The sequence below is a fragment of the Sphaeramia orbicularis genome, chromosome 13, assembly GCF_902148855.1.
Source record: "Sphaeramia orbicularis chromosome 13, fSphaOr1.1, whole genome shotgun sequence".
NCBI classification, from domain to species: domain Eukaryota; kingdom Metazoa; phylum Chordata; class Actinopteri; order Kurtiformes; family Apogonidae; genus Sphaeramia; species Sphaeramia orbicularis.
The window spans coordinates 36,791,727-36,861,148 of NC_043969.1; the positions used below are offsets into that span (position 1 = coordinate 36,791,727).

Sequence of the window (69,422 nt, forward strand, 5' to 3'; positions counted from 1 at the left end):
CTGAATGAGGTATGCATGGATCAGGTCACCAGAGCCGGGGCTGGAGCCGGCGAATTGTTGCTGTGCAGTGCTTGTGAACCCTCGAGAACAAGCATTGTGCGTGCCAGTACTCTGGAGGCGTGGCTTCAGGGGGATGTGTGAAGAAAGGAGTTTGGACTTTTCAAATCAATCAATCAAATTTTCTTTATACAGTGCCGAATCATAACAAAAGTTATCTCATGATGCTTTACATATCGGGTTGGTCGGAACCAGACCCTAAGCCAATTTACAGAAACCCAACAGATAGGGATGGGAATCATTCAGAATTTAACGATTCCAATTCCATTATCGATATTGCTTATCGATCCGATTCCTTATCAATTTTCTCATTGATTCTCATTGGGTGAGGGAATAAAAGAGTAGAAACGGGTGTGTTTGCATTAACTGTCTTATATTTCCATCTGCACAGAAAATGTAACATATACAGTATGTACAAATAATAATAACAGATGACACCGGGCCCGGTTCGGTGGTGGTGGGGGGGGCGTACAGTGAAAGTGAAACTAAAGACTCTTTACTAATTCCTCTATTGCCGCATTTCTACTACATGGAACTGGTTCGACTCGGCTCAGGTTGTCTCCTGTTGTTGTGCACCTCATTTCCTTTCCCTTCTTACCTTCGGAAACTTGTATTTGAGGAGTTATGACATTTGTTGCCCACACCGGAACCGGCCCGGCGTTCACTCTGCCGCTACATTCACAAGCGTCGCTAAGTAGCGAATCAAATACGTGACATTCCTGTAAATGATTCACATGCTGTGGACAAATGTTTGAGGATATTGGAGGGATTCCACCCTTTTGAAGACATGGAAGCTTTGACAGTGTTCCAAGTAAGTGGACCTGGTGTCGTCTTTTTAGACTGTTTCTGCCTCAACGCCATGTTGGCTACGTTCTGACCAAAACAATGCAGGGTACATGTGACGTCATCGTGCTTGCACAAAGAAGGCGGAATCGATAAGCAGAATCGTTAAGCAGGCAGGCAAACGATTCCGAGGAATCAAGCTACTGGGAACCAGTTCTCAAAAAAGAACCGGTTCTCGATTCCCATCCCGACCAACAGAATCCTCCAGGAGCAAACACTTGTGACTGGTGACAGTGGCGAGGAAAAACTTCCTTTTAACAGAAATAAACCTGGAGCAGACCCAAACTTCTGGAGGATGGACGTCTGCCTTGACCAGTTGGGGTGAAAGAGAGAGAGTAAAGGTGGAGAAAAAGAGAGAGCAATAGAGATAGAGAGAGACTGGGGGAGAGGGGGAGAAGGGGAGGAAGTAGGGGGAGACACATGGATGCAGATGATGCACAGATAACTGAACTAGAATTGTCAAAAGTAGATCAGCTGGTGTTAGTATAAATACTAGATACTGTTAATACTAGTGCTGCAAATACAAGTACTAACAGTGGATGTACTACTATTACAACAGTTAGTACAAATAATAGAAACCTCTACCATGTATGGAACTATAAACACTATCATAACTATATGGATAAATGAGTGATGACAATGAAGGCAGGAGAGAGGCAGGACCACAGAAGCAGGTCCAGAGATGATCCAGGGAAAACTGTGAGACAATATTAGACGATTTTGAATTGAGTATTTTCAAAACGTAGCTTACTCGAAGATCTCATAAACCACCTTTAAGGTAAAAATCTTGCATAGTTCCTCTTTAATACAGACAGCACATGTTGACGAACTCAAGCATAAAAAACATGTCAGATTTCAACAAAATTGCTCATTTACATCTGTAGCCCCTAAAGGCAGGTAGTAATTACAATATATAGATACAGATAGACAATACATAAACAAAACAAATGAGAAAATACATCATGTAACATGACAAGTTAAAAAGGAATCACACATCTGGCTTGCCTTAAGCCACTGTTTTGAGTTTTAAAAGTGGAATATGGAGCGAATATTACTTTACAACTAAGCCAGACACACACACACTTGAGGACAGTCGCTGTGATCATGAAATTATTTGGACATCATGACCGACAGAGCCCAGTTGGCCCGAGTCAGGCTCAGTTTATGTTCCAAGTCGGCAAATAAAGTTGTGTAGTCTGCGGCACAATGATTCAAGTCTTAAGAAAAAGATGCTCTCTTAAAGATGCTTTAAAACATGTTTGATATTTTACGACAGACACCAGCAGCGGAAAACACCAGTCAGATCACACATTGAAAACATAACCCATTAACCCAGTGGTTCTCAACCTCTTTTGGTTCATGACCCCATTTTAACATCACAAATTTCTGATGACCCCAGACATTCAAAACTGAGACTTTTTTCTTTTTTTTTTTTTGCTAAATTTAATTTGTTTTTGATCATGTAATAGTTTGCTATACTATGATGCAAATAAACTTTGATTTTAGGTGTTTTATCTGATCAAATCCACCTGTTAATATCAATACTATACCATCAATACTATACCAAAATCCATTTCTTCTTCTCTGTCAGCCATTGTGTGTTGGGAAAACAGCTATTAGATCTAAACCAATATATTATGATAATATAGATTATATAATAATATAATTAATAATACAGCTTATGCAGCTCTCTACAAATGTAGTTTATTAGCTGAGCTCTTTGACCGTCCAATCAAATGACATAAAAATGCCTATTTTATTTTACACCGGCTTGATTGCCCCCATGTGGCCAACATGAAATCTGACTGGTTAAAGCAATTATTCTCAACCTTTTTTGAACAAACACCCCCTTACGTCATTACATCATCATGAGCCCGCCCCCCCGGAAATATTTTTTTTACAACGGAGGGTGGACGTTATATTATCGCTTCATAAGTAACACCCCACCACCACCACCACCTCATCATTATGTTGTGGGTCTGCTGGACACCTATCACCCGTTTCGAAACAAATTGTCGAGGGGAGGGAGGAGCATAAGCGGTGGTGCAGTAAGTAACGCTACAGTTCCCAATGCGGAAGATGGGGGGAGTGGGGAGGGGAGTGTGGCAGACATAGATTCCCCATTGAGATAGCATGCTGGTTTTAGGAAAGTGGCATTGTGAGGCATAACACTGACTAATGCCCCCCCCCCCATATGTGCCTCACCACTCCCCTCTCACCTTTCTCCTTCCAAACACCCTCCAACGGTGTCCCAACGCTCCCTGGGGGGCTATACCCCCCCCGCTGAGAAACACTGGGCTAGAGCAACAGGTTCATTCCATTTATTTGAAGCTCCAGAGACTGAACTGTTGATTCTGAACACCTTAAGGCAGGATTATTTTAGCCGATAACACATGATGGCTGCAATATGATTCGACATAGATAGATAGATAGATAGATAGATAGATAGATAGATAGATAGATAGATAGATAGATAGATAGATAGATAGATAGATAGATAGATAGATAGATAGATAGATAGATAGATAGATAGATAAGCTTTATTACAGACTCATGGTCCACATTGAAAAATAACACTACTACTACTTTATAGACTACTGAAAGCAGTGAAAAGCCATGAGATAAAAAGGATAAACTATTGGGAATAATTTAATGCATCTTCATGAAACAAATGTACAAATGTAGGGTGTAAATGTCGATTCTTTAGGCCTTGCTGGATCTGACGGCCCACCGCTGGGTGAGAGTAATCCTAGTATCTGCAAACAACACACAGTCTAGCAGCTGACAAACCTGTAGAGTGTTATGGCTGCCCGAGGCTGCATTAAAGCATCATGTGGCCATTAATGACCTGTCAAGTTCAGATGGTAACATTTCCAAAATGTAATAGATGTTGACAGGGAACGAAAGTGGCCTCATTGATCCATTACCACTTGACTTATGTACATATATATCACAGCTAAATGCAAGGGATGATCTTAATGAACAGTCCCAATTTCAGTCATATAAATAAGGGTATTTTCTATTTCCTGAGAGTGTTTTGTAAGCAGTGATTCTATTTGTGTGGACCTTTCTGACTGTCTAAGACTAAAATCAACTCTAGTCAGTATTTACTTTTCTATTGACCCTCAAATTGCGTAAATATATCTTGCGCATAAAAATTTGCCTTACGGTAAAACGACAATTTCACCAAAACTCAAATTTTTTGATGGAAAGTTTTTGCGCTGGCAAGAGGTGGTTTTTCGGGGATAGAAAAATTGATATATCACCCAAAACGGCAATGGAAAGACCTTTTTCTCAAACTACAGGGTGTCCCATAAGTCTCCATACATAGGAGACATAATACATTCCATGGTTCTAACATGTATTTCTTTATATTTCTTCTTTATAGTTCTTCAGCAGTGGAGGACACGCATTGAAATGTGTTCCCGACAAAATGGCAGTCATATAGAGCATATTATATAAATACAAATGGTTTATGTCAAGAAATGTTTATTTTTCCTATGTATGGAGACTTATGGGACACCCTGTAGAATCACATGAATTAAAAAAACGGATATTGACGGGCATTACAACAAGTGAAGAAGAAGAGTTTTAAAAGAAACATGGTGCGGTATGTGTGGACACACCAGGAAACTAAATCAATTTTTAATTTAGTACGGGATAGAGGGGTAATATATAAAAATAATAATGAACATATCTGTAAATCAACACCATATTTACGGTCGTCACCATGTTTATGGAATGACTTCTCGTGTCATCTCGTGATAATAAATAAACAAATCATCGCATTTGCGATTTAAGGGAAAATCGACATTACACACTTCTGTTTTTTTGACATTTAGTAAATATCGGTAAAATTTTGCACAGATGTCCGATGGAAAAGCCACTAGTGGCAACAGTTCAGTATGTTGTGGTCCATTTCCACATTCTTCACCTACTCAGCAACTGTGAATCCAGTTTATACTGGAGACAGTTCCAATATTTACCTCCTTTTACTGGCAGAGCAGTTTGTCCAAATGTAGTTTGTTGCTGTGGCCCTTCACTGTCCTCTGTGGTTGTAGACCTGGCGCTAATGCCCTTTAGTAAGACCAAGCAATACCTAATACATCAAACAAATATAACAACACTTCTAAAAGGCGCCATAATTTCTTTTACTCTTAAAGGGGTCATATTTTGCTAAACCCACTTTTATTAGTCTTTGGTTCATTTATTTGTGTATTTGGACGCTAACAGTTCCAAAAGTTTGAATTTGAACCCTCCATGTGCTGCAAAGATATTTTTATATTAATTTTGGCAAAAATCGAGTGGATTTCTGCAATCTGTTTTAATTCCTGCTTAATTTGTTACGTCTATAACTATTTACGTCATGACATTTGCACATATAAGGTTAAGACTTCCAATGAACATTTCTCTGAGTACGACATAATTGTTTGTCAGCAGCAGCGATTGTAGTAAAAACTGAAAATATGGCCAAACTTCGAGTTGATTTCCTAAAATGTTCAGTTGTTGGATGAACAGGACAGAGCAGCACAGCCAACAACCTGGAGGGGATGGGGCCTGAAGTAGCTCATGTGCATTTAAAGGGCCAGCACTCAAAATGACCTTTCTGGTGTCATTGCTCAGAAATAGAGTTGAAGATGGACCTGTGGAGTTGAATTAATGAAGAATTCAGACCCAAGTATAGCATTTACAGTTTATGCAGACCTCAGGGAAATGTGTTAAAATGCATAATTCCATTAAAAAAAAAAAAAGAAGCTAAATATCACTCCTTTAAATATTACAATGATAAGAGTGTGTTCATAATCAAAAACTTTAAAAGTTTTCTTGAAATGTGATTCTGTTGTTCCACATGTTAATGATCAGCAACTGCCAGTAAAGGAATCGTCAATATGTCAGAGAACTTTCTGGTAACATTAACTGTCCAAAACTTCCTAATTTAGTTGTAGTTTTCTAAATTAAATGCTCCAGTGTTTGACACCTTTATGGCATTTAAAGGTTAATGTAGAGTCCAATGTGACCCCAAGACATTTGAGTTCATTTATAATCAAGTCAAGGAATATATTAAAGTGTTTTATCTCTTCAGGTTCCTTTGTAAATATCATATACACCCTACTTCGTTATTCAGTAAGACACTAAAACAATCTTGAACATTAATCATCTTAAATGAAAGAATTAAGGATGCTTATTCGGTGTCTAAAAATTACTGCATAATCTGCATACATTTTGTCAGGCATTGGGGAGGTCATTAGTACAGTGTGAAAACAAGTGGTCCAAGAATAGAGCCCTGTAGGACCCCCAGAGGACAGTCAAGGAAAGATGATTTGGTCACAGCACATACTGTTTTCTACTGCATAGATACAATTTCATCTGAACTGATGCTTGTTTTTTATAGTGTAAAATAATGAACCACATTCTCCTGTTATCCTGTGTATATTCAGTCAGAATTAAACAACTCCAATGAAAACTATCGTCATGGGAACTCCTGAACACTAGAAAGCACGGTCATACAAATGGCAAGAGCTGCTTTACCACTGAATCCCTTCCTCTGGTGGTTCTCATTTTTGGAGGTCTTGGATCAATCTTGTACAATGAGCCTTTTAAATGTTAGAATTCAGGATGTTTCTATTTTTGGTATCTAAAATTACAGCATCATTTGCATACATTTAAATATTCACATTTTGTCAGGCATTAGGAAGGTCATTAATACAGTGTGAAAGCAAGTGGTCCAAGAATAGAGCCCTGGAGAACCCCTAGAGGACAGTCAAGGAAAGGTGATTTAGTCACGGCACATATTGTGTTCTATACAGGTAGAATTTCATCTGAACTGATGCTTGTTTTCTATTGTGTAAAATAATGAACCACATTCTCCTGGTATCCTGTGTATATTCAGTCAGAATTAAACAACTCCAATGAAAACTATCATCATCCAAACTCCTGAAGACAATGAGGCACTGTCATACATATAGTAAGAGATGCATTAACCATGAATTCACCCCTCTGGTGATTCTCATTTTTGGAGGTCTTGGTTCAGTCTTCTACATTGATCCTTTTTAATGTTAGAATTCAGGATGTTTCTTTTTGCTATCTAAAATTACAGCGTCATTTGCATACATTCAAATATTCACATATTGCCAGGCATTAGGAAGGTCATTAATACAGTGTGAAAACAAGTGGTCCAAGAATAGAGCCCTGGAGGACCCCTAGAGGACAGCCAAAGAAAGGTGATTTAGTCAAAGCACATATTATGTTCTATTGAGGTATAATTTGATCTGAACTGATGCTTGTTTTCTATTGTGCAAAATAATGAACCACATTCTCCTGGTATCCTGTGTATATTCAGTCACAATTAAACAACTCCAATGAAAACTATCATCATCGAAACTCCTGAAGACTATGAAGTACTGTCATATATATATATATATATATATATATATATATATATATATATATATATATAGTAGAAGATGCATTAACCATGAATCCACTCCACTGGTGGTTCTCATTTTTGGAGGTCTTGGTTCAATCTTGTACAATGATCCTTTTAAATGTTAGAATTCAGTATGTTTCTTTTTGCTATCTAAAATTACAGCGTCATTTGCATACATTTAAATATTCACATATTGCCAGGCATTAGGAAGGTCATTAATACAGTGTGAAAACAAGTGGTCCAAAAATAGAGCCCTGGAGGACCCCTAGAGGACAGTCAAGGAAAGGTGATTTAGTCAAGGTCCATGTTGTTTTCTATACAGATATAATTTGATCTGAACTGATGCTCGTTTTCTATAGTGCAGTGTTTCTCTACGGGGGCGGTACCGACTCCCAGGGGTCATTGGGGCATCTTCAGGGGGTGTTTGGAATGAGAAAGCTGAGAGGGGGGCGCTCAGGCACAAATGGGGGCCTTAGTCACTGTTGTACATTACACCACTGTACATCACCCCAGTGTAAGGAGCTCGTGTCCGACATATAACAGAGGCACATACTCACATACTCCCACGTGGTCTTACCCCCACCCCCACCCCCACCCGCCCCCTCGCAAGGTGGCTAATGATGAGGTGAGGGCGGCTTTATCTACTGAGCTATATAACCTAGCACATCTTCCACAAACAGGTCCGTCACATTACTTATAGAATAATATAACACCCCCCATAGCAATTTTTTTTTTCCGGGGATAGGGGGAGGTGTTAGTGGGCGTTTGTTGTTCAAGAAAGGTTGCAAAATGCTGCTAGAGTGCAAGGAGATGAACCACATTCTCCTGGTATCCTGTGTATATTCAGTCAGAATTAAACAACTCCAATGAAAACTATCATCGTGAAGACTATGAAGTACCGTCATACATATACACTGAACCCACTCCACTGGTGGTCCTCATTTATAGGGGTCTTGGTTTGCAGATGAATAATTATCCACTAAAAAATGCAACAGATTTGGTCTGCACAAAGGTGTAAAATGCAGACATATGTGGTGAGGGGAGTGTGGAAGTATTTCTTGTGAGGTACTAGAGACCCACAGGAAGTGCATTATTTCAAAATCACCTTTAGAACCCTGATTCCCATTTATCAAAGCACTCTACAATTGGCCCTGAGGGGTGAGCAGCAGTCAACCATAAATCTAGAAATGTCAGATAAGGCAGCATATAGCCCTCTTACCAATTACGCCTTGGTAAGCTTTGATACATGTAGTCGTAATGGCCAAAGCGAAGGAATACACAACTACTACATAAAACAACCTGAGGGACTTCTGCTCTAAAATTGAAAACTATATCATATCTAAAAGAAATGAAAATATAGCTATAACATCCCAAAATGTACTTAGATATTTTGAACATGGCATTTGTAATTTAGAATTTATTGTTAATCTGATTATTTTATTTGAAAAATTTCATACACATGAAAATAAATATGCCGAAACATGCCCAAATTTTAAAGTCTTTCTAACTGAATTTGAAAAATATATTAAATCAATGGAATTTGTCTTTAATAATAAAAAAAAAAAAAAAAAAGCGCTAATACTCTGGCAGTTTATAAGGAATTCTTTAAAATGGACTGAACTTACTCCCTACTCCAGTCGCTCTTCCATTGATCCTCAAATTGCGCAAATATAACTTGCGCATAAAAATTTACCAAATGGAAAAACGACAATTTTGCCAAAAGTCTCATTTTTCGATGAAAAGCTTTTGCGCTGGCAAGAGGCGTTTTTTCTTGTGTAGCGCAAATGGTATAGCACGCAAAACTGCAATGGAAAGACCTTTTTTCACAACTAGAGTCAGGTGAATTGAAAAAGCGGATGTTGATGGACGTTACAACAAGAAACATGTTGCGGTATGTGTGGACACACCAGTAAACCCAATCATTTTTAAATTTAGTATGAGATAGAAGAGAAATATATAATAATAATGAATATATCTGTAAATCAACACCATATTTACGTTCGTCACCATGTTTATGGAATGACTTCTCGTGTCATCTCGCGATAATAAATGAATAAATCATCACATTTATGATTTAATGGAAAAAACGACATTACGCACTTCTGTTTTTTCGACATTTAGTAAATATTGGTAAAGTTTTGCACAGATGTCCAATGGAAAAGCAACTTCTGATGTATTTATTTATTTATTTTCTTAGATCTGTAGATTTTAAGTTTTTATTATTACTATTATTTGTCTATTCTTCTTTGTGTTTCTAAGTCCCTGGGCCGCATGTTTGACACCTGTGGTTTAGATGCTCTTTCCCTTTGACATCTTGATGTTTGTTCAAAATTTCTGTTCTGAATACCAATATACAGGGTGGGGAAGCAAAATGTACAATGAACATTTAGTTGTTTTTTCTCAGCAGGCACTACGTCAATTGTTTTGAAACCAAACATATATTGATGTCATAATCATACCTAACACTATTATCCATACCTTTTCAGAAACTTTTGCCCATATGAGTAATCAGGAAAGCAAACGTCAGAGAGTGTGTGATTTGCTGAATGTACTCGTCACACCAAAGGAGATTTCAAAAATAGTTGGAGTGTCCATACAGACTGTTTATAATGGAAAGAAGAGAATGACTATGAGCAAAACTATTACGAGAAAGTCTGGAAGATACTATTAACCCTTTCATGCATGAATTATGAGAACCTTAGTCAAGTTTTTTTCCTGAGTGTTTTTATTCCTATTTAGGCACGAAAAAAACAGTGGGATTGACTTTTTTTTTTAAATGAACCTATTTTTCACATAGTTACAAAATGTCCACTCATCTGGACACCATGTGTTTAATTTCTGAAGCAAAGAAACATGAATTTAAAACGCAATATCACAAAGTGATATACTGTGTAAAAACTATGAAATAAAAACATTTTTGATGCAGCTAATCTGTTTTCTCACATTATATCATACTCTAATACTAGTTATTATTCACTTCATGGAGATATTGTACAAAAAAACCTTTTTGCTTGAGAAAACTGTTAATTACAGTCTAATAAGAATTAGCAATTTATTTACACTCAAACATGTTAGTGCAGATCAGGTTTATCGAGAACAGCCAAGTTACAGTAATGGTCTGAATGTCAGTGTATGGGATGATGCATAAGCGTCCACTGTGTTGGGTAATATGCAAGTAAAACAACAAAACTCATGAATATACAACAGAACAGCTGTAGAATTACTGTCCACTGTAGTGACCAGTATGCATGAAAGGGTTAAAGAAGAATGGGAGAAGTTGTCACCCGAATATTTGAGGAACACTTGCGCAAGTTTCAGGAAGCGTGTGAAGGCAGTTATTGAGAAAGAAGGAGGACACATAGAATAAAAACATTTTCTATTATGTCAATTTTCTTGTGGCAAATAAATTCTCATGACTTTTAATAAACTAATTGGTCATACACTGTCTTTCAATCCCTGCCTCAAAATATTGTAAATTTTGCTTCCCCACCCTGTATTTTCAATAACGTTGGAAAAAAAAAAAGTTACACTACCAGTCAAAAGTTTTGGACTCACCCTCTTATTTAAATGGCATGAGATGGACCACTGATGGTCAACAAGTGCTCAGCATCACTGGGAACTCCTTTAACCCATAAAGACCCAAATATACACCAGTGACCAAATGCACCTACTGATCTAAAATATTTAATAACTTTAGAGCCACTAATCCTATCAATACATGTCAATAATTGGTGTAAAATGCAGTTTGTCATCTTTTCATGGTCATCAGATATGACCCATTTGGATGTTCAGAGGCTCCGTAGTGAACATGGAAACACCGTCATCTTCTACAACATTGATTTACCAGTAAAACCCATAGAGTTGAATCAATGACAGTGGATGGAGACACTGGGTTTATGTTCAGTTAATGAAATATTTTACAGAAAAAGTCACTTTTTCTTCAGTTTTTATTGGTTTTTGATATTATAACGCTCAACTATAATCTGGGCTTTTATGAAAATCTACATGATCAGTGAATTAAATATAAGAAAATACATGATTTACACAGAAAAAATACAAAATAAAGATGCTAATTTTACAATAAATGGTGATACATCACTTTAAAAAGGTTGAATAGAGAGAAAAATTCATTTGGCAACTGACAGAAAAGTAGCACTGGGCCTTTATGGGTTAAGACTTTTGGAAAACATTTCAGGCGACTACCTTATGAAGCTCATCGAGAGAAAGCCAAAGAATGTGTAAAGCAGTAATAAAAGCAAAATGTGTCTATTTTGAAGAATCTAAAATGTAAAACACGCTTTGAGTTATGTCACACTTTTTTTTAACTAGATAATTCCATGTGTTCATTCATAGTTTTGATGCCTTCAGTGAGAATCTACAATGTAAATAGTCATGAAAATAAAGAAAAACCAGGTGACTCCAAACTTTTGACTGGTAGTGTATATGTTCAGTTTAAAAAAAAAAAAAAAACAACCTGAGGGGCAAGTTTGAGTAGCCCCCCCCCCCCCCCCCCCCCCCCCCCCCCCTTCTAGACTTTAGTTCTTCGACTGCTGTGCCTTTGACCCGTTTATGTACGCCGAGCAGTTTGTACAGTCTTTTCAGATCCCCTTAACATCGAAAATCCCAAATCCCGGTGTCGAATTTTGGGCCTATAGATGAGGAATCAGGCAGAAATAAGAGGATCACGGCACACAGCAGGAAAGCCCGAGAACGGAACATAACAGCTTTGTCTCCCCCTGAGATGTTGTAACAGTCGTAAATAAGCAATCTCTAATCATCTGTATTAAAGGTGCAACAATGAAAGGAAGGTGGAACAGCAGGAGAGAAATGTCAACATATGCATACTGGCATAAAGCACTGGGTAAACACTGCTGTTTTTGATCAGTTTCCAAGATGCTTCAGAGATAATTTCACAGTGAGGAGTCTACATGGGTATTTGCTTGTGAACATTACCCCCTAGTGGTTGAAATTTGTCTCTGCAGGTTTAAAAAAAAAAAAAAAAAAAAAAAGCATCAATAATCGGGCGGAGCTTTTGGACAGCTGAGGGAACTTCCTCTTGTCCGTGTGTGTTAGTGGTGTGGGCTGTGCTTTTTTACGCGTGTATGTCCTTCTCAACAAACCATCTGTCAGAAGTCAAGCTGATGAAAGCGTCTTCTACTTTGCTGTTATTGTTGTATTAGTGCTTTAATTGAAGAAGGCGCTTTTTCGTGACCGCGCGTAAAAGAAGGTAAGCTTTAAGTATCCACATCAATGGTTACAGTCCGTGCGTAAAAGGCGCTCCATAGAAACGTGGTGGTTTTTTATAGATTTTTCCGACATGTTAAACAGCAAATAAATAAATAAATAAAAGAAGTACAGTGTTGATGCTTTCCAACCATGTGTGCGCTCCAGCCTTAAAGCAGTAGTGCACATGGTCTGAAATGAGCTGGGAAGGCACCATCTGGCTGATGCAATAAACCTGAGAGTATCTGAGAACAGCAACTGACTTTTCCTGCCATACAAGGACACTGAAAAGCAGAGGCGTCTTTTAAGGATCCTCACTTTAAAATAAATTTGATGAAACAAATAACTCTAATAGTGAACTTAACGAGGGGTTTTTTTTTTTTTTGGTTTCTTATGTTGTTGTGTTTTTTTGCAAGTTGAGTCGTGCGCCAAAGAGGAAAAAGTGTCCATTTCCTTTTATAGCGCGAAGTAAGTTTAGGGCAGGGATGTCAAAGTCATTTTCTATCAGGGGTTACATTCAGATTAACCCTTTCATGCATAGTGGTCACTACAGTGGACAGTTGTCCCTTATGAAACAAAAATATATGGCAATATACTGAAAAATATAATGCATTATATTAAAAAATACATTTCCATATATGGGAAAGTAGTGCATATATTTTCCAATATACTGCAATATATGCTTTAATCATATATTGATACATATAAAACATATATTACAATGAAGACAAAAACTGCCCTGTATTTTTATATATAGTTTTATTGAAACTCAAATTCTTTCCATTGACACAATTTTACATAAAGCAGATATTTATCAACACTTACATTACTTGGTATGCATAATAACATATTTCATGAAAATATGCATCGTGATATACATGAAAAAAGTGTTAACTGATAAAAGATGCCTTCTCCGTCATTTTGGCAACATAGGATGAAAAAGATGTACATATATACATGCATATATTTTGAAGTGTATTACTAAATATATAATTACAAATATTTAGTAATACACTAGACAATATATGTATGTATATATGCATACATACATTATGAAGTGTATTACTAAATATATAATGACATATATTTCCATATATAAGTAAATATATTGTCATGTATGTTTCAACATATGGAAAGCGGCAATTCCTTATGTATTTTTCAATATATTGTAATATAATACAAAATATATTGACACAATATATTATTCTGTATATTTTAAATATAAATATATATTATACAGTAATGTATTTTTCAGTCAGTAATATACTGACTGTCAATATATAGAGAAATATATTTTCTTTGCATAAGGGGTTCTCTTTTATATTCATGGATTTTGTTGTTTTAGTTCCATATCAGCCAACACAGTGGACACTTATGCATATGTAACTTTGCTGTTCTTGATAAATCTGATCTGCAGTAGCATGTTTGAGTGTAAATCAATTGTTATTAGACTGTAATTATCATTTTTTCTTTAACAAAATGGGTTTTTATATATTATCTCCATGAAGTGAGTAAGAACTAGTATTAGAGTATGTTTAAATATGAGAAAACATCAGATTTGCAGCATTAAAAGTGTTTATATTTCATAGTTTTCACTGTATATCAGTAAATACATGTTTCTTTGCTTCAAAAATTAAATGCATCGTATCCATTTGAGTGGACATTTTTGCAGCTCCATGAAAAATAGGTTCATAAAAAGCTGTCAATTGCATTTTTTTTTTCATGCCTAAAGAGGAATAAAAACAGGGGAGAAAAATCATGATTAAGGTTCTCATAATTCATGCATGAAAGGGTTAAAACCAGACAGAATCACCTAAAGAGGAACTTTTCAGTGAGAAATAATAACTGATTTATAGACAATAGATCTGTAAATTCTTATTTTAAAACAATCTTACCAAGATAATTTTCATTTGTTCCATTGGTAGATTTTTTTTTTTGCTTGAATTAAGCAAAAAAAAAAAAAAAAAAAAAAGTTACTCTATAGGTGATTCTGTCTTATTTTAAGTGTGATGAGATATTTTGTCTAGAAATGAGAAAAATACACTTGGTCAGATTTAGATTTTTGCAGTGCATGCACCATCCCATACACTGCAGTTCATACTGTTACTGTAACTTTACTGTTCTTGGTAAACCTGATCTGCACTAACATGTTTGAGAGTAAATCAATTGCTGTAATTAACAGGTTTTTGTGGGGGGTTTTGCATATTACCTCAATGAAGTGAGTAATGACTAGTATTAGTGTATGTTAAAATTTGAGAAAACATCAGATTAGCCGCATTAAAAATGTTTTCATTTCATAGTTTTCACACAGTTTATCAGTAAATACGTTTCTTTGCTTCAAAAATTTAATGCATGGTGTCCAGCTGAGTGGATATTTTTGCAACTCCATGAAAAATGGGTTCATAAAAACTATTTCAATTACATTGTTTGTTTTTATTTAATGCCTCGAGGAATAAAAACACTCACGAATAAAAATCTTGATTAATGATGCATGAAAGGGTTAATGTGATCTCAAGTGGACCGGACCAGTCAAATAATAACATAAGAACCTATAAATAATTGTTTTAGTGCAATAAAAAGATAAAATGATGGGAATATTTACATTTACAAATTATTCTTTCTCAAAATACATGTGAAAAAACTGACATTTTGTAAGAGAAATTTATGCAATTTTAACAATATTATGCCTCAACTTATTATTTGTGCATGTGCATTACAAACATTTGGCAACAGGTGTTATATTGTTAAAAAATTTGGAAGTTGGAACTAAAATAAGAACAATTTCTCTTACAAGTTCTCATTTGCCCATGTCATTATTCTTCAAGGTTCAACTGGACTAGTTTAGCCTAACTAGTAAAACTAGTCCAGTTGAACCTCAAAGAATTACCAAGAAAAAAAGATGACTTTTTTTTTTAACGTTATTATTTATTGGTTATTATGTAATTATTTAACTTTAAATTATATTGGTCTGAATGTGGAATCTGAACTAAAATGACAGCTTTGATTGTTAATATCTTTAGTGTAATTTTTCTATTTTGCAAATTCTAAAGCTGGACATGATTGTAAATTCTCCTGCATTTTATGCTCTGGTGAATGACGGCTGTTTGTTGTGTTTTTATACAGCCACGTCAGACTTGTGGTTCACTACACATATTATACAGGGTTCTTTTGCCCACGTCATTATTCTTCTTGGTAGGTCTTGTAGGTTTAACTGGGCTAGTTTGGCTCTTTTGAAGCTAAACTAGTCCAGTTGAACCTCAAAGAACTACAAGTATAAATTTAGGATTTTTTTTTTTCATTATTTATAGGTTATTATGCTATTATTTTACTTTAGAACATACTGGTCTGAATATAGAACCAGAACTAAAATGAGTGCAACAGCCTTAATTGTTAATATCTTCAGTGTAATTTTTGTATTTTGCAAATTCATCCTAGTTTTGCTCTTCTGAAGCTAAACTAATCCGGTTGAATTTGGGTCAAAACACAGTAATGTTCCATCAGAGAGCGAACTTTAATTGACTGCCATTCCAACATTTATTTCAGTATAAAGTAGCTCCTTGTTTTAGATAATCCCTTATGGTCCAACTAAAGCAAAAATGAATTTAAAAGTAAAAATGTGGGTCTTTAAGCAACACTAATCTGTCAAATTGTCTCTAAAATGTCCCGTTAGAGAGATTTCTAAGACAGTGTTTTGACCCATCTCGAAGAACTTACCAAAACAAATTGAGTTTTTTTCATTATTTATAGGTTTTTATGCTATTATTTTACTTTAGAACATATTGGTCTGAATATAGAACCAGAACTAAAATGAGTGCGACAGCCTTGATTGTTAATATATTCAGTGTAATTTTTGTATTTTGCAAATTCATCCTAGTTTTGCTCTTTTGAAGCTAAACTATCCCGGTTGAATCTGGGTCAAAACACAGAAACGTCCCGTCACGGAGCGAACTTTAATTGATTACCACTCCAACATTTATTTCAATATGAAGTAGCTCCTTGTTTTGAATAATCCCTTATGGTCCAATTGAAGCAAAAATGAATTAAAATGTAAAAATGTGGGTCATTTAGCAACACTAATCTATCAAATTCTCTCTAAAATGTCCCGTTAGAGAGATTTCTAAGACAGTGTTTTGACCCATCTTGAAGAACTTACCAAAACAAATTGAGTTTTTTTCATTATTTATAGGTTATTATGCTCTTGTTTTACTTTAGAACGTATTGGTCTGAATATAGAACCAGAACTAAAATGAGTGCGACAGCCTTGATTGTTAATATATTCAGTGTAATTTTTGTATTTTGCAAATTCATCCTAGTTTTGCTCTTTTGAAGCTAAACTATCCCGGTTGAATCTGGGTCAAAACACAGAAACGTCCCGTCACGGAGCGAACTTTAATTGATTACCACTCCAACATTTATTTCAATATGAAGTAGCTCCTTGTTTTGAATAATCCCTTATGGTCCAATTGAAGCAAAAATGAATTAAAATGTAAAAATGTGGGTCATTTAGCAACACTAATCTGTCAAATTGTCTCTAAAATGTCCCGTTAGAGCAGGGGTGTCAAACTCATTTTAGTGCAGAGGCCAGATTCAGCTAAATTTGATCTGAAGTGGGCCGGACCAGTAATATAATAATTTAATAATATATAAATAATGTCAACTCCAAACTTTCCTCTATGTTTTACAGCAAATAAAGTTAATTTACATCATGAAAAGGTTTACGTCTACAAACTATCCTTTCAAAAGATGTGAATAACATGAACAAACTGAAAAAAATAAGTGTAATTTTAACAATATTATGCCTCAGTTTATCATTTACACAAACACACAAAACACTGAGTAACAGGCAGAATATTGTTAAAATTGTACTTACTTCTCTTAAGACATTTCAGGTTATTTGCATTTTTTGCAAAATTATACTTTGTTGTAGTGTAAATACATGAGAATATTTACATTTACAAAGAGAAACATTTGGAGTTGTCATTATTTTTATGTTATTATGATAGTATTTTACTGGTCTGACCCACTTGAGATTGAATTAGTCTGAATGTGGAACGTGAATTAAAAGGACTGTTAATATCTTAGTGTAATTTTTGCATTTTACAAATTCATCCAAAGGGCCGGACTGGACCCTTTGGTGGGCCAGATTTGGCCCCCGGGCCGCATGTTTGACACCTGTGCGTTAGAGGGATTTTGAATACCGTGTTTTGACCCGTCTTGAAGAACTACCAAAACAAATTGAGTTTTTTTCATTATTTATAGGTTATTATGCTATTATTTTACTTTAGAACATATTGGTCTGAATGTGGAACCGGAACTAAAATGAGTGCAACAGCCTTAATTGTTAATGTCTTCAGTGTAATTTTTGCATTTTGTTAATTTATCCCTATGGTGGGCCGGTTTTGGCCCGTGGGTCACATGTTTGACACCCCTTGTTTGGAGGAACTTAAGTGAACCAAAGCTGGACATAATTGTAAATTCTCCCACATTTTACACACTGGTGAATGATGGATGCTTGTTGTGTTTTTATACAGCCATGTCAGACTTGTGTTTACAAATCTGCATTTAATACCTTAAAACAAATCTATAAAGGTATTACATTTGATATGGTAGGTCTTAACCCATAAAGACCTAGTGTTACTTTTGTGTCAGTTCCCAAATTATTTTTAGCTCTTGATTTAACCTTTCTTAAGTGCTTTATCTCCATTGATTACCATTTTATCCTCTGTAGTTTGCATTTTTTCAGTGAAACTCATATATTTTCCTATATGTAATTTACTGATCATGTACAGGGGTTGGACAAAATAATGGAAACACCTTCACCTCAAGATGATAATGCCCCAATCCATACAGCTAGAATTGTTCAAGAATGGCATGAGGAACATTCTAATGAAGTTGAGCATCTCGTATGGCCGGCACAGTCCCCAGACCTCAACATTATTGAGCATTTATGGTCAGTTTTAGAGATTCAAGTAAGACGTCGATTTCCACCGCCATCGTCTCTAAAAGAGTTGGAGGGTATTCTAACTGAAGAATGGCCTAAAATTCCTTTGGAAACAATTCACAAGTTGTATGAATCAATACCTCGGAGAATTGAGGCTGTAATTGCCGCAAAAGGCGGACCTACACCATATTAAATTATATTTTGTTGATTTTTTAAGGTGTTTCCATTATTTTGTCCAACCCCTGTAGATGTTCATAAAAGTGCAGAGTAAAGTTGAGGGTAATTACATCAGAAACAGAGAAAACTGCAGAAAAACTGACTTTTTCAGCAAATCTATCAATAACTGAACATAAACCAAGTCTTTCCAACTCTATGGGTTTTACTGGTGAATCAATGTTGTAGAAGATGACGGTGTTTCCACGGTAACTACGTAGTCTCTGAACGTCCAAATGGGTCATATCTGATGACCATGAAAAGATGATAAACTGTATTTTACACCAATTATTTACATGTATTGATAGGATTAGTGGACCAACAGGTATTAAACAGTTTAAATCGGTAGATGGTTTTGTTGCCAGTGGTTCTTTGGGTCTTTGTGGGTTAAATTATGTTGTCATAAACTTGTTGGCTATATTGTGTTTAAATGTGTCTGTTAAATGTCCAAGCTGCAAAGACAGTAGCGTTAGTCGACTCAGTTCCAAACTGACAATATATATTGAAATTAGGAACCAGTTATCGGTAACTTTGCAGCCCCCGATGAAAAAGGACTCAGAACATTGGGAATTAAGGCATTGGAGTAAATAAAGTTTTGCCAGTATTGCTGTGAAATAAGCATTAAACTCTGTTCCAAGTAGTTTTAAAAAGTCTTAAATTGAACTTGTAGAACCTTGTAGGAACTCTGATCATAGTTTGATTCAATTTAAGTAAATAATTTCCCAAAACTATTTCAAGACTAATCATAAATAGAGCTGCCAGTGTGCTTTTTGTATATTTTTCCCTCCACTAGAGATTATATACATTTATTTGATTTTATTTATTTATTATTTAGAGCCTACAGCGGAATACTCACACTCACAATACGTGGGTGGTGATTTACTACACAGTCTCTTTTTAAAATTCAGAGCATAGAAGGAAAAAGTTCTGTACGACATCTGTTCTGAATCAAACAATTCTTTATCCAAAGAGCTGCTGCACTATTTGATTTTTGCCATGAAAGTCTATATCAGGTCAAATTCCGGTAAGTGCACCTCACATTTATTCACCAGCTTGACAGAGAATAAAAAATGACGACTGCAGAAAGTATGTGCAACATTTTGACTGAACTTGCCTGAGGAGGGTTCATTAAGCGGAGAAAGTAGAGAAAGTCATGAGGAGCTGCTGTTCAGACTGACTGTCAGTTTAATTAGTAAGCACCTATAGTGTCATGGAGCTATAACAGCTTTGTTTTTTAACTCATAAAGACCCACTGCTATTTTTGTGTCAGTTCCCAAGGGAAATTTACTCTATATCTAACATTTCTGAATATTTATTTTAATATTATCTTATATATATTTTGCATTTTTTCAGTATAAATCAGGTATTTTCCTGTACTTAATTAACTTATCCTGTAGATGTTCATAAAAACTTCGATTTAAGTTGATTGATATTATATCAGAAACAGAGGAAACTGCAGAAAAAGTGACTTTTTCAGTCCAATCTCTCATTAACTGAACATAAACCTAGTGTGTCCATCCACTGTCATTGATCCAACTCCATGGGTTTTACTGGTGAATCAGTGTTGCATAAGATGACGGTGTTTCCACGGTAACTACGGAGTCTCTAAACGTCCAAATGGGTCATATCTGATCACCATGAAAAGATTAATAACTGCATTTTACACCAATTATTGACATGGATTGATGAGATTAATGGATCAACAGGTATTAAACATCCACCGGAGACCAAATTATCTACTGATCTAAACTGTTTAATAATTGATCATCCATTAATTCTGTCAATACATGTAGATAATTGGTGTAAAATACAGTTTATCATCTTTTCATGGTCATCCGATATGACCCATTTGGACGTTCAGAAGCTCCGTAGTTACCATGGAAACACTGTGATTTTCTACAACACTGATTCACCAGTAAAACCCATGGAGTTGGGTCAATGACGGTGGATGGAGACACTTGGTTTATGTCCGGTAATGATATATTTTACTGAAAAAAAACACAACACTTTTTCTCCAGTTTTTTTCTGTTTTTGATATAATAACCCTCAACTTTACTCTGAGCTTTGATGAACATGTACATGATCAGTGAATTAAATACAGGAAAATAGATGATTTTAATGAAAAAAATGCAAAATGCAAAGGATAATATTATAATAAAATGGTGATAAATCATTTAGGAAAGGTTAAAAAGGGAGAAAAATTAATTTGGGAACTGCCACAACAGTCAGACTGGGTCTTTATGGGTTAAACAGTTTACATCAGTAGATGCTTTTGGTCAGTGATAGATGTTCGGGTCTTTATGGGTTAAATGTGATGCACACACCCAGTATATCGTCATCCTTGTTGATTAAAAAAAAGGCATCCTAAACTGACACATACACATGAAAAATATTGGCTCACTATTGTTTTTGGCTTTATAGAAAAGATTATATAATATCTATTGAATGAATGAGTGATAGTGTCTCAACTAGTATAAACACTGATGTGTGAGATCTGACATTAGCAAAAACACCTTAAATAACTATAGTTTTAGGCAAACATTTAGTGATGTTTTTGCGCAAGAAAGACTGTTAAAGTACAGGTAGGATATTATAAATGTTTGTATACTAATGCATCATCTGCGTAAAATTGACCCATATCTGTTAAATGTATGTTAGATGAACCAGCTGAGGCTAAATTATGGAAAACATTAAGTTTTACCGTGCTCATTTATGAAGAAAAACATTTAGTGAAAACATGAACACATAACAGCCATGATTTGTATTTAATTGCTCAGTTTATTACATAATCATTTATAACATTTATACATTAACCAATAGTCAGTTTCAAATCCTATTTTTGGTGTCTGATTCCTACCATATGCCAATTCAAGGCTCTACAGTTATGGTTTTTGTACTGACACAAGTTTACTCTGCATAAATGTAATTTATTTGTCAGTAAAAGTCTTCAAAACATATAAAATGCTTATAATTTGTCTCAAAAATATGTGGAAAATCATCTAAAAAACTGAAGCAGCAACATTTGCAAAGACCAAATTTGTGTCACTGCCTTTTTTTTTTTTTTTTGCTGAATACTGTACATATATGATAATTTTTCTTCATATTTAATTACTTTTCCTAATTTTTTTTAGTCAAATTTTTACATAAAATGAATGCAGTTATGCTTTTAAAGTCACACATCTTATTTGCATCAGATTCTTTGGTTTCACTTTGACCTGAGACTGTTTGCGCTGCATTAAACAGATAAGACATATCAGTGATTTGGTTGGTTTTGGAAGATACTAAGGTCACTATGACAAGTAATTTTATAATCTTTAACAAACTCCTCTCTTAAAGGTCCAAACACAGGATTTCTAAGCATTCTTTTTTTTATTTACTTATTTTTCATATTCAGATTTTCAGATTCTGTGTAGATCTTTCAGTACATCTTTATGTTCAGTTGTTAACTAGGGATGTTAGAAAATATCAGTTCTGCAATATATCACGATATTTCATTTCACGATACTGTATCGATATTAAAAAGTACTGTATCGATATTTTTAGGTATTTAGGTATTCAAATGCAGCTATGGCAGAGGTTAATTTTTGTTTTTTCTGTTTTGTTTATATCTGGTTGATTATAATTTACCACTGTTTTATTAAATAATGGTTATTTGAAGCATCCTTAAAGCACTTTTTACTGTTCGAGAGGCAGATGTTAGTTCCTTGGTTGGGATTGCACAGAAATAATATTCTGATGTTAGTTGCGAACTAATAGAATATGAACATTTGAACAGGATCTTAAACTGTAATGTCTGTAAAACATAATTTAAGTTTGAACACAGGAACATTTTGTGATATAACATTAGATCCTGTTGTGATCAAATAAAAATGTGTTTAGTATTTGTGCATATTTCTGCTGTAATTCAATTCTTCCAGGAAGTAATCATTTTAAAAAAAGAAACAAACAAAAAAATTGCCTGTTTAACAGTATCGTGATATATCGTGGCGTGATCCTAGTATTGTGATTTGTATCGTATCACCAGATTCTTACCAATACACACCCCTATTGTTAACAGCCCCATGGTCTTTTTGGCTCCTACAAAAGCCATCATGATCCATTCTGCTTCTTTAATACTTTTAGAAAACAGGAATGAGGAAGAGTATGGAAACACAAACATTTATTCAGACACGGAAATGACAAAAATAGAATTTCCCAAACTGTTTATTAAGACATAAATGTCATTAACATGAGGACTACTGACCATTCACACAACATCAAAGAAGGGAAAGTTTAACACCCAGAAGGATTTCATTGTGTCTAGTTATGAAATCATGGTTATTGTGAAACTCTGATATGAGATGAAGCAAAAACAAACAATGTGTACAGCAAGAAGTAAAATGGTCGCTATGGCCACGTTGAGTCATTTCCTCATGAGTGTGTATGGTGTCGTTAGATTAACAGACTGATGTTCAACACAGGAGATATTGCATCTTCAGATATCAGTCTGGAATAAAGGATGCTAATTCTGTGGTTAGTGTGGAGTAGTAATGGGGTTGTTGCTGTGTGGAATTCCCATTCCCACAATGCACTTCACAACAAATCTTCAAAGTTGTTCACTGTAAGGGAAGTGATTTAGGTTCATAAGCACAAAAAAACTAATGGATTAGTGCTAATGAGGATATCACTGGGGTTTTACAAATTTGAAGAGAAAATAGTGATGAAAGTCGTACGCTGCTTTAATCCTATGGTTGATAGTAGGGATGCATCAGCTCCGATACTCAGTGTGTGTACTTGTACTCGTAAAAGTAATCCGATACAACTGCACTGATGCCACTTACGGCAGCGTGGCATTCACAGTTCAGTGCAGCAGGTACGCAGCGGAGGAGTAATGTGTGTGGAGTGTGGAGAGTGTGGAGATTTTTCTAAATAAATGACGGTGATAAAAGTAACACTGACTGCAAGTAACGTTAAAGACACAGACAGATACAGACGGAGCGTTCTGTCCGTCCTCTGCGTACATTCCATCTGTTTTCCAGATACTCACAGATGGGTACCCAGATGGAGAATACCAGCGGGAACTGTGGAGGTAGAGGATCTGTTCAAAGAGTGACTGTGTGAGTTGGAGAAAAACTACTGACATATTTATGACAACTACCCAGGGCTGGGCCGGTTTCAGTCCTACTTATAATGCTATGGGGGTACGGAGTGGTGCAGACTGAAGTGAAAATGAAACTTATCGCGCATTTATCTTTTCCCTTCCTGCTGAAGCTAAGCTTTTAAACCAGGGGTGTCAAACTCATTTTAGTTCAGGGGCCAGATTCAGTTAAATTTGATCTGAAATGGGCCGAACCAGTGTAATAGTAACATAATAATATATAAATAATGTCAACTCCAAACTTTTCTCCATGTTTTACAGCAAAAAAAGTTAATTTGCATTATGAAAAGGTTTCCATCTACAAACTGTCCTTTCAAAAGATGTGAATAACATGAACAAACTGAAAAAATAAGTGTAATTTTAACAATATTGTGTCTCAGTTGATCGTTTACACATGTACATTATACAGGGTGGGGAAGCAAAATTTACAATATTTTGAGGCAGGGATTGAAAGACAGTGTATGACCAATTAGTTTATTGAAAGTCATGAGAATTTATTTGCCACAAGAAAATGTACATAATAGAAAATGTTTTTATTCTATGTGTCCTCCTTCTTTCTCAGTAACTGCCTTCACACGCTTCCTGAAACTTGCGCAAGTGTTCCTCAAATATTGGGGTGACAACTTCTCCCATTCTTCTTTAATAGTATCTTCCAGACTTTCTGGTAATAGTTTTGCTCATAGTCATTCTCTTCTTTCCATTATAAACAGTCTTTATGGACACTCCAACTATTTTTGAAATCTCCTTTGGTGTGACGAGTGCATTCAGCAAATCACACACTCTTTGACGTTTGCTTTCCTGATTACTCATATGGGCAAAAGTTTCTGAAAAGGTATGGATAATAGTGTTAGGTATGATTATGACATCAATATATGTTTGGTTTCAAAACAATTGACGTTGTGCCTGCTGAGAAAAAACAACTAAGTGTTCATTGTAAATTTTGCTTCCCCACCCTGTATATAACTTGCAGATCACAGTGGATCTACAAACACACAAAACATTGAGTAACAGGCAGAATACTCTTAAATTATACTCGCTTCTCTTAAGACATTTCAGGTTATTCGCATTTTTTGCTAAATTATACTTTGTTTTAGTGTAAATACATAAAAATATTTACATTTACAAAGAGAAACATTTGGAGTTGTCATTATTTATATGTTGAGTGATTATGATGTTAGTATTTTACTGGTCTGACCCACTTGAGATTGAATTGGTCTGAATGTGGAACCTGAACTAAAAGCATTGTTAATATCTTAGTGTAATTTTTGCATTTCACAGATTCATCCAAAGGGCCAGACTGGACCCATTGGCGGGCCGGATTTGGCCCCCGGGCCGCATGTTTGACACCTGTGTTTTAAACCTTACCTGCGAAAACGCTGCAATATTAGTATCCACATAAGAGTTGCCTCTGTTGTCTCCATGTTTGTTATTATGGACTTTCTTCTTCTTCTCATAAAACTTTTCTTGGTGGTATTTGACCAGTATATGGTTAATTCAGAGCGGCGCCCCCTGGTGGATTAATTGAGAAACGCTCATTCCAACACATTAAATGTCAGTAGCCGCACTTTGTTCCAGTGAGACTAATGACAACGACAATAAAGCACATTTACAAAACGAACTAACAACTGGAATGGTATTATTAAGTACTCGGTATCGGCAAGTACTCAAATGTAAGTACTTGTACTTATACTCGGTCTGGAAAAAAGTGGTATCGGTGCGTCCCTAGTTGATAAATACTTGTGTTGAAATATTTCTTGGGCTGGGTCTGTATTCTTCGACCCTACAGTGAAGGTAAAGAAAGAACAGAGTTTAAAGGATCAACATTTCACCAACTGTAGTCAAGATCTTTCATGGTCAGTGTTAGCTTAGCACACAGTGTTATCAGACGCAATTAAACAGTTATCGACTTGGGCGTAGAGACGTGTTTGAGCTCCATTTACAGTCTGGAGAGATGGTTTGAAAGAAAGTGTAATAAAACATTTTCATGATATTTAAGTGTAGAAATTGGAAAATACGATTAATCAAACACTCAGTTCTCTAACCCTTAGGGGTCTGAGCCTATTTTGGCCATTTTTGAATCCTTTTGATTTTGCCTTTATATACTATATAAAGAAATGTTTACTATAACCATGTTTGGTATCTTTTTCAGCACAACTTCATCTATCTCATCTGCTTTTTATTTTTTCACTTTAACCTACTATATCAACACAAAAGGACAAAAAACACACAAAAAATATAAAATCCAATTTGAAAAATGTATGTAATTTATAGCATAAATAACACAAAGATGCTTAACGAACCTTTTCAAAGACTTTAAAAGTGAATATTTGTTCCAAATATTAAGTATATAAAATCAAAATTGTAATAAATTAAAACTATACTTAAATATTTGACATAAAAGCAGATCTTTACATAGGTGTTTTCTCCGTTTTGTTTTGGGGGTTTTTCACCCCCCGGTCCTCCTCCGGGTCAGGTGGGGGTCATTCTCACCCTTACCTGTAATACTAATGCAGTCTGGGGATTAGAATTCGCAGATTTGGACAGTTTTTTCCATTTTAGAAAAGGACAAAAAATGGCAAAGATATGGTCAGAAATCTAACGTCCCCCCCTACCTCATTTTCATACTTGTATTCATGTTTATTTGCTCTGGTTTCAAACCGTCATATCTCCGGTTGTATTTGCTCTATTAACATCAAATAAAAAGTGGGAGAGTGTTTCAAGTCCGCACTTTCAAATGCAATTGTCTCCAGTGGTCTACCTCTACAACTTCCGACGCTACAACGTGTTGAATATGTCATGTGATTCAGTCACAGGGCCGTAACCGTGGACCCCTGAGGGTTAAAGTAGACTGATCATTTTCTAAGTCACTATGTTATTTATTAAAAATCATTATTGGAGAAGTGTTATAAGGATGTGTATGCAGCCATGTTGAGTGTTGTTCACCTGAACCATAAACGCCCTTGTAAACACATACTGATATAATGTCTGTGACAGGACTTGTGTTGTTGTCATGTCATTTACAATTGAACTGAATGTGTCTGGGGACAAAATGTAGATACAGGATCAGTACAAGGTCACGTCAGCTGGACTGTTTTTGTCACTGCACCTGGCCTCAAACCAGGGTGTTAACATCGCACAATCTACACGATGGACGAGCCTATTATTGGCCGGGGGTGTTTTTATCGGGACCACGCATTGGTACATATTGGACACGCTCACAACAGTTATAATTAGGTACGATTTAATGAGGTGGATGTCTGAACAACAAATTAACATCTAGATTGTATTTTCTCCTGTAATAGACCGGTCCTGATTAGTTTTCCCTCTCTACTTAAGACAGAACATGACAAAATAGTCCTAATTCTTCATCTAAAACTGTTCGCTGTATATGTGGCAAAAAGCTTCCCTTGTTCAACGTATGTTATTTGGTAGTAATTGGATTTTTTTGTTTGTTTTTTGTTTATTTTTGTTATCTTCTAATTGATTTTTTATTAATTTCTCAATACCTGTCTTTGTGTTATGGCCTTGTTGGCAGGGTTCATGTTGGTTCATATGTGATGGTTGTGTTTTGTATGTTTTTTTCTAACATAATAAAGCAAGAATGACAATAAGAATAGTTTGAATAAAGCAAATACTGCTGATGGCTGATAAATTGATAAACATACTCATAATCAGGGGTGTTTATTAGCAAGAATCTGGCAATAGGATACAAATCACAATGCTAGGATGATCATGATACGATATATCACGATGTATCATGATATTGTTAACAAGGCAATATTTTTTTGTTTCTTTTTTTAAAAGATAATGTTCTGTAAAAATTTAAGTACACCAGAAATACGCATAAATACCAAACAAATTTTATTTGATCAGAACAGGATCTAATACTACATCACAAAATGTTCCTCTGTAAAAAGTTAAATTATGTTTTACTGACATTACAGTTTAATATCCTGCTCAGATGTTCATATTATATTAATTGTGAATAGAATGCTTAATGGACAGTCCCTGAATCATCCAACATCATCACATTATTTTTGTGCAATCCCAACAAATGAACTAACATCTGCCTCTTTCAGACAGTAAAAAGTACTTTGGGATGCTTGAAATAACCATTATTTTAAAAAAACAAAACAAAAAAAAAACAGTGTTAAATAATGAACAAAATATAAACGAAAAACAAAAATGAACCTCCACAATATCTGCATTTGAATAAATAACTAAAAATATGAATACAATACTTTTTAATATTGATATAATATCATGAAATGAAATATTGCGATATATTGCCAAACTGATATTTTCTTACACCCCAACTCATAATGACTATATAAAACAGATTGTGTTCTGAATTTTTATTCCACTTACCTTGTTTTGTGATTTGTGAGTTTTCAAAGAGCAGAAACTCAGTTGAATTAATTTCATATCTCCTCAGTCTTTTCTGAAGTTCAGTATCTTTAATAGTCATATTATTGCCAGTCGGTGGGATATTAAATATGTTTAGACTCCAGTGTATGATCCATTCACGACCTGTTATTTGTCTTAAAGGGGTCATGTTTTGCTAAACCCACTTTTATTAGCCTTTGGTTCATTTATTTGTGTATTTGGACCCTAATAGTTCATACAGTTTGAATTTGAACCCTCCAGGTGCTGCAAAGCTATCTTTATATTAATTCTGGCAAAAATCGAGTGGATTTCTACAACCTGTTTTAATTTCTGCTTAATTTGTTACGTTTTATAACTAGTTACGTCACAACATGTGCACATATAAGGTCAAGACTTGCGACAAACATTTCTCCGAGTACGACATAATTGTTTGTCAGCAGCAGCAGTTGTAGTAAAAACTGAAAATATGGCCAAACTTCGAGTCAATTACCTAAAATGTTCAATTGTTGGTTGTATTAATGAACACAAGTGGCTGAACAAGACAGAAAGCGCAGTTAACAACCTGGAGGGGGCAGGGCCTGAAGTGGCTCATTTGCATTTAAAGGGCCAGCACTCAAAATGACCTTTCTGGTGTCATTACTCAGAAATAGGGTTGAAGATGGACCTGTGGAGTTGAATTAATGAAGAATTCAGACCCAAGAAGAGCATTTCCAGTTTATGCAGACCACAAGGAAATGTTTTAAAATGCATAATTCCATATAAAAAAGCAAAATATCACTCCTTTAAGTTATTTATTACTAATTTTTTACAGTGTGCCATGCTACAAAAGCTCAAACATGTTTTCTGTGTCTTACATCGAACTATTAAACTGCTAATAAATGAACATAATGACCCCCCCAGTGATCATTTCTTATTTGTCTGTTTCTTCCAGGAGGACTTGAACACATCGCCGTCGTGTCTGGAGTTTCCGTCTTCTGAAGGTAGTTACCTCTTTTTGAAGCTGTTGTTCCCGTCTGTCCTTCGTAGCTTTAATATTACAAGGTCGATGCGGCCCTTGAGCGTCTCTAAATATCTAGAAAGGAAAGTTGGTGTTGTGCCTGTGTAAGCGGCCTGTTTTATGATGGCCCTCACATGGCTCTTTGTTTACTCCATCTCCAGTGACACCACAAGGGCAGGTGGGCTTTTTGTAGACCTACTTTACATGCTCTCACCGGTTGCTCAATTGGATTTCTGCCGTTTCCTGTTTCCACTTCATCCTGGAGGAATTAAAGGCAGGCGACAACTTCTTAAAATTCAGTTGTTGACTCAAATCTTTAGAAAATATGTTTATACAAATGGAGGCGTATATCCTCCCGAGACTCAGGAAAGTAAAAGTTTTCGCTTTTTTACATCAAATAATTGGAAACAAACAGCATAAAGCAACAGTTTTTAGATGCATTATTTATTTTTATTGAATGTCCTTGTCCTTTCTTGAATGGCAGTTGTTTGTTTTTTGATTTTTTTTTTTTTAAGTAAAGCTGTGAAATGTTTGAAGACAAAAATGCATTGCTGGTTCTCAGGAGGATATGATATTACATTATTTATTATCATCACCAGTATCAGCAGAAATTTAAATATGATTACACTGGAAAAAATCCAAATCTTACCAAGTGTATTTTTCTCATTTCTACTCAAAATATTTCATCACACTAAAAATAAGACATAATCACCTAAAGAGTAACTTTTCAGTGAGATATAAAAAAATATTTTCAGACATTAAATCTTGAAAATCTTATTTCAAGAAATCTTACCAAGATAAATTTTACTTGTTCCATTAGGCAGATTTTTTTTTGCTTGAATTAAGCAAAAAAAATCTTGAATTGAACAAAATAATCTGCCACTCACAGGAAACAGATGAAACTCAATCCAGACACAAATATATTAGAATATATTGTATTGCAAACTCACTTGACCCAACTATTACACTGCAAAAATCAAAATCTTACTAAGTGTATTTTTTCTCATTTCAAGTCAAAATATCTCATCACACTTAAAACAAGACATAACCACCTAAAGAGTAACTTTTCATTGAGATATAAGAACTTATTTTTAGACAATAGATCTTAAAAATCTTATTTCAAGAAATCTTACCAAGATAATTTTTACTTGTTCCATTGGCAGATATTTTTTTTTACTTGAATTGAGCAAAAATATCTTGAATTAAGCAAAAAAAAAAAAAAATCTACCAATGGAACAAGTGAAAATGATCTTGGTAAGATTTCTTGAAATAAGATTTTCAAGATCTGTTGTCTAAAAATAAGTTCTTATATCTCACTGAAAAGTTACTCTTTAGATGATCATGTTTAGGATACATGAACAGAAACAGAAAAGTAAATATTTAATCACAATTATTATGTGAAAATTGAGCCCCGAGCATGAAATCTATTCATTTTATTTTTAAAAATGTCAATAATAACTAATGAATATTAGTTATTGTAAAGCTGTGAGAAAGTGAAAGTGTGATATGTGATTAAAATTATTGAAAGTGTGATGAGATATTTTGACTAGAAATAAGAAAAATACACTTGGTAAGATTTAGATTTTTGCAGTGTAAAATGTTAACCTTAAATATACAGTACCTCCTGTGTATGTTGTGATTTTTTTACAGACTTGCCCTCCATGTGTATGCACAATGTCACAGCGCATGTAAAAAAAGACATTTTAAGGGGTAAATGTATTTTGCCTCAGGCCAAATAGTGAACAGCATGTGACTTAGTGCTTCCACATTCACCCCCATGCCTCTGTGTGTCATGAGCAGGTGTTGACTTCTGTGATTGGCTGAGAGGTGGGCAGGGCCCTTTCCTGCCCACCCTCCTTTTTTAGCTCAGCCGCTGCATGTCACATCATGTGCGTCAAATGTCTTTACGCTGAGTCCTGAACCACTGGCTGCTTTCGTCCCTTTTTGCCCGGACCACAATGTGACCGACGCGCTGACTTGTGTAACATCACTCCACAAGTCTCGTGAGATTTCGATGGAATTTATAAATGCTTTTTTTTTTTTGTCTTTTTGTATGTGTATAGTGTTTAATATTGGGTTGTTTTGGCTTTAATATGTTGATCTAATCAGGTGTTAATGACCAGGTCATGACAACCCAACTGCAGTGGTTATCTCACTGAGTCACATTGTTTTTCTTCTTCAATAATCTATGCTTCCTGGTATGTCCTTCACATATTATCTGCATATTCCCCTTACACTTGAATCCTTTGTTTTCATTTCATCTAAATAAAATAAAACCATAGACGGCTATTTCCTCCTTCACCTTTTAAGACCCAGAACTATTTTATGAGTACTAGTAGTAGTAGTTTATTCAGTCATTAATTACTTTAAATAATAATAATAATAATAAAAAACTTTAGTGCAGACACAAGTCCATATAACACAAGCACACGACATATAGAATAAAAAAGAGATTCAGAATTTGTGCACATTATAAACAACAAACAAAAACAACATATCCATTATTCCATATACAATGCAACCAAAAGGGTTTAGGCTGAAGTTCAGACTCATTTTGCCAAACCCTATTTACAATTAACGCAATGTTTCCACATGAAAACAAACAAACAAACAAACAAACAAACCAAAAAAAAAATTCAGTGTAATCATTGCTAAATATACAACAGAAGATATTTAATTTAATTCAGATCAATCATGTGCTTATCTCAACTTTTAAACAAGTATTTTCTTTAGTCAATCCTGAGCTCTATATTTTTTTGAATAATAGTTAATTTATACATCTTTTTAAAAGTTTTAATTGTTTTAGACTGTTTTAATCCATCTTCCAGGCCATTCCAAAGATTAACCCCTTTAACGGAAATACTTTTTTTTTTTTTTACAATTTTTTAATTTGTTCGTATCTTAGCTTCCATTTTTTTTTGTCTTTCATCACCCTTTATTATATTATTCTCTGCATTTTGCATTTTTCAGTGAAAATCAGATATTTTACCATTTTTAATTTACGGATCATGGAGATGTTGATAAAAGCTCAGAGTAAATTCAAATGTTATTAGATCAAATCAGAAAAACTTAGGAAAAATAGATTTTTCCAACAAAATATGTCATTAACTGAACATAAAAACAAGCGTCTACATCCACTGTCATTTATCAAACTCCAGATGATGGAAGATGACGGTGTTTCCGCGGTAACTACGGAGCCTCTGAACATCCAAATGGATCATATCTGAACATGACAAAATGTATTTTACCTGAATTATTTACATGAATTGACAGGATTGGTGGATCAACAGGTATTAATCATTAGATGGTTTTGGTCAGCGGTGGATGTTTAGATCTTAGTGGAAAAAAAAAAGTTGAAGTAGAATGAGGTCACATTTGTGTCGCCGTCTTGACTATAATGAGTAAAGCCCATGAGTGTGAATGGTCTGAGTACATGGCTGTCGTCACAGCTGCTGCGAGTGTCTGAGCAGGCCATGTGATGTGTCACCCTTCTATTTGTGAACCAGACACCTGAATGGTTTATACACCAAGAGGCATCCGAATCACGTGTCAAACGAGTGCTTGTAAACGTCTCTCTCAGCCCTATTCATCTGAAACCGGCTGGTGTTTAGTCCAAAACTACAAGCGTGAGGAAGTTGTCAAGTGGAAGGAGAGTAACTGTACATAAAGGAAGGACCAAGGTTTTATTGTGTTGTAAAGTGAGTAGTCTGCATGTCATTGTTTGGTAGATTCATATCTGTCAAAATATGTAGGCTTTGAGATCAGATCATCATAATATTTACAAAATATGACAATGCTATCATGTATTCAGAGGTGTCGCAGTACTTCATGTACATGTACGATTATATGATGAAATATTACGTAGGTAAATGTAAAATGACTATTCCAAAATGGTAAAATTTAAGGTATCAAAATGTAGTTTGAGTAAAATGTACTTATTTTCAAATGTTAGTTACAAAAAAGAATTCTTTGCTGTTACATTACTTACTGCCATCATTTATTGACGTACATAGCACAACCTCTTCTAGATCTGAGATCAATTTAACTGACCCAGATTGGTAACGTCTCTAGTTTTCAATATCGACAATTTACTGAAACTGCATCTGCAAAGGCTGTTCTTACTGTGGATAAATGTGAAATGGATGTGGTTGGTTGCTGAGGTTTACTAAGCAGCTGCTGTATCCTCAGGTTTTTGGGTTTACCAGATGTACAATGCCTTTCTTGGACCTTCTTGGACTGGTCCATTAAATGCAGCCAAAGACTGCCGAATGTGATTGGGATCCAGACTGATTTATGTCTCCCTTTCGGTCTTTTTCGTCCATGTATTAAACTCCAGTTCACTTCTATGGTGTCTCATCTTGACCTTCTAGCGTGCATACGGGTAGCGACTAACTTGTTACGTCGGTGTTCAAGATCATGTCATTTACTTTCATGTCATTAATCACACTCTGTTCCTTTTGACTTTGTAACAGACTCTGTTACATTTGCAGGTTTTATATATAAGATCTCAACTATGCTTATGTACTCATGTGAAGTCTGTGTTGGAGCTCAGTCGGTTGCTTGTTGATGTTAGCTAGCATTAATCCTATTCTATGCTACCAGTAGCTACTGTTGCACACTAATGTCGCTGTAAAAATCCTGAGAGAGGCATTATACAGGGTGTATAAAAAAAACTATACATTTTGAAAAAATTACCCCCAGTTCCGCATTTGATAACTGTTGGAATTTTCTTTTATGGACGGCAGTAGGTAGAGGATTGGTGGATATTTGTCCAAATTTACAGACCCAGGTTTTCATGCATGAGTGAGCAGGGGCAAATTGCGCAATCCAAGTTACAACTGGTTTGCGCGAAGTAGCGGTGGGATTTAAATCCAATCAAAGGTCATGGGAGGGGACAATGGGCATCCATCTTGTTTTCCACAGGTTACAGCATTAACTCTTTGGCCACCATGTCAATTTCATTTCTTTACCCATGGCAGCTGTTCCTGCCTTTCAAAGTTAATTCAACTTGTTTAGGCCTGAAAATGTCACTGAGGACAGGACAAGTTAGGGTTAGGGTTAACTTGGCCTGTCCTCAGTGACATTTTCAGGCCTAAACAAGTTGAAGGTGTCCAGAGTGTTAATGCTGTAACCTGGCAGTTTTGTGGAAAACAAGATGGATGCCCATTGTCCCCTCCCATGACCTTTGATTGTATTTAAATCCCACCGCTACTTCACGCAAACCGGTTGTAACTTGAATTGCGCAATTTGCCCCTGCTCACTCATGCATGAAAACCTGGGTCTGTAAATTTGGACAAAGATCCACCAATCCCGGTGGGCAATACGGTGGTGCAGTGGTTAGCACTTGTGCCTCACAGCAAGAAGGTCCTGGGTTCGATTCCAACACCAGTCGACGGGGGGTGGGACCTTTCTGTGTGGAGTTTGCATGTTCTTCCTGTGTCTGCGTGGGTTCTCTCCGGGTACTCTGGCTTCCTCCCACCATCCAAAGACATGCGCTGATAGGTTAATTGATAGGTTAATTGGTTAATCTAAATCCCCCATAGGTGTGAATGTGAGAGTGATTGTTTGTCTCTATATGTTCAGCCCTGTGATGAACTGGCGACTTGTCCAGGGTGTGCCCCGCCTTCGCCCATAAGTAGCTGGGATAGGCTCCAAGCGACCCCCATGACCCTAGTAGGATAAAGCAGGTTCAGAGAATGAATGAATCCACCGATCCCCTACCTACTGACGTCCATAAAAGAAAATTCCAAAAATGATTAAATGTGGAACTGGGGGTAATTTTTCAAAATGTATAGTTTTTTGTTTTTTTTAATACACCAAATATAGCCAGTATAAGAGCTTTTAACCTGAGTCTTTTACACATAAATCATTTCACAGGCTGTTGACACTGATCTGAGCAACTGGATCAGTCATTAGCTCATAAATGGAGTTGGCAAGCTAACGCTAACATCAACAAACAACTGACTGTTTGCACAAAACAGATTCAAACATGAGCTTTATATGAACACACAAGCACGTGAGAATGATTTATAGTGAAATTTTAATTAGAAGTCAAATTAGTTTTCAAAATATAGCTAGATTAACTTCTACTTCATTATAGTAGCAAGGATTGACTAGCTAAACACATTCTGGTACTTGTTAATAAGGAATAGTAATCCTACTTCCTTGAGGTTTCTTATGTTGATCTGGGGTATGAATGAATGACATACTTCTGTAGCAAGTAGTAGCATGTCGACATTACACGTGCCAAGTAGGATACGAAACACATGAGTAAGTCTCATTTGCATTTTTGAGTCATGATCTCATTTGTTTCTTGGGCCTCAGTTGTTAAACAGAAGTGAAGTAGAAAAGGCAGAGGAATTTAGGTGTGACTTCAGAATGCCACCAAGCAAGAACATTTTGGATCAAACCAATGTACATAATGTACACCTGTGTCAAATTGAAACCTCTTTTATTACAACTTAACCATTTATTATGTGCCAGTGTTTGGTTGTACTACTTTAAAATGTTCATTTATTTGACAAGGACAATACATATAATCATTGTTATATTTCAAAGCATGTAACCAATGCAATATAGGACTTACAGCCATTATAACCAATTGGCAGATTGTGTCCCCGGTTAGGCTTTTAAGAAACAACACAAACAAAAACAGTATGACCAAACAACATTAAAATCAACAAAGATTAAACTGTTAATAAGATACACACATGTTGACACAGGTCTAGAAACAAACAACACTGCAAGTTAAGAAAATGAAATTAAGTAAAAGAAGTTAATGACAGTGAGGTCAGTACTGGATGTGATTCAATGTGCACAGGTTTGTTGTTGTTTGAGCCACCATTTTGCCTTATGATTGAAAACTTTTATAGTAGTTGATGTTTTTAATTCCAGTGGCAAGGTATATAAACACCAATTTCACAAATGAAAAGTTTCTAAAATTTCAAATCTTAACAGTTTGTGCTTTTCCTGAATTACACAATGATGCCATTATATGGGTGTAATGTTTTTAATGTTTGTTTATATTGTGACTATTAGTTCATATTCCTGATGGCTAACACTAATAGTAGGTACATTGTATTTAGTGTTTTTTTTTAAGTGAATAGGTCTGTTTATTAGTTAAATTCCCACCTTTCTCTTTTTTTTCTCTCATGTTCCACAGGTCAGTTCTCTTGAATAGAGGTTGCAGAGCAGGGTTTTTTGCCAGGATGATTCTGGCGACGTTAAAAGACATCGGGAAGCAGCTCCTGAGGGTGAAAGTTGTCGACTGTAACGCAGAGGACTCTCGTCTGTCCAGATGCCTCAACACATTTGACTTGGTGGCGCTCGGCGTCGGCAGCACGCTGGGCGCTGGCGTCTACGTGCTCGCCGGCGCTGTGGCCCGGGACAGCTCTGGACCCGCCATCGTCCTCTCCTTCCTCATCGCCGCTTTGGCCTCGGTCTTGGCCGGTCTGTGTTACGCTGAGTTTGGGGCCCGTGTCCCCAAAACGGGATCAGCGTACCTCTATAGCTATGTGACGGTCGGAGAGCTGTGGGCCTTCATCACAGGCTGGAACCTCATCCTTTCATATGTCATAGGTAAGACACGGAATGACACTTTCTTAAAATAATAGTCATCATTTTCGAGTCATCATAGTCATAGTCATCATTTTCAAGTTTTTCGAAAAACAGAAAAAACTTAAGCAAATATGAGTATAGGATATGTTTTTTTGTTTTTAGAAAACCCTTAATATGATGACTTAAGCCAGTGGTTCTCTCCCAGAGGGGCGCAAGCGCATGGTGGGGGGGGTTGCAAGTATGGCTGTGTATTGGCAAGAGTCTGGCAATACAAATCACAATATTAGGATCACAATACGATATATCATGATACATCACAATACTGTTAAAAAGGCAATTTTTTATTGGCTTTGTTTCTTTTTTAAAATACTATTTCCTGGAAGAATGGAATTACACCAGAAATACGCCCAAATACTAAACACAATTTTATTTAATCACAACAGGATCTAATGATATATCACAAAATGTTCCTGTGTTAGAACTTAAATTCTGTTTAACAGACATTACAGTTTAAGATCCTGTTCAAATGTTCATATTCTATTAGTTCAGAACTAACATCAGAACATTATTTTAGTTCAATCCCAACAAGAGAACTAACATTATTTAATAAGAGTGTTGAATAATAATAAATAAAATACATACAAAATAAACAAAAACGAACCTCCACAATATCTGCATTTGAATAAATACCTAAAAATATCAATACAGTACTTTTTAATATCAATACAGTATTGTGAAATGAAGTATTGCGATATATTGCAGAACCGATATTTTCTTACACCCCTAGTTGCAAGTGACATACTGTTGTACATCCCAATATTATAAATCACTCGGCACATACTCTCCCCTTGCTCACGGATTGAGGTCCGTGAGGTGAGCGGGGGGTTATATATCGTCCAGCACATTATCCCCCCCACCCCCCGGTCACATAATAATTTTGGGGGGGAGCAGGTAGTCACTGATAAAGTGAGGGAGCTTACTTTCACTTTTTCACAGCTTTATCTACAGAGCTATATAACCCCCTGCTCATGGATTGAGGTTTGTGAAGAGGGGGTTGCATATTGTTGTCCCCGGCCCACTGTCTCACAAATTTTTGGGGACATAGGGGGGTGCCACCAGGTTCATGATACTGTTAGTAGGGCGTGGTTCAAAAAAAGTTGAGATACCCTGACTTAGGCCATTATTTTAAGAAAGTGACGATAAGCAAACAAAGGGGATCAGTGGTTGGTCAATAGGTTCAACCATTCACAGCTCATTCACAAAAATGTCGCCCTGGGATTAATATAGTATTCTGATTTAAGACAGTTAATGTGAAGAACCAGATTCACTGAGAAATATTCATTAGTTATTACTGAAGTCTTTAAAAAGAAAATTCATAGATTTCCTGCTCGGGGCTCAATTTTCACATAGATAATTGTGATTAAATATTTACTTTTCTGTTCATTAGAAATCCTTTTAATTATAGTCATATAGTACAACTAAAGCCTATTATTGAAGTTATTGATAATCACTGGTACCAATAGAAGTTACATTTCTCAGTATATAAAATGTAAATTCTCTACTCCTGCCATTAAACCCTAAATAAAGGGAGCATTGTTAGATGATATTCTACCAATGAAATACTGAAAAATGATGTAAAAATAGTGATGAAATGACATTTCTGTTAGTGTCATCCAGCTGTGTATGTAAGGAAATAGATGATAGTCACAACTGTGTAGAAAAACTGTGCTTAAATAAGTGATAATGTAATAAATGTGACCGGTCTAGCATGAAAAGTTGGCAACATTGGGTAGAATTAATCATCGTAGATCAATACTTTCTTTCACACAGGAACTTCAAGCGTGGCCCGAGCCTGGAGCGCAACCTTTGACGAGCTCATTGGAAGGCACATCGAGGAGTTCTGCAGACGGTACATGACCATGAACGCTCCGGGCGTCCTGGCAGAGTATCCAGACATATTTGCGGTCTTCATCATCCTCACTCTGACAGGTGACAGTCAGCGTTGACATATTTCTACCTCATCTTTCATGACCATATTTCCTTGTCCTGTCTTAAATTTCGTCTTCTACACTACCTTTTTGACTTGCAGGACTGCTCGCGTTCGGAGTGAAGGAGTCGGCCTTGGTAAATAAAGTATTCACCTGCATCAACGTACTAGTGCTGCTGTTCGTAGTCATCTCTGGCTTGGTGAAAGGAAACCTCAAAAACTGGAGGATCGACCCTGAAGAAATCCTCAACACTACCAACAGCTCTAGATTTAAGTAGGTGAAATGATGAGTTTATTCCAAAAATTAGTCTAAAGACAGGTTTGAGTAGTTATGGGAATCTTAGAACCAGTTCCCAGTAGCTCAATTCCTTGGAATCGTTAGTCTGCTAGCTTAGCGATTCCACTTATCAGTTCCATGATGTCATCACATTAAATGCATCACCTATCATTTCTGTATTTGGTTCAGAAACCTCTAAAGTATGGTTGTATTTCACCAGTAAAGACGACACTAGGGCCATTTGTAACCGTTCCAGCTTCCATTAGCACAAAGAAGGGAAATACCCCCAACATGCGGAAATATTTAACCACAGCATCCAATTAAACTGCACCAATGTAACATGTTTGATTGGCTGCTTAGCGAAGGGGGCGGTGACTGTGGAAGCAGAGTCTACAGAAAGGCCTCAAAGGTTGCAACTGCTAACATTAAACTCCTTCGGTTTTGATCGATACTGTTAATGTTAGCATCATTTCACTGTCAACCTGCTTTTACTATTGTTTATGAATAATCTCCATGCTCTATAATTACATTTAGATCAGTGTTTCTTAACCTTTTTTGAACAAACATCCACTAACTGCCTCCTGCCACCCCCATCCCTGAAAAAAAATTGTGGCCACGATGGACCTGTTCGCGGAGGACGTGGTGGATTGTTACTGTACTTTCTGGACTGTTGGCCGCACTTGACTATAAGCTGCACCCACCCCATCTCCAATGTCTCATCATCAATTCATTGATGCCAAGCTTACACACAGCAGCTCTATTTCCTTCTTCAACAGCTGGATCGATCATTAGCCTGGAAAACATAAATTTAGCTGCATCATTTTTGAACCGCAGGTTCACAGCGTGTGGAAAACGGTAGCGGCTTATAGACCAGAAATTACGGTATATAGCTCAGTAGGTAGAGTCCCCTTCACCTCATCATGGGCCACCTGGCACCCCCCAAACACAAATTTGAGATGGAGGGTACATGTTATTCTATAAATAAGGCGATGAACCTGTTTGCGGATGACATGGTGGGTTATATAACTCAGTAGTAGTAGTAGTAGTAGTAGTAGTAGTAGTAGTAGTGGTAGTGGTAGCAGCAGTAGTAGTAGTAGTAGTAGTAGTAGTAGTAGTAGTGGTAGTGGTAGCAGCAGTAGTAGTAGTAGTAGTAGTAGTAGTAGAGCTCCCCTCACCTCATCATTGGCCACCTAGCGCCCCCTGAAAACAAATTTGAGATGGGGGGGGGGGGGCATGTTATTCTATAAATAAGGCAACTGACCTGTTTGCAGAAGACGTGGTGGGTTATATAGCTCAGTAGTAGCAGTAGTAGTAGTAGTCGTAGCAGTAGTAGTAGTAGCAGTAGTAGTAGCAGTAATAGTAGTAGTAGTAGTTGTAGTAGTAGTAGTAGCAGTAGTAGTAGCAGTAGTAGTAGTAGTAGCAGTAGCAGCAGTAGCAGTAATAGTAGTAGTAGTAGTTGTAGTAGTAGCAGTAGTAGTAGCAGTAGTAGTAGTAGTAGTAGTAGCTGTAATAGTAGTAGTAGCTGAAGTAGTGGTAGTAGCAGTAGTAGTGGTAGTAGCAGTAGTAGTAGTAGTAGCTGTAGTAGTGGTAGTAGCAGTAGTAGTAGTAGTAGCAGTAGTAGTAGTAGTAGCAGCAATAGTAGTAGTAGTTGTAGTAGTAGTAGTAGCTGTAGTAGTAGCAGCAGTAGTAGTAGTAGTAGTAGCAGTAGCAGTAGTAGTAGTAGTAGCAGTAGTAGTAGTAGTAGTGGTTAAAGTAGTAGCAGTAGTACTAGTAGTAGTAGTAGTAGCAGCAGTAGTAGTAGTAGCAGTAGTAGTAGTAGTAGTAGTAGTAGTAGTAGTAGTAGCAGTAGCAGTAGTAGTAGCAGTAGTAGCAGCAATAGTAGTAGTAGTAGTAGTAGCAGTAGTAGTAGTAGCAGTAGTAGTAGCAGTAGCAGTAATAGTAGTAGTAGTAGTAGTAGTAGTAGTAGTAGTTGCAGCAGTAGTAGTAGTAGCAGTAGTAGGAGTAGCAATAGTAGTAGTAGTAGCTATAGTAGTAGTAGCAGTAGCAGTAGTAGTAGTAAAGCCCCCCTCACCTCATCATTGGCCAATTAGCATCCCCGAAAACAAATCTGCGACAGGGTGGGGACCTGTAAGACCGGGGTGGGGTGGGGGTATGTACATGATGGGTTCCTTACACTGTTGTAATATATAACAGTGACTATCAGCCCCCATTTGTGCCTGAGCGCCCCCTCTCAGCTTTCTCATTCCAAACACCTCCCAAAGATGTCCCAACGCCCCCCGGGGCACAGTACTACCCCCATTGAGAAACACTGATTTAGATGATGACGAGGCTCAGAGGCTGCAGCAGGTAGATGTAATACTCCTTCAACTACACCTTGATAACCTTTTATGAGTTTTGTTCAAATCAAATGCAAAATGTTAGTGCGTATTTGACATTTCAGAGTTAATGTAAATAAAGCAAGTTGTATTATTTTTGTCCTCTAATCCAATGAGAATCAGTAGGAAATTTAATCGTAGTCGCTACATTCCTGTCCATTTCCATCTTTAGACCTGACGTGGGTTTCTTAGCACATGCCAGTAAACTGTTGCCTTTCTCTTCCAGTACATCGGATGTTCTACCAACAGAAGAAAGTATCGGTGCAGGGGGTTTCATGCCTTTTGGGTGGACCGGAGTCCTGTCTGGTGCTGCTACTTGTTTTTATGCCTTTGTAGGATTTGACTGCATTGCAACTACAGGTGAGATGACTTTTACAACTTAACAATAGTTGCTTTTCCATTGGACATCTGCTCAAAACTTTACCGATATTTACTAAATGTCGAAAAAACAGAAGTGCGTAATGTCGGTTTTTCCATTAAATCACAAATGCAATGATTTGTTTATTTATTATCGCGAGATGACACGAGAAGTCATTCTATAAACATGGCGACGAACGTAATATGGTGTTGATTGACAGATATATTCATTATTATTATATATTATCCCTCTATTTCGTACTAAATTAAAAAATGACTGGGTTTCGTGGTGTGTCCACACATACCGCCACATATTTCTTCTTCTTCTTCGCTTGTTGTAACGTCCGTCAGCATCCGTTTTTTTAATTCACCTGACTTTAGTTGCAAAAAAAGGTCTTTCCATTGCAGTTTTGCGTGATATACCATTTGCGCTACGCCCGAAAAACCACCTCTTTCCAGCGCAAAAATTAGACTTTTGGCAAAATTGTCGTTTTTCCTTTAGGTACATTTTTATGCGCAAGTTATACAGGGTGACTCAAAAAAACGGGAACTTTTTAACATTCCAATAAAACCAAGAGTAATGGAAGAAAAATATTTTATTCATAGTAATTGAAACCTTAAAACTTGCCATTTAAGAAACAATGATGGAATTTTCATTTTTTAAAAATTACTTCCTGTAGATGGCGTCCTCCTGTACGAATGCATTCTTGAAATCTGCTGTTGAGATTCCTCATTGACCGCTGCAACATCTCAGCTGGGATTCTGCAAATTTCATCCTGAATTCTCTGTTTTAACTCATCCACAGTTCTTGGTCGAGTCGTGTACACTTTACTCTTGAGATAGCCCCACAAGAAAAAATCACAAACGGACAAATCTGGTGATCTAGGGGGCCAGGGAACGTTACCGAATCTTGAGATCACACGGTTACCGAACAATTCTCACACAGCCGCCAGTGGTTACTAAAATGGGGGTGTGTTTACTTACTCAAGGGCACTGTCTTGCAGTGCTGCCACTTGCTCATGTCTGCCAATACGCACTTCAAAAATTCCCGTTTTTTTGGGTCACCCTGTAATTTTAAAAAAAATGAAAATTCCATCATTGTTTCTTAAATGGCATGTTTTAAGGTTTCAATTACTATGAATAAAATATTTTTCTTCCATCACTCTTGGTTTTATCGGATTGTTAAAAAGTTCCCATTTTTTTGGGTAACCCTGTATTTGCGCATTTTGAGGGTCAATGGAAAAGTGACTAATCTGTACATAACTTCAAAAACAACACAAATAGCACATGTGAAGCGTTTCCTTTGTAGGAGAGGAAGTGAAGAATCCCCAGAGGGCCATTCCTATCGGTATTGTAGCCTCGCTCCTCATCTGCTTTGTGGCGTACTTCGGTGTGTCCGCCGCCCTCACTGTGATGATGCCGTACTACATGTTGGACAAGAACAGCCCACTACCAGTGGCCTTTAAGTATGTGGGCTGGGAGGGAGCCACTTATGCTGTGGCCATTGGCTCATTATGTGCCTTGTCGACCAGGTAAGAGGCTCTTCTTTTAGACTTGTAATTGGAATATATTAGTAATACACAGGGTGGGGAAGCAAAATTTACAATATTTTGAGGCAGGGATTGAAAGACAGTGTATGACCACTTAGTTTACTGAAAGTCATGAGAATTTATTTGCCACAAGAAAATTGACATAATAGAAAATGTTTTTATTCTATGTGTCCTCCTTCTTTCTCAATAACTGCCTTCACACACTTCCTGAAACTTGCGCAAGTGTTCCTCAAATATTGGGGTGACAACTTCTCCCATTCTTCTTTAATAGTATCTTCCAGACTTTCTCGTAATAGTTTTGCTCATAGTCATTCTCTTCTTTCCATTATAAACAGTCTTTATGGACACTCCAACTATTTTCGAAATCTCCTTTGGTGTGACGAGTGCATTCAGCAAATCACACACTCTTTGACGTTTGCTTTCCTGATTACTCATATGGGCAAAAGTTTCTGAAAAGGTATGGATAATAGTGTTAGGTATGATTATGACATCAATATATGTTTGGTTTCAAAACAATTGACGTAGTGCCTGCTGAGAAAAAAACAACTAAATGTTCATTGTAAATTTTGCTTCCCCACCCTGTACTGTACACCAAAGCCATATTAGTACATGTTATGCATATTTCTTTACAACCCTTTTCAAAATTCTGCAAAACGTATGTATTTTGACACAACATATATAACTATCAACTGAATATTTTGTACTTAGACATGCTTATGGGACTAGTTTTGCCATTAAATGATGTTATATGTGTAATTTTGCATGTGTTTTATGTTGTTTTGGAACATACATAAACAAACTAGAAGGGCACTGAGAAATCATACCTCTGCCAAGGATGCACACTTCTGTAATTCAATCAAAGTTTCAATTTTACAACTGTGGATAACATGTAAAAAATAAAGTCCAGTGCTTTTCTGAATCTCCTCCAAAATTTAAGACATGCATTAGCTCATACCCTACCCTTGTGTCAAGTTTCATGAAAATTGAAGCAGTAGTTTTGCACTGGGCAACAAAAATTAAACTATAAAGACCTTGGCGGAGGTAACAGTAGTTTTTTTTATATTTATGTCTTGAGGAAACTTGGCACATTTGTTTGTACTTTATACTTGTATAGATAACTAGAACCTTTACTACTAGATTTGACCATGTAGAATTCATGAAGTAAATATAGGGCTGGGTAATAAAAGTAGTGACAATAAGCTTTGGACATTTTTAACCAGTAATAAATAGATCCAACAGTTTTTAGTATCACACACAACAATAAATATGAAGTCTAGGGAGATTTTCCGATTGGCGAGTAAACCTTCAAATGGTTGTTTGGTCTTTACTCCATTTTAATCTCATTTACAGAAGTTCTTGCAGTGTTTGTCAAAGTTTGAAGCACATCCTGAGCTTTCCGACACTATATAATACTTTACGGCAGCTATATGGGACTGTATTACAAGTAGAACGGAACTGTTTCAAAGACTTCCATACAAGCTAAAAAAAACACCTGGAAATACCAAAAAATATGAGGCCATAATATAGATACTGAATGTTCAAGACCAAAAAGCATGTTTGAGCAGATGTAAAATAGTTGAAAGGTTATTTTTGCAATCTCAAAAAGTTTCGTTCTGGACATTTACAGTTTTTTCTGATAATCAATATGCTAAAAACTTTAAGTCGTTTTTTTTTCTTTTTTACTAAAACACACTGTTTGAAGCATTTATTATTCATAATAATGATGATTAATGGCCAGATATTGAAAATTAAGTTCTTCCTGAAAACAAAGGTGCAAAAGAATTGGCAAAAAAAGTCATTTTCTGACACTTTTATTGCAAAGAAAACATGAAGACACCTAGGCAGCCTCTTATAATGGCAGTCTTAAAATGGTTAATATTCTAAAGTTTAGCCAATGAATACCTCTTTCTTCAGCTTCAGGTATTATCAGGATACACTTCCAACTGACAGCATTATCAACTAGAAAAGCACTCGGAGAGCGCAGACCTCCGCCAAGCGCAAAAATTCCCCACATAATCGGTGATACAAATCCTACTTTTATTTTTTTAAATAAAATCCGCCTTCTGGATCAGATCTGGATCAGCCTTTGAAATGTGATAGAGGATCCCATTGTCAATTCCTGAGTTAAATTTCATGAGTTTTGGTCAATAATTAAGCGAGATATTGGGAAACGAAAATTTTGGCCCCATTTACCACAATGTTAACGAAAATTTCAAAGTGATCCAGAATCCAGGATTTCTTCCGGATCACCCCCAAAAGTTAATCATTTCTTCCTTATCCCATTTCCAACAAACCCTGAAAATTTCATCCAAATCTGTCCATAACTTTTTGAGTTATGTTGCACACTAACGAACAGACAGACAAACAAACTCTGGCAAAAACATAACCTCCTTGGCGGAGGTAAATATCAGGATGTGTGTAGATATGTATCAAAATGGGAGGTATTTCATCCTATTTTTACCTCCGCCAAGGAGGTTATGTTTTTGCCAGGGTTTGTTTGTTTGTCTGTTTGTTTGTTTCTTTGTTTGTTTGTTTGTCTGTCCGATAGTGTGCAACATAACTCAAAAAGTTATGGACAGATTTGGATGAAATTTTCAGGGTTTGTTGGAAATTGGATAAGGAAGAAATGATTAAATTTTGGTGGTGATCGGGGGGGGGGGGGGGGGGCACTGATCAGCCTTGGCGGAGGTCTGCGCTCTCCGAGTGCTTCTAGTTGCCATATTGCCCAGCCCTATGTAAATCCAGGTAAAGTGTATGAAATTACAAATAAATGGAATATTTAACTGTGTGTATTCACTTGCACGGCATGTTGTTTCTCTCTCTCCCTTTAATAGCTTACTAGGCTCAATGTTCCCAATGCCCAGAGTGATCTGGGCCATGGCAGAAGATGGTCTGCTCTTCAAGTGTTTGTCTAAAATCAGCCCGCGAACCAAAACCCCTCTAACAGCTACAGTAACATCAGGTGTTGTGGCAGGTGAGGTCACTACCTAAACCTACTAACTTAGTGGGGTTCCTGTGAACTTCCCATCACTCCTCCTGGTACACACAGCCTCAGCATAAGCCCAAAACTAAAGCCAACAACAGCACTGCCAACTCCTGATTTTCCAGCAGTTATCGCCGTGCATCTTTGTACGTGACGCCGCATAAGTACAGCGTCCAATGAGGCTGATAATGGCAGCACCGAGGCTTTGTGTTCAACCAGAGGTCACAAAGTATGATTAAAGTTGTAAATCTTTGCCTCCTCCTGCTCCTTCCTCCCTCCCTCCATCTTTGGCGTATAGCCTCCTTGGCTCCATGTTTCCTCTGCCACGTATTATCTATGCTATGGCTCGGGACGGTCTGCTCTTCTCGTTTCTGGCTCGTGTCAGCGAGAGGAAGACGCCCATCATCTCTACCTTGGTGGCAGGGCTTATGTCCGGTAGGTAGCTGAGATGAGGCTAAAGGCAACAGTGCCCCCCTGTGGAAGGAGGATGGTAGAAATAGCTCTGTGTTCATCTGTGTTAACATAGCAAAAACATGGAGCTGTGTTGTAGTAATAAATTACAGCTGTGTAATTATAAATAGGGTTACTCATATGTGCTTTGGAATGTTTTTAGATGTGCTTCGTGTGTATTTTTAACCCGTTAATGTTGGGTATTTGTGTTTTGTGCAGCGGTGATGGCCTTCCTGTTTGACCTGAAGGACCTGGTTGACCTCATGTCCATTGGTACTTTGCTGGCATATACACTGGTGGCTGCATGTGTCCTCGTCCTCAGGTACATTTAACATCTCTCAGCTCCTATTGTACTGTGTTTACAGCGGAAACATCTCCACAGCTCTCTACAACCTGTTTTAGTTCCTGCTTAACTTGTTGCATCTATAACTAGTTACGTCATGACATTTGCACATATAAGGTCAAGACTTCTGACGAACATTTCTCAGAGTACGACATAATTGTTTATCAGCAGCAGTCGTAAAAACTGAAATATGTCCAAACTTTGAGCTGATTACCTAAAATGTTCAGTTGTTGGTTGTGTTAATGAACACAAGTGGTTGAACAGGACAGAAAGCATGGTCATCAACCTGGAGGGGGTGGGGCGTGAAGTGGCTCATTTACATTTAAAGGGTTAGCACTCACAATGACCTTTCTGGTGTCATTACTCAGAAATAGGGTTGAAGATGGACCTGTGGAGTTGAATTAATGAAGAATTCAGACCCAAGCAGAGCATTTACAGTTTATGTAGACCACAGGGAAATGATTTAAAATGCATAATTCCATTTAAAAAAAAGCAAAATATCACTCCTTTAAGTTGAGACTTCAAATTTCCCACATTTATACACAAATGTGAAAATGAATTATTTGTCTTGATATGTCAGTCCTGCAATCAGAGGATTAAGTGGTTAGTGAGTGTGAATTAAAAAAAAGTTAGAGAAACTAAAATCAAAGAAAAAGCACTAATGCACTCATCAAACTAAAACTAAAGTGAAATCAAAAAACTAAACTCTAAGACTCAAAAAATAAAAACCAATGAAATCGAGTGGATTTCTACAATCCATTTTAATTCCTGCTTAATTTGTTACGTCTGTAACTAGTTACGTCACAACATTTACACATATAACAGTGTTTTTCAACCTTGGGGTCGGGACCCCACATGGGGTCGCCTGGAATTCAAATGGGGTTGCCTGAAATTTCTAGTAATTGATAAAAAATGAAGAAAAACTTACTAGTAAAAATTATATGGTGAGTTCAGAGAGACAATCCCAATCCATAATAAACATGACAAACTGTGAAGCTGAAACTGAAGCACTGTGGTACTGTTTATATTTCAAATGTTAATTGTGGTCAGTTTCCGATGCTGCAGCTCTTTCATAATTCATAGTTTCAATTCTTGTTTGTTCAGTATTAATTGTCAGCCTTCTAAATCCAAGCTGGACTGGCTGTACATATCCTGACCAAGGAAAATAAAATTCTCACTTTGTGCAGTAATCTACACCTGGCTTTTCTCCCTCTGTCCACAGTAATATACATTATATAGCCTAAATGTCATTGGAAAATTAACGTTTATTTGCAGCATAGTATAGCAAACTATTACATAATCAAAAACAAATTAATTTTAGCAAAAAAAATGTTACCATTTTGGGTTCACCAGAAATTTGTGATATTAAAATGGGGTCACGAGCCAAAAAAAGTTGGGAACCACTGACATATAAGGTCAAGAGTTCTGACGGACATCTCTCCGAGTACAACATAATTGTTTATCAGCAGCAGCGGTTGTAGTAAAAACTGAAAATATGTCCGAACTGCAATCCGATTACCTAAAATGTTCAGTTGTTGGTTGAATGGGACAGAGTAGCACAGCCAACAACCTGGAGGGGGTGGGGCATTTAAAGGGCCAGCACTCAAAACGACCTTTCTGGTGTCATTACTCAGAAATAGTTTTAAAGATGGACCTGTGGGGTTGAATTAATTAAGAATTCAGACCCAAGCAGAGTATTTACAGATTATGTAGACCACAGGGAAATGATTTAAAGTGCATAATTCCATTTTTTAAAAAAGCAAAATATCACTCCTTTAAATTTAACTTGTGGGAATCCTGTTTTCTTCCTATATGACCTGACATATTAACTGTAATTTTAATAAAAGACTTTTGCAAAAACCCTTATTATTTGTCATCTGCTGCACTCTTGTGTTTAATAACTCCTGTTTTTCTGTCTGCAGGTATCAGCCTGAACAGCTCAGCTCCACCTACGAAATGGCCAACACTCAGGATGAAGCTGAAATGTCTGAGTTATACAATGAAGGTAACAGCGACATCCTACCGCAGCCCGATGATAAGTTCACCCTCAAGAACCTCCTGTCGCCTTCAAACACGGAGCCGTCCCCTCTGTCGGGCTTTGCTGTCAACATTTGCACCAGTATCCTCGGTGAGACTCAAACACAGCGAGAACAACCTGAATGCAAGTCCCTGCATCGCTGACCTGGTTACTGATACGTCTTTTTGTTCTTTGTTCGCTGTCTTGCTTTCCCCTCCAGGCATTTTGGTGTGTGTCTTCAGCGTTGTGGCAGTTCAAGGCGGCCTCGCGCCCTGGTCACTGGGTGTCATCTGTGTTATTATCGTGATCTGTAGCATTCTCACATTTGTTGTTTGGAGGCAACCAGAGAGCAAGGCCAAGCTGGCTTTCAAGGTAAAATATTACTTCAAACTCAAATGTCATATTTTTGATGAGGATCTTTATTTCAAACACAAGAAAGAACAAAATCAGCAAGGTAAACAAAAAGAAAAGAAAAAAAAAAACCACAGATTTAAACAGAACACTCCAGAATACAGAAAGCAACAAGGAAAAACCAAACAAAAAATGTCAGACAAAATGCACAATTATTGTTGTCATGAGTGTGTGTAACCACCTGGATATTAGATTACAACTTCCTGCTTCATGATTTAGTTACTAAGTTCGGAACATAATAGTGCTGATGACTTCCTGATGATCCTTCTTAATGTCATTGTGTCGACAGCCATGCACACCCGAAGCCATAATAGAAGAGATAATGCTGATACGCCTTAAAGGCAGACAATACATGTTCTTTTAGAAAAGAAGTAAAGTTATGTCTGTTTTCATGAGATCATTTAACTCGGATATCAGCTTAGATTTGGGGTATTTTATGGTTTTTAATGTTGTGTCTTGCTCTTAATATGATAAAGATGATGTGGAGGTTTTACTGTTGATAGATATGTGTTTCAATAACAGGGACATTTTAATTTATTCTAGAAATTCGTGACCACTGGCATTCTTCATTTAAATAAATGCAACATTTTCCAGCTTAAAGGGGTCATATTTTTGCTAAACCCACTTTTATTAGTCTCTGGTTCATTTATTTGTGTATTTGGACCCTAATAGTTCTAAAAGTTTGAATTTGAACCCTCCAGGTGCTGCAAAGCTATCTTTATATTCATTCGAGCAAAAATCGAATGGATTTCTACAGCCTGTTTTAATTCCTGCTTAATTTGTTAAGTTTTATAACTAGTTACGTTACGACATTTGCACATATAAGGTCAAGACTTCCGATGAAAATTTCTCAGAGTACGACATAATTGTTTATCAGCATAACGTGGTATCATGAATTGTGTGCAGATAACACACCTCTTTTAATTGGTGTGTTATCTTTGTGCATTATAAGGTTTCAGCATGTATATTTATGCCGCGTAAAATAGCAAGCTAGTAACGTGATTAGTGGCTAACGTGATTAGCAGTTAGGTTTAGGGTTAGCGATTAGCAGCTAGCGTGATTAGCGGTTAAGTTTAGGTTTAGGGTTAGCGATTAGCACGATTAGCAATTAGCAGCAAGCACAATTAGCGTGATTAGTGGCTAGCGCATTGCCACGCCATCAAATGGTGTTAAATAACACGCGAAAGGATGAAAATGCGTACATATAGCACGCTAAATGCAATAAACTGGCGTCACATACAACGCAATTGCATGAGATCAGTCTGATCAGCAGCAGCGGTTGTAGTCCATGCTGAAAATATGTCTGAACTTCAAGCCGATTACCTAAAATCTTCAGTTATTGGTTGTATTAACGAACACAAGTGGCTGAACAGGACAGAAAGCACAGTTAACAACCTGGACGGGGTGGGGTGTGAAGTGGCTCATTTGCATTTAAAGGGCCAGCGCTAAAAACTACCTTTCTGGTGTCATTACTCAGAAATAGGGTTGAAGATGGACCTGTGGAGTTGAATTAATGGAGAATTCAGACCCAAGCAGAGCATTTACAGTTTATGTAGACCACAGGGAAATGTTTTAAAATGCATAATTCCATTTAAAAAACTAAATATCACTCCTTTAAAACAATGCATAGACATTTACTTTGCTTTAAATGATACCATACTGATATCTTCAGATTACACTGGTCTACAAGTAAAATGCTTCCAGAATAGAAGTAGCTAAACTTTACCAAATTTGAGCCACTAATAAAGAAAAATTAAGTCAAAAGTACTAGTTGGTTGTAGTTTCTAAGATACAGTTTTGGGCCAAAATGCGAAATTCTGAGAATTAATGAGAGAATGGGTTTTACTCAAAAGAAATGTTTGTCTCATAATATGCTTGACATGTCATAAGGAAGCTAACGTCCGAAAATTCTCACATAGGTTCAGTATTAGTCTTTATGTACAAACAAACATGCATTCAGCTTTAATACTCGATTTGAAAACACATATGAGCAGATTTTCTACTGCCCACAAAAAATAAATAAATAAAAACATAATGAGTAGCAGCAGAACTCACCTGTACGGTGCGAAAAGATAGTTGTGGAATTTCAGTCCATTGATGCTGAAAAACTATTGCACCCTGCAGCTTTAAATAGATGCAGGATAATAGCAAATACCTGATTGCAAAAACCTCAGCAGGAAACCAAAAACATTAGACGAACACGCAGAAGAACAGAAGAAATACAAAAATAATACATAAAATGCATGAGCATAAACATCCAGAGCTCCTCCAAACCAAATTAGTCCATCCTGATGCAGAAGACTGTGATTTATTTATTCAATAAAAACCCACTTTTTTTTCCTTCCAGGTTCCTCTGCTGCCCTTCATCCCTGTCATCAGTATGTTCATCAACGTCTACCTGATGATGCAGCTGGACAGAGGAACATGGATGCGCTTTGCTATCTGGATGGCTTTGGGTAATTCACATTATTTAACCAGTAGTGTTGTACAAGTTACTTCCAAACTGTAATACATTACAGTTACTTGTTGCTGTTATTTAAAGGGGTCATATTTTGCTAAATCCACTTCTATTAGTCTTTGGTTCATTTATTTGTGTATTTGGACCCTAATAGTTCCACAAGTTTGAATTTGAACCCTCCAGGTGCTGCAAAGCTATCTTTATATTCATTCCGGCAAAAATCCAGTGGATTTCTACAACCTGTTTCAATTCCTGCTTAATTTGTTACGTTTTAGAACTAGTTACATTTGCACATATAAGGTCAAGACTTCTGACGAACATTTCTCTAAGTACGACAATTATTTGTCAGCAGCAGCAGTTGTGAAAACTGAAAATATGTCCAAACTTTGAGCCGATTACCTAAAATGTTCAGTTGTTGGTTGTATTAATGAACTCAAAATGACCTTTCTGGTGTCATTACTCAGAAATAGGGTTGAAGATGGACCTGTGGAGTTGAATTAATGAAGAATTCAGACCCAAGCAGAGCATGTACAGTTTATGTAGACCACAGGGAAATGTTTAAAATGCATAATTCCATTTTTTAAAAGAAGCAAAATATCAATTTATCACTTTAAAAGTAGTTTTTTTACCTTACAATATTACTGCCACAGAATTGTAATGTATTACATGACTCCTGTATTACTTTGGAGTTACATACAGACTCTAATCATAAATAGGCGCAGTAGAAACCCCCCCATCCATAACAAATAATGCAAACATCTGTGCCTTGAAGTACATGTGGACGAATAGCTCAGTAAGTAACGCTATAGTCTACGATGTTCGAATCCCAGCAGGAACGCTTGCATTTTTTCCAACATTTTACATGTTCAAACAGGGTGCGGCACCGAGGACACCGATAGATAAATCTGCAGTCACTAAAGAATTCTAACTATTCATAGAAACGTTAGCTTACCTTGTCATTGCTGATCACAGGGATCATGGTAACTAGCTAACATGCTAACTAGCTTCTGTAAAGCAGGGTTAGGGTTAGTAATGAGCGTACGTCCATGTGGACAATGGACTGTCTTCTGCCGTCTACACCCATCACTGATCATCAACAGGAAATAAAACTTTACTGACACATTTTTGATTCTTTAAGTCTTCATTGGGCAAGTGACTATTTTTGGTAATTTCTACATGCATTACAAGACAGTGACGGCAACAGTTCCAGTGAGGCCAGTGAGTCACCAATCTCAGGTCCAATGTGTTCTACAGGGTCTGTAAGGTCCACCTCTGCATGAACAGTGAGTGGACCTGCTTTGTTAGGTACCATGAAGTCATGGTACTAATGGAAGGAATGATGTTCAAAGGGAGAACGTGGATGTGGACAGGGGTCTGGATCAGCACTGATGTTGTTGTGATGTTCTAAAAGTGATGTTCTAATGTTCTAAAATACATGTTCCTTTCACCTTACATGTGTTTTTACTGTGTATTTTTTATATAAATCTTGGATTTTTAATTTTTTTTGCCACTTACAAGGAACCAAATATGGTAACTTCATTGACCTTGATTTTCTACATGACATTAAAAATTTTTTAATAATTTCACAAAAGCAATACATTCTTACAGGTTGAAATTTTTGAATTTCAGAGTATTTCTATGAGTGCCTTTAAAGGGTTAAGGTCTCACGGTCTTGCTGTTTTATTTTGTTTTGTTTTTTTTTTTTCATTTGAGCAAATAAATTATGAGCACTTTTCGTGTGTTGTAACTCAAGCGCTATTGAACATGTACCGTGTAAAATATTACTGAAAACTGATTAATAATGCCTTACACTACTGCATTACAGCAAAAAGTAATCCATTACTTTTGTAACACGTTACTCCCAACATTTTTCACTAGCCATACCAGATATTATTTTTACTTATGTGTGGGGTAAATGAGTTTGTTCTCATGTGTATGTCTTTGCCCTTTGTAGGTTTCCTCATCTACTTTGGATATGGTATTCGTAACAGTGCAGAGGCAGTACTGACCACATCCGACGTCTGCAGGATAAAAGGAGAACCCATGACACGGGAAAAAGAAGCTTTCCTCCACAACACGAACAACGCCGTGGGAGATGACGAAGATGAGGAGGAGGAGGGGGATTCATAAGGAGGAGGTTTATTTTGTCCAGTCTGTCCTTCTGTTCTACATATCTGACGTGCAGATCCAATAAATTCTCCACGATAGTTTTAATGCACGGAGCGTATGGAGGTTTTAGTAGCATCCAATCCGAGCTGAGTCATCAACTCAGTTTTTACCAAAAGATTTTTAACTCTTTAGTCGATCTGAAACTCAAAAAAGAGACAAAGAATCTTGTTACAAACAGTTTTTTTGCACTGTGATTTTACCTGTTTTTACTAAACGCCACAAATTTTATTGATAAGAATGAGAGAAAAATATGAAATTCTATTTATTATTTTATCTTTATTTGGTTTCCTTAACTAAACTGATGAGATGTATTTTTAAGGAGGTGGTGTGTTGTGCTTGGAGGCATCTGTTGACATTAGCTGACCTTAGCATACATAGGCTAACAGTAGCTAGCGCTGCTCATTTGCTGCTGTAAAGGAGCATGCAGAAGCATTATAACAGAAAATCCAACCATAATCATCTGTATTTCCTGCCCAGACAAAAAGTCACACATACTTTTCTTTTTTTCTTTTGTTCAGACAAGGTATAGTTTTTAGATGTTACCTTGTCTGAACAAAAAAAAGCAAAGTATAATAACATTAACAGAAGACAAAATGAACGTCTTTAGCTTTAAAAAGTCACATATGTAATATTTCTTTGGTGTAGCTTTATCTTTATCTTACAGGACACATTAATCATGAAATCCCTTATGTCGCACATTCGTAAACCAGTATCACGAAGAATACCACATTTGTTTTCAACCATAGTTCCATAATTTTCCATCCATTCATAATTTTGGCCAAGCTATTACCATAATGATGGAGAGTTTGACCAGTGAAGTCGCCTGAAGTCTTCTCCATCACATTAAACAGATACTCAGTAGGGTTCAGGTCTGGCCAGGTCATGTGTCCCATGTTCCTGAACCACTTTTCCGCAATCTGATCCTGATGAATCCTGGTGTTGCAGTCTTGGAACATGCCAGTGTCATCAGCAAAGAAAGAAATAACCTGTTCATTCAGTATATTCAGTCAGCTGACTTCATTTTAAAGTGAAGACGCACCAACCTGATTTTCGGCAGTGGAAGGTCGTCGGGCAGTTGGTATGTTCTGTGCGACTGGCCGCTGTTAATGCCATCGCCATTCATTTCAGCCGATTCAACATATGTTATCGGCCACTACCCGTCGTTCAGTCGGACCAATCTGATTGGTGGAGGGATAGCCCTTGAATAGTGAATCAGTGAGCAAGAAGTTTCCATGTGAATACATCTATGCCCAGGTACTTCACACTGTTATTGTCTTCTATAATAGGCTCGTATCGTATCTGAATGAGTGCCAGTCAGTGTTGACTAGACTTCAATCATTCCATGAAGTGAACACTGTTAGCATTGTTAGCATAGTGTGATTTCTCCTTAGTTTTTGCCTGCGACATCTTTCTTCTTCCACAAAAAGAAACCCGGCAGCTGACAACGCCAGTATCCTCTTGTTACTAGCTATCCGTTCAACGAGTACAACAACAACAACCCTTCTGGACTACTCAACACTCTGCTAACAATGACTGACGACAGTGAGCTCTATGTTTTGGTCTCGAGAGTAGGGGTGTCTAATGGCAAGAAGCTGGCGATATGATACAAATAACACTACTAGGATCACGATCCGATATATCATTATATATCATGATACTGTTAAAAAGGCAATTTTTTTGTTTCTTTTTTTTAAAGGATTATTTCCTTGAAGAATTGAATTACACCAGAAATATGCACAAATACTAAACACATTTTTATTTGATCAGAACAGGATCTAATATTATATCACAAAATGTTCCTGTGTTAAAACTTAAATTATGTTTTACAGACATTACAGTTTAATTTCTTGTTCAAAAGTTCATATTCTACTAGTTCAGAACTAACATCATAAGATTATTTTTGTGCAATCCCAACGAAGGAACTAATATTATTTAATAAAAGAGTGTTAAATAATAAATAAAATGTAAACAAAAAAGAAAAATGAAGCTCCACAATATCTGCATTTTAAAAACTACCTAAAAATGTCGATACAGTACTTTTTAGTATCGATACAGTATTGTGAAATGGAATATCGCGATATATTGCAGAACCCATATTGTCTTACACCCATACTAGAGAGAAGTTCGGTCATTTCCAGTTTTACGTCTCACAGAAGCGCAGAACGTACGCTCAAGTCGGTAGTCGATTTCATGCGTTCTTCACCCTTCTTTTTCGGGCTACCTTTTCTGGCGATGATCGGCAGTCGGGTTGGTGTGTCTTCGCCCTTATGGACACAACATTGCTGAACTTAGACCTGACCAACTGAATCAAACCCAGATTATAACACTGCCCCCACAGGCTTGTACTTGTAGGCGCTAGGCATGATGGGTAATCACGTCATCCGCCTTTTATCTCACCCTCATGGACTTTCACTCTGGATCAAGATCAGTTTGGACTCATCAGACCACATAACCTTTTTCCATTGAAACATAGTCCATTCTTTATTCTTTATACAAACTGGTAGTTGTTTCAGAAATGAGGAGCTACTCACTGCATTAGCTAAAGAGTTAAATAAGCTGTTACAGTAGAAACATATTAATCACTGCAGTAATTATCCAATAGAAGGTTCTTACTTGTTTGCTTAGTTAAATCTAGGCCAGGCTGTGTAGAAACCACTTTATTGTAGCTGCATCTGAGACTGTTTTTAGCACATTATGGAGTTAGCTAACGTCGATAAACGACCCACTGTCAGCACAAAACACGCTCCCAACACAAATCTTCCACAGCGGACCTTTAAGTGGTTAAATGTTAGCTTTTTACAGAAAAGGCATTAGGAATGATCCGGCACATTTTCTGTCTGCAGGTGCTTTTTTTTTTCGCAGATATCATGGTGAATCTCTTGTTTCAGTGTATTCAGAGACCAAGCTACAGCTGCTGTGTCCAAAACCAGCAAACAGTACCCACCAGAGAGCTTGACTTTATCTTCAGTGCCTTTTTGGGATACCTCAGGTACAACTGAATGTGTCAAATGCTGCATTTTGTTACCGACTCCGTGCCTGCGTATTACATTTCACAGTACTTTATAACACTAAGTCAGAAATAACCTAATGGTGCTCTAAACAACCTGGTACACTACTTTTTTTTAATCGATATGCTTCTGTTTTAAAAGGGTTCATGTTAAGGTTGGATTTGTCTTCCAGACGTTTATCAGAAAAAAAAAAAAGAAATCCATCAGTGAATTGCACTTTTTCATGCAACCAAAGAAAAGATGTTAATGGGAACTATTTAACCAAAGTTTAAAGAGGATGTATTTTTAGCGCCTATTTCCCAAGCGAATGTAAAATTCTTAGAGGTATGCTTTCCTCTATCTCCTTCTAACGTTGTGAGATAAATATGTGTATATTGTCTGTATATAAAGTTCTGTATGAATTTCAAAAGCCTATATTTGTAATATTGTAATGATTTTAAAGAATTGGACACTCGTAGTTTGCATATATTAATGTGGGATGAAAGGCAAACAGTCAATGATTTCCAAAACCTAGCCTGGTCAGCCATTTCTGTGGAATCACAAGGCTTGAATCCAAATATGAAGGCGGAACTAACAGCCGCTGAGTAAACCAATCACAGATGAGACTGATGTGACGTAATTATGCGACGAACAGATCCCTAATGTCAACGAACCTCAGTATGTTTCCGTCATGGCGAGCGGCAGTGGTGGTCGAGTAGTAACTTCGGTGAATGTTTATTTTTAGTTTATTTATTTCAAATATGCAACAAAACCAAGTAATGCCACTTAGTCTTTACAAATAAAACAGATTATAAGAAAACAAAACAAACAAACAAAAACAAAAACCTGTACATATACTGACATGAAAACAAAGTATGACTTCATTTGCTTATTCCAAAAGGAGTGGGAGGAAGTATAACTTATTTAATCCCACCCCTTCTCCACAAAATAGTCTATTGTTTAGCTTCCTATCAGCATAATACGTGAAGAATCAAGTCCCTTGGATCAGTTATCCTTACCTCTCATCGTCACATACACATATTTACATACATACATACATACATACATACATACATACATACGAACACAACTACATTGAAATACCAGAAAAATAGAAAATACATACATACATGCATACATGCATGCATACATACATACATACATACGTACATACATATACAAATGCATTGAAATACCAGAAAAATAGAAAATACATACATACATACATACATACATACATACATACATACATACATGCACACATACATACATACATACGTACATACATACACAAATGCATTGAAATACCAGAAAAAATAGAGAATACATACATACATGCATACACACATACATACATACATACAAACACAAAAGCATTGAAATACCAGAAAAACAGAAAATACATATATACATACATACAGACACAACTATATTGACATACAAGAAAAATAGAAAATACATACATACATACATACACACATACATACATGCGTACATACATACCTACATACAAACACAACTACATTGACATACCAGAAAAATAGAAAATACATACATACATACAAACACAAAAGCATTGAAATACCAGAAAAATAGAAAATAAATACATACATATATACATACATACATACATTCAAACACAAAAGCATTGACATACCAGAAAAATAGAAAATACATACATACATACATACATACATACATACATACATACATACATACATACATACATACATCTTTGTGGGCAACACAAAATGAATACACAATGAAGTAAACAATAAGACAAAGTGAACAACAGCAGTCACACAAAACACATAAACAAATCAACACACAAAAAACAAGACACTGATCGCAAGACACTGTCGCTTTTGTCAGAAATTTAAGAATACACGCTGTAAACTGTAATTCAGTCCTTATTTTTGAATCAAGTAAACAACCGACAATAGTTGTAAAGAGATTTGCTGACTTGGAACTGACTTTGACGCACAACAAAAGAAGTCTGCGTGTATGGTGCATTGCGAAACACCTGCCCCCCAGACTTATGATTCGTCGGTATAAAATAAATAATGCATATTTCACAGCAATTGGCCCAATTCCAAACTGTTTTCTCAGAATACACTGCAAAAACCAGATGGCTGACCAGGCTGTCCAACACCTGGAGTTTCTATACTTGACAAAACTAAAAACTCACGCTGTACATTCAGAGATATAATTCTGTCTGCATGTTCACGTCTCAATCAGTGTAAATGTAGAAAATATCTCAAAGTGCCTCTGGCTGTCGGTCATTCTTAATGTAATGCTAAAAATGAAGCTGAGGGTAAGTTAATATGGATTTCCAGGGCAGCTAAAATCTGAACGCCACTTATCAAGTGACAAAAGATCCTGTTACTGACGTTATATTTATCAATGTTACACTGGGAGAGACTAGTATGACTTGACACAAAAATTAAATCGGATTTGTTTTGATAACGTGGTGTGATATTGCTATTTGTGGATGAGATTTTTAATGGCAGCATTACATGGTTAACATAATGGCTTAGATGGCTGTGTACATAAATGAAGTCATTTCACCGTTAATATCATTTTATTGGATGTTTTCCATGGGTTTTTTGTAAATAACAGGCATTAATGCACATCATGTCATCAGTAGTCGCTTTTCCATTGAACATCTGTGCAAAATTTTATTGATATTTACTAAATGTTGAAAAAACAAACGTGCATAATGTCGGTTTTTCCATTAAATCACAAATGCAATGATTTGTTTATTTATTATCGCAAGATGACACGAGAAGTCATTCCATAAACATGGTGACGAACGTAAATATGGTGTTGATTTACAGATATATTCATTATTACCTCCGCCAAGGAGGTTATGTTTTTGCCAGGGTTTGTTTGTTTGTTTGTTTGTTTGTTTGTCTGTCTGTCTGTTTGTCTGTCCGTTAGTGTGCAACATAACTCAAAAAGTTATGGACAGATTTTGATGAAATTTTCAGGGTTTGTTGGAAATGGGATAAGGAAGAAATGATTAAATTTTGGTGGTGATCGGGGGTGGGGGGGCCCACGGGGGGGCCCATTTCCAACAAACCCTGAAAATTTCATCAAAATCTGTCCATAACTTTTTGAGTTATGTTGCACACTAATGGACAGACAAACAGACAGACAGACAAACAAACAAACAAACCCTGGCAAAAACATAACCTCCTTGGCGTGGGGGGGGCCCACAGGGGGGGCCACTGATCAGCCTTGGCGGAGGTCTGCGCTCTCCGAGTGCTTCTAGTTATTATATATATTACCCCTCTATCTCGTACTAAATTTAAAAAATGATTGGGTTTCGTGGTGTGTCCACACATACCGCGATGTGTTTTTTCATCTTCTTCTTCGCTTGTTGTAACGTACGTCAACATCCGTTCTTTTAATTCACCTGACTCTAGTTGCGAAAAAAGGTCTTTCCATTGCAGTTTTGCGTGATATACCATTTGCGCTACCCCCGAAAAACCACCTCTTTCCAGCACAAAAACGTTTAATCGAAAAACGAGACTTTCTGCGAAATTGTCGTTTTTCCATTAGGTAAATTTTTATGCGTAAGTTAGATTCGCGCAATTTGAGGGTCAATGGAAAAGCAACTAGTGTCGTGACTCTAGCAGCAAACAGCATCATTTTAATGGTTATTTTTAACAGGTTTCGTGTAAATGCATTACTTGTTGCTGCTTTTGTTTTTGTGGTGTAAATACTTTTGATTTTACCGCCCCGGTCTCCCAGCTTTTGCTCATTTCTATGTCCTTTCTATAGAATTGTTTGGTACCAGCATTAAGGTGTTTACTGATAACAGTATTGTAAGTGTTTCCAGAACGTTGACGGTATTACAGGACAAGTCGACTACCCAGGTTTAATCTTTACCAGTGAAACCAGTGACTGTTTGCATTTTTGTACCATCTACTGTTCGCATGCCGCGCTAAGATACTTAAATCTTTGTGAAAAGCTTTAAGATTGAGATTTTACAAAAGTGGTCAGCGGTGAACACATGTACAGTGTATCAGAGTGCTGTGGCTCAGCTGTTATTTTGTTTTTTATGTCATTGAGCATGTTGTCCTTTTTTTTTTTGTTTGTATAGATCCTGCTGTAAATAAATCTTATTAGATGCTTAGACTGTGTTTTTTGAGTCTTTGCCTGGAACTTTACAACATTTAAAGCTGTTTCTGACTTTTTTCTTTGCACTAGCTGAGCTTGTATGTGCTCAGTCAACTCACATTTGACCGTTTTATTGCAGCAGCAGGATATATTTAGACTTTGGCATCTAAACTCTATCACTGCCCGTAGATATTTATACATATATAGATATTGAGGAATGATGAATAAATATCCCCCCGACCCCCTTTGGAGCCTGCATGTGGATGTTGGGATGGAGAAGACAGCTTAAAACCTGACAGCAGTGCCAAAATTCTTCCCGTTTAAATAGACCTCCACATTAGAGGGTGTGACTGTTAGGTGATGTGTGAAGGGGGGTGGGGGGGTGGATCAAGTGGAGGTAGTACTGCTGCTCAAGTGTCCAGCCTGAACGGACTTAAAAGCATTGTTCCATTTTACGTAGGATTAGCAAAATCTGGTAAATATACAATGATGGGAAAAAGTTTTTGGACATCCCATGTGTTTTCCACTCAATCTTGCTCATTGACTGCTGCTTGTTTACTCGCACTCACCTGGAATCAAGCAGCCAGCAATAGCTGCTCCCCATTGGTTCTGCCCCCGTGTGAAATTTATGTAATAAAAAGTTCCAGTGTGGTGCATTTATGATGATTTTATTTATTTTTTTTTTTTAATTTACTGAATCTGCGCCTCTCTTGCTTACAGGTAATATACAAAGAACAATTAATGTAAGCATGACCTGGTATAGTACTAGTACTTTTTAAGTCACTGAGTTCAGTTGACTTGACAATGCCACCAAGCAAGTACAAAAAACAAAATTATGTACTCTACAAATATGTATTTATTTTTATTTTGATGAGACTAATAATACAGTAATTTTTCTACTATTTTAAATACTGAGCATTGAACATCATTATCAACTGGCATAAGGCAACAAGCAGGGATGTCATACAGAAAAACTTATATTAATAACCAAAAATAAAGGAAATAATGAGATGTGGAAGCAGGACAGAAATCAGTCATGCTAGGGGTAGGTTTAGAGCAGGCATGTCCAAAGTCCGGCCCGGGGGCCAATCACGGCCCGCTGTCAGATTTTATGCGGCCCACAGCTTGGGTTTTATAATGTATTATTTATGGCCCGCTTGGACTGTTGATCCGAGTACATGAATCATAAAAGGTTCAAAATGCAGTTTCTCCTTTCACCTCAAGGTGGCAGCACCACTGTAACTCTATCTGGCTCTGTGACCTCGCCGTGAACCATTTTCGCTAATTTCTAACCATGGCGCCTGTAAATAAAAAAAAAGGAAAGTTGACAGTGAGGGCCGCCGCTTCCAGGAGAGATGGGAATTACAATTTTTTTTCACAGAAAATTGAGGTGATTGTGTTTGCCTAATTTGTCGAGAGATTGTTGCCTTGTTTAAGGAATTCAATGTAAAGACACACTAGCAGACAAAACATGCTAACGCATACGACAAGCTAGCAGGGAGTGAGCGTTCTGAAAAAGTGAAGCAAATTCAAGCTGCTTTAAACTCCCAACAGTGACTCTTCATGTGAACCTGAGTTCAATGAATTCACCACCAAGGCAGGCTACCAAGTTGCCAGGTTAGTTGCCTATAATTGCTGGTGTTATGTAGTTGTAGATGTGACACAAAATATTACTTTCTGAATGATTTTGTGAAAGACAAGAGTAAGAGTCATATGTTTTCATCTTAAATGTTAACAGACTTTACATTACTGAGTAATATATGAGTAATGATTACTGATATAAGTCATGTTTAAAATGAATGTGGGGTTAAGATTTTTATCAACTTTTTGGAAGTTTAAGATACTCCACACAGTTTGTTCTATGTTATCTGACTCCAGATGTGAAAGGAAGGCAGAATTGTTTTTTTGTTTTTTTTTTAAATTTGTTCACACCTGAGTGGCGTAGATTTGGTTACATTGCCATTTAAAAAAATTATATTGTGACAACGAAAATAAAATTATTGTAGAACAGCACATTTATATGTAATTTTTACTGTTTAAAAAACGTCTGAAGGGACCACTGGCCCCTGGCAATCTCCACATTATCAGATCTGGCCCTCTTTAAAAAAAGTTTGGACACCCCTGGTTTAGAGCATTAAGTAGTAGTAGTAAGTAGGGGTGTGTATTGGCAAGAATCTGGCAATACAATACAAATCGCAATACTACGATCACGATACGATATATCACTATAAATCACGATATATCATGATACTGTTAAACAGGCAGTTTTTTTGTTTGTTTCTTTTTAAAAAATGATTATTTCCTGGAATAATTGAATTACACCACAAATATGCACAAATACTAAACACATTTTTATATGATCACAATAGGATCTAATGCTATATCATAAAATGTTCCTCTGTTAAAACTTAAAGTATGCTTTATAGACATTACAGTTTAAGATCCTGTTCAAATGTTCATATTCGATTACAGGGGTGTCAAACTCATTTTCTTTCAGGGGTCACATTCAGCCCAATTTGACCTCCAGTGGGCCGGACCAGTCAAATAATAGCATAATAGCCTATAAATAATGACAAGTCCATTTTTTTTATATGCAAAAAACAAACAAACATTAAATTATGCAATCATTTACATTTTACAAACTATCCAAACAAAAAAAGATGTGAATAACCTGAACAAACTGAAATTTCTGAAGACAAATTAGAAGAAATAATAAGAAAAATTTTATCAATATTATGCCTCAACTTATGATTTATACATGTGCACTACAGATCAGATCTACCAAGATACAAAACAGGCAGAATATTGTTAAAATTACACTTATTTTTCTTTAGACATTTCAGTTCGTTCATATTTGTTCAGGTTATTGAAGTTTTATTGTTAAAGGATTTCAGAGTTTAATGTTCGTTGCAATACATCAAAGAGAAGAAATTGATGTTGCCATTATTTATAGGCATAACATCATATTTTTTTCACATTAAACCAGGGGTGTCAAACTCATTTTGGTTCAGGGGCCATATTTAGCCCAGTTTGATCTCAAGCGGGCCAGACCAGTAAAATAATGACTTAATAACCTATAAATAATGACAAATCCAAGTTTTTCTTTTTGTTTTAGTGCAAAACACCCCCAATTACATTATGAAAATATTTACATTTTGCAAAAAAAATATGAAAAACCTGAAAAAACAGAAATTTCATTCGAAAAATTAGTGCAATTTTAACAATATTATGCCTCGACTTGTTATTTATACATGTACATTACACACAGTGTTACATAAACATTTGGTAACAGGCAGAATATTGTTAAAATTTTCTACAATATTCCATCTCTTATTATTAACACAACTCCAGATCACAGTGGATCCATAAATGCACCAAACATTTAGTGACAGGCAGAATATTGTTAAAATTGTACATTTCGGGTTGTTCATCTTTGTTTTTATTAATGTATTTATTTGTATTTTATTGTGAAACAATAGTTTTGTGAATGTTAATATCTTCACAGTATAATGTTATTTTTTTTCACTGAAATTTTTTCCACATCCTTTTTCACAAAGAAAATTTGTTGTTGTCATTATTTATGGGTTGTTGTGTTGTTATTTTTACTGTAGATCACATTGGTCTGTATGTGGAACCTGAACTAAAATGATTTTGACCACCCGGACTGTTCAGGTTCATTTTTGCACTGTCATCCTGCGGGCCGGAATGGAACCTTTGTCGGGCCAGATTTGGCCCCCGGGCCGCGTGTTTGACACCTGTGCATTAAACCAAGAAAAACATTTGGAGTATTTATTTCTAGGCTATTATGCTATTATTTTTGAGTTTATGTTTATGCATTTGGCAGAAACATAAACTCACACCTGTGACACCTGTGTTCTATTAGTTCATAACTAACATCATAACATTATTTTTGTGCAATCCCAGCACAAAGGAACTACCATCTGCCTCTCAAACAGTAAAAAGTGCTTTTAGGATGCTTCAAATAACCAGTATTTAATAAAACAGTGTTAAATAATAATGAATAAGATATAAACAAAAAAAGAAGCATGAACCTCTGTCATATCTGCATTTGAGTAACTACCTAAAAATATCAATACAGTACTTTTTAATATCGATACAGTACTGTGAAATGAAAAATCGCGATATACTGCCAAACTGATATTTTGTAACACCCCGATAAGTAAGCAGTAATTTGGTAGTACCAGTGTGGAACAAAGTATAAAACACTATTTTAACGCATGAAGATGAAAAAGCTGGAGTTGTTTAACTACAATTTTTACTCCGTTTTCAGATGTAAATATACAGGGTGGGGAAGCAAAATTTACAATGAACATTTAGTTGTTTTTTCTCAGCAGGCACTACGTCAATTGTTTTGAAACCAAACATACAGGGGTTGGACAAAATAATGGAAACACCTTCACCTCAAGATGATAATGCCCCAATCCATACAGCTAGAATTGTTCAAGAATGGCATGAGGAACATTCTAATGAAGTTGAGCATCTCGTATGGCCGGCACAGTCCCCAGACCTCAACATTATTGAGCATTTATGGTCAGTTTTAGAGATTCAAGTAAGACGTCGATTTCCACCGCCATCGTCTCTAAAAGAGTTGGAGGCTATTCTAACTGAAGAATGGCTTAAAATTCCTTTGGAAACAATTCACAAGTTGTATGAATCAATACCTCGGAGAATTGAGGCTGTAATTGCTGCAAAAGACGGACCTACACCATATTAAATTATATTTTGTTGATTTTTTAAGGTGTTTCCATTATTTTGTCCAACCCCTGTATATTGATGTCATAATCATACCTAACACTATTATCCATACCTTTTCAGAAACTTTTGCCCATATGAGTAATCAGGAAAGCAAACGTCAAAGAGTGTGTGATTTGTTGAATGCACTCGTCACACCAAAGGAGATTTCAAAAATAGTTGGAGTGTCCATAAAGACTGTTTATAATGGAAAGAAGAGAATGACTATGAGCAAAACTATTACGAGAAAGTCTGGAAGATACTATTAAAGAAGAATGTGAGAAGTTGTCACCCCAATATTTGAGGAACACTTGCGCAAGTTTCAGGAAGCGTGTGAAGGCAGTTATTGAGAAAGAAGGAGGACACATAGAATAAAAACATCTTCTATTATGTACATTTTCTTGTGGCAAATAAATTCTCATGACTTTGAATAAACTAACTGGTCATACACTGTCTTTCAATCCCTGCCTCAAAATATAGTAAATTTTGCTTCCCCACCCTGTCGACAGTCCAGACCACATGGTTGTACTTAGGTCTCCTTGGAGCAGGTCCAGTAGAGTCAAGTAGTCAAGTCAAGTAGAACTCAAGACATCTGGTTCTATTCAGCAAAGATCTGGACCTTATGAGAGATTCTGATCACTGCCCCAGAAGTACTAGAGAGGAAGGAAGTCGGACGAGAATGAGTGAAAAGAGAGGAGAACTTTGGGCTCCTCAAAAAGAGGCAGATGATGAAGAGCTAAACGATGACTTGGAAATGGTCTTCTCCAAACTGGACGCTCATACTGGACAGCCCATGTAGACACTCAGAACTTACTGGTCGTAAAGGAAAAGTGGGCCAAAACCAGCCCGCCAAGGGGTCCAATCTGGCCCTTAGGATGAATCTGTGAAATGCAAAAAAAAATTAACACTGAAGATATTAATCAATGTTGTCAAAATCATTTTATTTCAGGGGCCACATACAGACCAAGTTGATCTAAAGTGGGTTGAACCTCTAAAATACTATCATAATAAGCAATAAATAATGACAACTCCAAATTTTTCTGTTTGCTATAGTGTAAAAAAAAAAAAAAAAGTTCAATTACATGAAAACTTTTACATTTACAAACTATCCTTTCAGAAAAAGTGTGAGTAACTTAAACATGAACAACTTGAAATGTCTTAAGAAAAGTAAGTGCAATTTTTGTACAATGTTATGCGTGTTAATAAATGTTTTGTGTATTTGTAGATCCACTGTGATCTGTGTGTTATAATGTACATGTGTAAATGATAAATGGAGGCATAATGTTGGTAAAATTACATGTATTTTTCTTAAGAAATTTCAGGTCGTTCATTAATGTTCATATTAGCCACATTTTTTGATGGATACTTCATAGATGTAAGCATTTTCATAATGTAATTTCACTTTTTTCACTGTCATTATTTTACTGGTCTGGCCTTTGAGGTCATACTGGGCTGAATGTGGCCCCTGAACTAAAATGAGTTTGACACCCCTGGTCTGGAGGCTCAAGAGGAGGAGAAGTGACATAAAAAAGGAAACCACATGGATGAAGAGGCTCATATGGAAGGATACGGTAAGCTGCTTTATCTGATTATTTACCTGTAAATTCATACTAGTGTCAGTGGTTGGATGTGAAATAAACACTGAACTGAGTCTTTAGATCATTCCTCCATCTACCATCCTCCTCTTATCCACAGCCCCCCCATACCTCCTTTGCCCCCCCTCCCCATTATACACAGTATAGATTTCTATGTATAGTAATTTCATCTGCCTGTGTATGCGCTTCTGAATATGGATTTAATGTGATATTATAAAATGTTTCAGGACCTATGGCTTTTAACAAGCATATAAATCAATATATCATATTAAATTACACTGTGCATTAGTGTAAGGTGAGTTTTCAAAGAGGCTGTAGGAATGTAAACAGGATTTAGCCCCGGAGAATGTTATCCTATAGCATTTCTAAAACATATCTTATATGTATAGACCTTATGTATAATTAATTGCTTAATGGATTACACTTGCAATTTCATCTTGGGAGTTAATGTGAATGAAAACAGGGAACATGTATCCACCATTAAAGACCTAAACAGGCAACAGCAAACAAAAGCATCTACTAAGATCAAATGTTTAATATCTTTTCAACCACTAATCCTGTCAATGCAGTTAAATAATTCAGGTAAAATGCAGTTTCTGAGCTTCTCAGCAGCATCAGATATGAACCATTTGGATGTTCAGAGGCTCTGTACTGAAAGAAGAAACAGCGTCGTCTTCTGCGCCAAGAAAACCCATCAAATCTGATAAATGACAGTGGTTGTAGATGCTTGTTTTTAGTATTAATTAGATATTTCGCCAGAAAAGTCCCTTTTTGAGGAGAGCACCTGATTTTCACTGAAAAATGCAAAATGCAAAACATAATATTATAATGAATGGTGATAAATTGTTGAGGAAAATTTAAATCTAGGGAAAAATTCATTTGGAAGTTGCCATAAAAGTGGTTCTAGGTCTTAAAGGGTTAATAATGTTATTTAATCCTATAATGCTAAACGTATGATATTTGATACATGAGTTTTGAAGCCCTCTACATGATCACTGTGATATTTTTTTTTTCTTGAAAAACCTGATGTACACAATTACATACATGTAATACACAGATAATCCACCAGGGGGAGGTATTCATTCATCAGAGGCCACCAGAGGCAGAACTTTGCCAGTTTTGAAAAGGAATTACCAGTTTGTGCATGTTTGTGTTATATTATGGTTTTGTTTGTTCAAAAATAATATTTCTTTTATTTCTTATGTAGAACAGCTGACAATGCACCTTGACTCTGGTTAATGTGTGCTGTGTACAAAGTGATTGGGTAATTACATAGTGGAACCTTTTAATTTTTTAAATTTATTTATTTATTTATTTATTTATTTTTATTTATTTATTTATTTATTTTGGGGGCATCTTATACCTCTGTTATATGTCTCAGTGTTTGTCTTACTTTTTGTATGTTTGAAAGACTGAGTATGAATAAAAATATATTGATAAAAAAAAAAAACAACACATAAAAAGACCCCCCCAAAAAAAGCGAATATTTGAGCATTGAGACCCAATGTATCAAATATGATACAAAATTGAAACTCATACATGGAAATTGATATTTGAAAAAAAATAAAAATCGGGTTGTTCAGAAGGACCAATAAAGGCTCCAGTTTCAAAGAACTGGAATTTTCTGTCAGTGATTTAATGGTTCAGGTTTTACAGGGTTAAACTGAATTAACACTAATGCTATAGTTCTATACAGTGTGTTTGCACTACTGGCAAATAAACTGCCTTTATAAACAAATAAAAAAAAACTATAATCGCATGGATAATTTCCTATTTTCTTTGTTGTCTTGTTTATATACATATGA

The 69,422-nt window shown here is 36.4% G+C and overlaps 1 protein-coding gene across 1 annotated transcript; it reads left to right on the forward strand.

The window, feature by feature from the left end:
* The first annotated feature begins 12,416 nt into the window (after nt 1-12,416).
* LOC115432259 (high affinity cationic amino acid transporter 1-like) lies at nt 12,417-55,851 on the forward strand. Its single transcript, XM_030153156.1, has 13 exons — nt 12,417-12,554; nt 29,159-29,207; nt 36,387-36,802; nt 38,612-38,770; nt 38,871-39,042; nt 41,647-41,780; nt 43,087-43,309; nt 46,162-46,301; nt 46,980-47,082; nt 49,026-49,231; nt 49,341-49,492; nt 51,879-51,987; nt 53,944-55,851. Exons 3-13 carry the CDS (start codon nt 36,433-36,435, stop codon nt 54,117-54,119), a joined length of 1,944 nt encoding a protein of 647 aa, XP_030009016.1. The 5' UTR covers nt 12,417-12,554; nt 29,159-29,207; nt 36,387-36,432; the 3' UTR covers nt 54,120-55,851.
* Nucleotides 55,852-69,422: the final 13,571 nt, after the last annotated feature.

What these genes read in the sequence shown, in the direction of transcription:
- LOC115432259 (XM_030153156.1), top strand. Translation starts at nt 36,433, where the DNA reads ATGATTCTGGCGACGTTAAAAGACATCGGGAAGCAGCTCCTGAGGGTG. An exon ending in CATCATCCTCACTCTGACAG is followed by an intron (nt 38,771 to 38,870) that starts GTGACAGTCAGC and finishes TTTGACTTGCAG; the next exon opens with GACTGCTCGCGTTCGGAGTG. An exon ending in AACATCAGGTGTTGTGGCAG is followed by an intron (nt 46,302 to 46,979) that starts GTGAGGTCACTA and finishes TGTTTTGTGCAG; the next exon opens with CGGTGATGGCCTTCCTGTTT.